Raw genomic sequence first — 71,190 nt, forward strand, 5'->3', positions numbered from 1 at the left:
ATCTGAGTACTCCTAAATAAGAGGGTTCTGGATACTCTGAGGGGGAAGCAATTGCTTGTCCTCCAAAGACTGATAAAATAGAGCTTAATCAGGTGAGAGCTCATCCAGTAAGGGTCAGAAACAAAAAGAAGTAGTGATTGATGATTTCCTGCATAGGGGTACAGAAGTGGCTATATGTAGACTTGATAACAACAACAGAGAGGCCTGTAGTCTTCCCAGGGCATGTATCTAAGGTATAATAGAGAGGCTCCCAAGACTTGTCAAAACAGATGACTACTACTAACTTCTGGTCATTCACATGAGCACATATGATAGTGCTATAAGAAACCTAGAAAATGTTACCAAAAACTGTGATGAATCTTGGGCAAAAAAAACCTGAAGACCATAGAAGATAAGGTTGTGCTTGCCTCACTATGTCCTATTGAAAGCAAGAGATACAGAAAAGAACAATTGATTTGGAAAGTAAACAGATGGCTGGACTTCAGGAAATGCAATTTGTGTTTTTGCCCCAGAGTTTAAAATATAAGCAATACAGACTCTTGGTCAAGGAAGGAAAATACCCTAGAAAGGCTAGGAAGAATATATTTGCCTGCTTTCTTGCAAATTTAATCATAAGAGATTTTAAAAGTAAAAGGAATGGCAAAGGAAAAATGTTCCTTATGTATACCTACAAAGATAAATACCATAATGAGTAGTTACAGTGTAGGGAGAATAGCAATGAGATACCCAGAAGTTAACAGGTATCAAATTCCAAGAAAGAAGCTAGCAGCAAAACTAATGACCTCCAATACCTAGGGGCTGGTGCTGGGCAATTTTGGAGGGAAAAGAAGGATCAAAGAACCATAGGATTGTTGCTTGGAATAGATGAAACGATGATTGACAACAACAAAAACAAACAGAAAAATGCCCAGAGCTGCTTAATTCTTAGCTTAAGATCTAGATGGCTGCATGAGGGATGGACCTCTGGACCTAGAATCAGGAATTCAAATCCAGCCTCAGACACTTGTCAGCTGTGCCACCCTGAGCAAGCCCCTTAATCTCTACCTCTGTTTTCTTACCTGTAAAATAAGGGTGATAATGGCACCAACCTCCCAGGGTTGTTGTGAGCATAAAAATGGATCTAATATTTGTAAGGCACTTTGTAAATCTTGTATCAACATAAAAAAAAACTAGCTGCTAATTCTTCAGCTTCTGTTTTTGCTACCAAGATGAATGACCATTAAACTGGGAATGGCAGAACAAAAATGGCCAATAGAGAGTAAATATCCCAAATAAGTAAAGAGAACACTTAGCTATCTTTGATAAATTCATATCACCTGACCTAGATTAACTCTATCCTCGGGTTCTGAAAGAACTGGCAGGTATCATTGCTGTGCTACTGTTAGTGATATCTGAAAGATTCTGGAAAACAGGAGAGGTACTGCAGGGCTGGAGAAGACCAAGTTTTGTCCCACTTTTTTAAAAATAGAAAGAAAATGGGGTATAGGCCAGTGAGCTTGATTTCAGTTACTAAGGAAATCCTGGAACACCTCATTAAAGAGATGGTTGGTGAACATCTAGAAAAGAAAGCAGTGATCGTCAAGAGTTTATGTTTTCATTAAGACCTGGTTGTGCCAGACTAACCTTACTTCCTTTTCTGAGTCACTAAATTGGCAGTTGAGGGGAATGTTTAAAAAAATTATTTTACTTAGATTTTAACTAAGCATTTGATGAAAAAAAAATCCCATATTATTCTTGTGGAGATGAAGAAATGTGAACTAGATATTTTGCTTTTTTATAATTCTATTTTATTTTTTGTTCTGAATTATCTCTTTCCTTCCTCTCCCTTCCCCATGAGAAGGTAAGAAAAAACAAAACCCATTATAAATATGTATAGTGAAGAAAGGCAAATTCCTACATCAGTCATATTAAAAAGGAGAAAAAAGAAAGGAAGGAAAGAAAAGGAAAGAAGGAAGGAAGAATATGCTTCAGTGTGAATCTAGTAACTAAGATCTTCATCTGGAGGTGAGTAGTAGGTTTCTTCATGAGTTCTTTGGAATTATGTTTAGTTGTGTGTTGATTAGAGTTCCAAAGGATTTTAATTGTTTATCTTTACAATATTGTTGTTATTATGTAATTGTCTTCCTTCACTTCACTTTATATTAGTTCCTATAAGTCTTCCCAGGCTTCATTCTGAAACCATCCCCTTTATCACTTCTAATAGCATAGTAGAATTCCATCACGTTCATATACCATCGCTTGTTCAGCCATAGCCCAATTCATTCGAATCTCTTTAGTTTCCAATTCCTTGTCACTACAAAAAGGAGCTGCTATGAATACTTTTGTACATATGGGCCCTTTTTCTCTTTCTTTGATCTCTTTAGGATATTAGTAGGGATTTAATAAGTATCACAAGGTCAAAAGGTACATACAGTTTAGTAGCTTCTTGGGCATGGTTCAGAATTGATTTATAGAATGACTGGACAAGTTTAAAGCTCTACAAATGTTAGAGGGACTGTATTTCAGGTAATTTAGGTAAAATTGATAATTTAATGGATTAAAGTACCTATTTTTCCACAGTCCCTCTAACATTCATTATTTTCCTTTTTTGTCAGCTTTGTCAATCTAATATGTGCGAGGTGATGCCTCAGAGTTTTATTTTGTATTTCTATCATTATTGATGATTTAGAGCATTTTTTTCAGACTACTGATAGCTTGGATTCTTCCTCTGAAAACTGCCTCTTCATATCCTTTGACCAATTATCAGCTGGGGAATAGCTCTTATTCTTATAATTTTGACACAGTACCCTATATACTTTAGAAATGAGACTTTTATCAGAGAAATTTGCTATCAATATTTCCCCCAGTTTCCTGATCCTCTTCTAATTTGAATTGCATTAGTTTTGTTTATGCAAAAACTTTTTAAATTTTATGTGATTAAAATTGCCCATTTTACATCCTTTGAACCATTTCTATTTCTTGTTTGGTCATGAACTCTTCCACCATGCATAGATCTGACAGGTAATTTCCCTCATGCTCCTCTAATTTGCTTATGATGTCACCCTTTATATCTATATCTTGTGATAACGGGGTGTTCATGGAGGACTAGCACTTCTGGTGTGAGGGCCCTTTCACCTTTGGTGTTCACCTTCACCCAACTCTCACCTATGGTTTCAAGAAACTACAGCATGCACAGCAGCCACACTCCAGTAAACCATCTCAGCAGATGGGCTAAACCAAGTTAAGGGTAACCTACAGGCCTCAAACCTGTTGGTGAGTTAGGGGAGTATCTCCCCAAAGCATGTGAAGACTTTCTCTGGCAGAATGGGTAAATGAGAACAAGTTGTTCCAATGGCCATGAAGGTGGCTGAAGCAGGCTTCAAAGATGCCACAGTCATCCACTTCATCCTGGGCCATAGCCAATCATCTTGACTTTTGTGTTGCTACTGGAATTTGATGACTTGGGAAGAGAGAATAAGGCTTAGAACTTTGCACAACTCTGTCTCACTTAAATCCAATTCACTCCCAAGTCAAAACATCATCCTGTGATATCACTGATCCTCTTCAAACAGGATGAACAACACAATATATGATAATATAGTTTGATGGATTCAGAACTGGTTGATTAGCCAGACTCAAAGTAGTTGTTAATGGCTTGATTTCAACCTGGCAGATTTCCAGCAACATGTCACAGGGACCTATGCTTTGCCTTGTATTGCTGAATATTTTTATCAGTGAATTGGATAAAGGGTTAGATGGCATGTTCATTAGATTTTGAGATTACACAATGGATGACAGAGTCAGAATCCAAAAAGATGTTGACAGGCTAGAATGTTGGACTGAATCCAATATGATGAAATTCAGTAGGAATAATTATAAATTCTTTCAGTTGGGTTCAAACAGTCAACTTCACAAGTATAGGGTGGGGAAGGCATGGTTTTTGTATTAAAAAAAAAAAAGAGGTAGAGGGGCAGCCTGAAGAGCACTGGCCCTGAAGTCAGGAGAACCTGAGTTCAAATCCAGCCTCAGACACTTAACACTTACTAGCTGTGTGACCTTGGGCAAGTCACTTACCCCCAATTGCCCTGCCTCCCATCCCCCTCCAAAAAAAAAGCAAAAAAAAAAAAAAGAGGTAGAGCTCTAGTGGCCAAGATGAGTCAGGAGTATGATGTGGCAACCAACCAAACAAACAAACAAACAAACAAAAACAACCCAACAAATTAATTTAATCTTATGCTACATTAAGAGAGATAAAACTTCCAGGAAGAAGGAAATTATCATCTCTCTATACTTTGTTCTCATAAAATCACAAGGGGAGTATTGTGTTCAGATCTGGGAACTGTTGTTTAAGGTCATAGAAGGGCAGCCAGGATGGTGAATGGTTTTGAGTCCAAGTCATATGAGGATGGTTGAAGGAGCTGGGGGTATTTATACTGGAGAAAGGAAAAATGAAGATAATATATCTGTCTTCAGTTTTTGAAGGACTTTCATATGGAAAGAATGTTCGACTTGGATTGTTTGACCTGAGAGGGCAGAAATAGCAGCAATTGGGTAGAAGTGATAAAAAGTGAAATTTTGACTTAATGACAGGAAAACTTCCTAATCAGAGCTAATCAGAATGGGAAACCTAGAGATGCGGTGGGTTCTCCCTCACATGGAAGCACATAACAAAGTAATATGGCCTCTGGTGTGCTATAAATCAGTCTGTCAGTCAATAAACATTTATTAAGTGGTTAGTAAGTGATATCATCTCCCATATGGCTGATCTCCTGGACCTCACCATTGTCTCCAGTAACTCATTTTCTAGCAAGACTGAACCAACTCTGATCGAATCAGGACTCAGATACTCAGCACCACACCCAGAAATAACTGGCCGTGTAACCTGGAGCAAATTACTTAACCCCGATTGCTTAAAAAAAAAAAAAAAAGACTGAACCAACTCTGAAACTCGCTTCTCCTCAGTCCCCCTTAACCTGGGACCTCTTCCCCTCTCTGATTGGAGAGGAAGGAGAATGGATATTAAAGAGCTCCTCCCAGATCCTCCATTTAAGGATGGGAAATGGTTCTGCCACCTCATGCTCTCCCACCTAGCTGCAGACCTTGGTCATGTGCATTTCACTTCCAATTCCTTTCCAGCTTCGTTTTATGTGTTGGCTTTCCCCATTGACTGTGGGATCCTTCTGGGCAGGAACCTTTCCTTGCATCCCCAATACAAGCACATAGTAAGTGATTAAAAGCAGTTCCTGCCTGCCTGCCAGGCTCAGTGCTGAGCGCTGGGGATACAAAGGGAGACAGCATGCAAACGATGGTGTACAAACAAGACTTATACAGGAGAGAGGGGAAATACTGAACAGAGGGAAGGAACTAGAGATATGCCTCTTCGTCCAGAAAAGTGGAAGTAGTCTCCCAAAGATATTTATACCACTACTATTTCAGTAAACCCCAAGCCCCAAATTTAAATCATATACCATTTAATAAATATTATTGTGGAATTTTATCTTTTGTTTCCTGATTACTAGAGAATGTAAATAGAAATTGCCTGGTCATGGGGAGTTCTAATTAGTAGGAAGCACTCTGCCTATTTGGACTTCTGTAAGCTGAAATACTTATATATTAATAAATTGTCCTTTGGCTTTTTGACTTTGGCTAAAACGCAAGACACATTTTTCTTTCACACTCATTTGAGGTCTTCATCCAAAAGGGTAGATAATCACTTGTGGTAAGGATTCCTTTTCAGGTGCAGGTGGAACTAGATGGCTGCTGACTTCTCTTCCAAATTAAGTCAGCAAGAATTTATTTAGTTTATTATGTGCCAGGAACTGTGCTAAGCACTAGGAATATAAATATGAGCACAAAAAAAGTCCCTGTCCTCAAAGAGCATACATTCTAATGGAGGAAGACAACTTATAAAAGGGAACTAAAAGGGAGGAGTGGATTGGGGAGGAGCCAGGAGAAGGTGAAGGAATAAACATGGTGAGCCCAGGTGCTTTCTCTAAATGAAGATGAAGGAGAGGGTGTAGGCTGCTGGAATGTGGTTTGATTATTTAATCAATGATGATGATTTATATTTAATAATATGATTTATATTATGATTAATATTTAAAGGGGTTGGTAAATGGTTGGAGGACTGTAATTGGAAGGAAGGGAAGGGAAGAAAGAAAAGAAGGAAGGAGGGGAGATTATATAATAAAATTTAACAGTCTGGGTTTCTGAAAGGGAGTTTGTCTTACATGTTTAGAAATTCATGAGTAGGTGTAGAGTAGAAAGAGTCTGTGTACTGGAGAACAAGGGAGAGGGAGGGAGTTGAGACAGTAAATACTAACACTAAGGGCTAGAATCTGGGTCCCAGTGCCCCCCCCCCTGCACAGTATATGTGTGTGTGTATAACTATAACTATAAATATATATACATATATACTAAATAAGGAGAAGTTGTTGCTCAGCTTTGGTTATATATAACCACATTTAAACTGAACACTTTCTCCTTTATGTATAAACATGATCATGCTTCTTTTATTTAAAATAATGCAAAGGGAAAACTGAAAATGTGTTATGATACTTTATCCATCAAAATTCATTTAAATGTAAATCATTATTATGCAAGCATGATCATTTATTGATGTCCAATCTTGTTTCTAATGACACATTTAATTAAAAATAATTAACTGATACATTTTCCTCCTTAGTCCTACAAATCTTTTGACCTATGTCAAAAGCATTTAGCAGTGCTGACCACCACCTCTTTAATACTTAGTCCTCCCTTGGTTTCCATGACATTATACTTTCCTGGTTCTTCTTTCATCTTTCTGTTTCTTTTCTGACTTAGCTCCTCTTTCTCTTCTTATCTCAAGATATTGTCCAAAGCTCTCTTCAGTCCTCTTTTCTTTTCTCTCTTAGACAGTGTCACCAATCCTCCCTGCTTCAAGTGTCAATTCTATTCTGAGGAGCTGAAGTTCTTTCTCAAAACCTCATGGGGTCTTTCCAGAACTCTGACAGACTTATGGGCATGCAATACACCTTCATATGTCAGCTCCAATCTTGCTACTTGGGGACAGGAAGGGGATTTAGGGCTGGGGAGTAGTGATAGGATGTGAGAGGGGATACACACGATACAGGGGGCATAGTTAAGGCTGGAGAAATAGGAACAACAGGGCAGTTACAATATTGGTGGCAGGCTTTTCTTTGGCAAGGTTTGTTCTTCAGTCTAGTCACTGAACTCCAAGACTGGCTAGCTGCAGCCGGAATAGGTTCAAGGTCCCTGCTAGCAACAAGATAGCCAGAACTGAGTTCAGTATACAGAGCTGAGATGAGAATGTTGGGTCCACCTAGATCCTAAGGCCATCTCACATGCTGTTGGTCATAGGTTGAGAATTTCTACCTCAGATTCTTATGCCTTCCTTTTCTGGAAGCATATATTGAACATTACATGTCACTCCTTTGCTTGCTCTTAGGAAAGCAGAAATAGGGAACTAAACAAAATCAAACTGCATTTCTTAGAACACCGAGATTGAATTAATCCTCTGGCTAGGAACTTCTAGAGTCTGAGAGAGCACAGGCTTGCAAGCACTTGGTAAATAGCTTATTATAATGAATTGTTTTTTGTGACTGTGCACTGCCCATTGCCTTTATAATTCCTCTGCTAGGAACATGTGCTGCCTATAATACTTAAGTATATGTGTGTATTTCTGTGGAGTGTTGTCCCTGTTATGCCAAAGACAGTGATTGGGCTAAAGAAAATACAGCAAGTACAGGGAAGAGATAGTGTTCAATAGTGGGGTAGGAGTTTGAGAACTTGTTAGGTAAAACAACATATACCTCTTAATAATGAGGTGATGCTGCCCTATAGAGAGAGGCCAAGTGAGGGACTGAGAGGTCTTTGACTTTGAAAGGTGTACAGAGGGTGGGGTGGAGCCAAGATGGTGAAACCGAAGCAGTAACTTTTCTAAGCTCCTCCGTGAATCCCGTCATTAAAATTTAAAAAGTGAATCTAAATGGATTTTGGAGTGTCAGAATCCACTGGGAGAAAGAGTCTGGCAGAATCCAGGCCAGGAAAGTGGCCACATGGGTCCGGGAAGGCGGAGCGCAGAGCACCTGAGGGCTGCAGCTGCTCGGACTAGAGAGCAGGCTACAGCACGGAGAGGAGCCCCAGTCAGCTGACTCACCCACCCCAAGGGCGATTCACAGCCATCTCACCAGCATCTCACCACTAGAAGAAAGGATCCATTGGAGCTGGGTAAGAGAGCGATCGGGCCCCAGCAAAGACAGCAGCTTCTTCTGGGGCTATCAGCCCCCACCCAGCCTGGAAGTTTAGAAACTGCTTGCCTGACTTTCCAGATCCTAGGATGACAAAGTGAACTCTGGCTGTTCCCATCCCCCCTCCCTGACCTAGAAAACCCAGAGATAAGTGTCCTACCCAGAGTGAAATCCTGAGACAGTGGAAATAGCCTTGGGCTTGGGAGTCATTGAGAAGGGGTGCAACTGAGGCAGCAAGGAGTCTGAAGAGAAGAGGGGAGGGATCCCAACAAGCCCTAGCTCACCTGACCTGCAAAAGCCTGCTGGATCGGCAGCCCAGGGGCATAGAGGCAGAAATCTGGAGTGGTCAGACCACCCCTCCTCCACAGAGTACTCTGTGAGCATCAGCATAATTTAACAGAAACACTGAGAGCCCTTACCTTGGCCTCAATCTACACACCCAGAGGCTACAGCACACAAAGCCAAAAACCAGGCACCTAGCTCCCAGCCTGAGAAATTAGGAAATAGGAAGCTACAATGGGAAGGAAGGAAACTGAGAAGGAGAAGGGGAAGACCAGTAAATCGATTAGAGCTTATTATAGCCAGCAAGAAAAACCAAATACAGAGGACAACATGGTCTCTATACTCACACCTGAGACCACAGAAGGAAATATGAACTGATCTCAAGCCCAAAAAGCACTCTTGGAGGAGCTCAAGAAAGATTTTAAAGGCCTTATTAGGAAGGCAGAAGACAAATTTAAATCTACAGTGACCAAATTGGAAAAAAGTGTCACTGAAGAAAACAAATCCTTTAAAAGTAAAATTAGTGAAGTAATTGGAGAAAATACCTCCCTAAAAAAGGACCTTCAAAAACTAAACAAAGAGAATAATTCACTAAAACATAGAATCAGTCAAAAGCTCAGGTCTCTATGATGCTCCAAGAGTCAATCAAACAAAACATGAAGATTGAAAAACTGGAAGAAAGTGTAAAATATCTCACTGGAAAAACAACTGACCTAGAGAACAGATCCAGGAGAGATAACTTAAGAATTATTGGTCTACCGGAAAGCCATGATAAAAAAAAACAGCCTGGACAACATCCTCCAAGAGATTGTCAAAGAAAACTGTCCTGAAGTCCTGGAATCAGAAGATAAAATAGTTATCGAGAGAATTCATCGGTCTCCCCCTGAAAGAGATCCCAAATTGAAAACTCCAAGAAATATAGTAGCCAAATTCTAGAATTACAAGATTAAGGAGAAAATACTGCAAGCAGCCAAAAAGAAAAATTCAAATATCACGGAACTACAGTAAGGATCACACAGGACTTAGCAGCTTCTACATTAAAAGATCGGAAGGATTGGAATTTGATATTTCATAGGGCAAAAGAGCTAGGACTGTATCCCAGGATTAACTGCCCAGCAAAACTGAGCATAATCTTTCAGGCAAGGAGATGGTCATTTAATGAAATAAGGGATTTCCAGATTTTCCTGATGAAAAAGCCAGAGCTCAATGGAAAATTTGATCTCCAATTATAAGACTCAAGAAAGACACAAAAAGGTAAACAAGGAAAACACACACTCACACATACACACATGCACATGCACACCCACGCACACATGCACATAACTTGGGATGCAATAAGAGCAAAATATTCACATCCCTATATGAGAAGCTGATAACTGTCAATATCAAAATTTATATGATTATCATGACCCTTAAAAGGGTTATATACATAGATAGAGGATGTGGATATAAATGAACTAACCTGATGATAAAAAAAAAAACTTTATAAAGGGGGTCAAAGGGACTGCAATGGGATAAAACAGAAAAAGGTAAATTATGCCATACAAAGAGGCATAATAACACACTATAGTAGGGGGGAAGGAAAGAAGGAGAGGAACATCATTTGAACATTATTCTTACTGGTTCTGGTTCAAAGAGGGATCAACATAATCAGTTAAGTTTAAGATTCTAACATGAAAAGACATGAAAACTCATTAAATAGAGGGGAAGGAGGGGAGGGAGAGGAGCATTGTATGAAATTTACTCTCATTGGTTTGGAGTCCAAAGGGGGAATAACATAATCTGATAAGTATAAAAATCTATTGTGTCCTATAGGTAGTAGGAGGGTAAGGGAGGGATAAAAAGGGGAGGGAAATAGTACTAAGGGGAGAGGGTAGGTAAAGAAGGGAGGATTAGCAGGAGGGAACACTGAGGGAGGTGGTGGTCAAAAGGAAAACCCTCAAGGAGGGGAAGGGAGAAGGAAGAAACAAAACCATAAGCAGGGGAGAGAATAGGATGGAGGGGAAGGGACAGATAGTCATCATTACTGTGAATGTGAATGGGATGAACTCTCCCATAAAACAGAGGCAGACAGCAGAATGGATTAAAAACCATAATCCTACAATATGCTGTCTAGAAGAAACATATTTGAAACAAAAGGATACCCCCCAGGGTAAAGATAAAAGGCTGAAGTGGAATATATTATGCCTCAGGTAAAGTAAAAAAAGTAGGGGTAGCAATCCTTATCTCAGATAAAGCAAAAGCAAAAATTTATCTAATTAAAAGAGATGAGGAAGGAAACTATATCCTGCTAAAAGGCACCATCGAGAATGAAGCAATAGCATTACTTAACATATATGCACCAAGTGGTATAGTGTCCAAATTCCTAGAGGAGAAGTTAAGGGAATTAGAGGGAGAAATAGATAGCAAACTATACTAGTGGGAAACCTTAATCTGCTCCTCTTTGAACTTGATAAATCTAACCTCAAAATGAATAAGAAAGCAGTTAAGGAGGCAAATAGAATTTTAGAGACACTAGATACGATAGATCTCTGGAGAAAACTGAATGGGGATAAAAAGGAACATACTTTCTTCTCAGCGGTTCATGGCACATACTCAAAAATCGACCATGTTCTAGGGCATAAAAACCTCACAATTCTGTGCAGTAAGGCAGAAATATTAAATGCATCCTTCTCAGATCATGATGCAATAAAGGGACATGGAAAGACAGACTAAAAATTAATTGGAAATTAAACAATTTAATCCTAAAGAATGAGTGGACCAAACAAGAAATTGTAGAAACAATCAGTAATTTCATTCAAGAGAATGATAATAATGAGACAACATACCAAAATTTGTGGGATGCATTATAGGCAGTTCTTAGGAGAAGTTTTATATCCCTGAGTGGACACATGATTAAATTAGAGAAAAGGGAGGTCAATGAATTGGGCATGCAATTGAAAAAGCTAGAAAAAGAACAAATTTAAAATCCCCAATTAAATACTAAATTAGAAATGTTGAAAACCAAAGGAGAGATTAATAAAACTGAAATTATGAAAACTATTGAATTAATAAATAAAACTAAGGGCTGGTTTTATGAAAAAAAAACAATAAAATTGATAGACCCCTAGTCAATATGATAAAAAAAAGAAAGAAGAAAACCAAATTATGAGTATAAAAAATGAAAAGGGTGAATCTACCTCCAATGAAGAGGAAATCAAAACAACAATTAGGAATTATTTTTTCCCAATTGTATGCACATAAATTTGACAATCTTAGGGAAATTGATGAATGTTTGCAAAAATACAAGTTGCCCAGATTAACTGAAGAAGAATAAAATTACTTAAATAATCCCATCTCAGAAAAAGAAATTGAACAAGCAATCAGTCAACTCACTAGGAAAAAATCTCCAGGGCCAGATGGATTTACTAGTGAATTCTAACAAACATTTAAAGAACAATTGATTCCAATACTCTACAAACTATTTGGGAAAATTAGTGAAGAAGGAGTCCTACCAAATTCTTTTTATGACACAAATATGGTACTGATACCTAAATCAGGAAGATAAAACAGAGAAAGAAAATTATAGACCAATCTCACTCATGAATATAGATGCAAAAATTTTAAATAAAATATTAGCAAAAAGATTACAGCAACTTATCTCAAGAATAATACACTTTGATCAGGTAGGATTTATTCCAGGAATGCAAGGATGGTTTAATATTAGGAAAACCATCAGTATAATTGATCATATCAACAACAAAACTAGTAGAAACCACATGATTATCTCAATAGATGCAGAAAAGGCTTTTGACAAAATACAAGATCCATTCCTACTAAAAACATTAGAAAGTATAGGAATAAATGGAGCCTTCCTTAAAATAATAGGTAGCATATATTTAAAACCATCAGCAAATATTATATGTAATGGGGATAAGTTAGAAGCATTTCCGATAAGATCAGGGGTGAAACAAGGGTGCCCACTATCACCCCTCTTATTCAATCTGGTACTAGATATGTTAGCAGTAGCAATCAGAGAAAAAAAAGGAATCAAATTCGGCAAAGAAGAGACCAAGCTATCACTCTTTGCAGATGACATGATGATATACTTAGAGAATCCTAGAGAATCAAGCAAAAAACTACTTGAGACAATAAATAAATTTGGCAAAGTTGCAAGATATAAAATAAGCCCACATAAATCCTCGGCATTCCTATACATTTCCAATGAATTCAACAGCAAGAGATAGAAAGAGAAATCCCATTTAAAGTTACTATAGAGGGGGTGGAGTCAAGATGGCAGAGTAGAAGCAGGACCTCCACTGGGCTCCAGCTTCCACCTTCCCCAATCCATGTAAAAGGGGACTCTAAAACTTTGGAGCTGCAGAACCCACAAAATGACACAGAGAAGCTAACCTCCCACTGAGGATAGCCCAGCAGGCTCTGGGAGCCAAGCCCAGCTCCACCCTGTGACTTTAGGCTCAGGGCGGGTCTGACCAGCTGCTCGCTGGAGGGACTCTAGATCACCAGCAGCTGTGGCTGTTTCCAGATTCATCAACACATAGATGTGAAGGACAAAGTGAGAAGTCAGTGCAATCTGGACTTTGGGACCCAGTAGGTGGGAGTGCAACAGTTTTTGCCCCCGGAGTGAGAAGCCGCTGAAACACCTTGGCTCAGCCAGTGCCGTGTTGTAGCTTCAGCTCCTGGCCTGCAGAGTACAGGGGGACCAAGTGACCAGTCTGAGGGGTAATCGCTCTTGCTTTAACCTGCTTGGATATGAATTGCGGTCTAGGGTAGAGGTACTGGGGTGTGGGTCCAGTTTGCCAGAGTGTGTGGAGGCCTCAGAGAGGGCACCCAACTAATACTTCCAGCAGCTGAGAAAACCCCAGAGTTTGGGACGAAAGCTCCCCTGCCTGGTGGCAGAGTCCTACTGTGGCAAAAAGCCCAGGGGTCAAGTGACTGAGGGGCGACATGACCAGACAAAGGAAGCAAAACAAACAGAAGAATCCAATATTAGACTCCTATTTTGGGGACAAAAAGGAGCAAAGCATGGAACACGAGGAAGACAGTGAAGTCAGAACTCCTGCACCAAAAGCTTCAAAGGAAAATACCAGCTGGTTACAGGCCATAGAGGACCTTAAGAAGCAGATAAGAGAAGTGGAGGAAAAATTGGGAAGAGAAATGAGAACAATGCAAGAAAATTACGAACTGAGAGTCAACAGCCTGACTGAGGAAAATCACACCTTAAAAAACAGACTGACTCAATTGGCAGATCTAACTAATTGGAAAAATATCAATTGCTCATGGCTGGGTTGAGCTAACACAATAAAAATGATGATTTTACCTAAATTAAATTATATATTTAGTGCCATACCAATCAATTTACCAAAAAACTACTTTATAGAGCTAGAAAAAATAGTAACAAAATTCATTTGGAAGAATAAACATTCCAGAAAATCAAGGGAATTAATGAAAAGAAATGTTGGGGAAGGTGGACTAGCTATACCACATTTCAATCTGTATTATATAGCAGCAGTCATCAAAACTACAAAAACTGGCTGAGGAATAGAGTAGTGGATCAATGGAATAGATTAGGCACACAAGACTCAGCAGTCAATGACTATAGTAATCTATTGTTTGATAAACCCAAAGACCTCAGTTTTTGGGATAAGAACTCACTATCTGACAAAAACTGCTGGAAAAACTGGAATATAGTATGGTAGAAACTGGGCATAGACCATTATCTAACACCATATACCAAAATCAAGTCTAAATGGGTGCATGATCTAGGTATAAAGGTTGATTCTGTAAGCAGTTTCGGAAAACAAGGAATAGTTTACCTGTCAGATTTGTGGAGAGGGAAAGACTTTATGACTAAACAAGAGTTAGAGAGTTTTATAAAATGCAAAATGGATAATTTTAGTTACATTAAATTGAAAAGCTTCTGTACAAACAAAGCCAAAGTAACCAAGTTTAAGAGGGAGGTGGGAAATTGGGAAAGAATTTTTACAACCTATGTCTCTGATAAAGGACTCATTTCTAAAATATACAGAGAATTGAGTCAAATCTATAAGAATACAAGTCATTCCCCAATTGATAAATGGTCAAAGGATATGAACAGGCAGTTTTCAGAGAAAGAAATGAAAGATATCTATAAGCATATGAAGAAATGCTCTAAATCACTACTGATTAGAGAAATGCAAATCAAAACAACTCTGAGGTACCACATCTCACTAGTCAGATTGGCTAAGATGACAAAACAGGAAAATGACAAATGCTGGAGAGGATGTGGGCAAATTGGAACACTAATGCATTGCTGGTGGAGTTGTGAACTGATCCAACCTTTCTGGAGAGCAATCTGGAATTATACCCAAAGGACTATAAATAATTTCATACCCTTTGACCCAGCAATACCACTTCTAGGGTTATATCCCAAACACATCATAGAAGTGGGAGATAGACCCATATGTACAAAACTATTTATAGCAGCTCTTTTTGTGGTAGCAAAGAATTGGAAATTAAGGGGGTGCCCATCAATTGGGGAATGGCTGAGCAAGTTGTAGTATATGCATGTCATGGAATACTATTGTGCTATAAGAAAAGAGGAGCAGGCAGTCTTCATATTTACCTGGAGAGGCTTATATGAACTGATGCTGAGTGAGAAGAGTAGAAGCAGGAGAAATTTGTACACAATTACAGACACAATGTATGTGTGATGACCAACTTTGATAGACTGGACTCTTCTCAGCAATGCAGTGATATAAGTCAATCCCAAAAGACTCATGATGGAGAGAGATGTCTACATCCAGAGAAAGAACTAGAAAGAACTGAGTTTGTATCCAGATTGAAGAAACTACCTGATCTTTTTCCTTTTCTTGTTTGGTTTTATTTCCTCTTTACTATTTTTCATTCCATCTGATTCAATCCGTCTTTACAACCTGACTAATATCTAATGTGAAAGTATTTACAGATCCTATACTTGACTGTATGCTGCCATGGGGGGAGGAGAAAGGGGGACAGAATGCGAAACTCAAGGAATTGTGGAATTGAATCTTGTAAACTAAAAGTAAACAAACTAATTTTAAAAATTAGTTTAAAAAAAAAGTATACAGAATTTGACATTTCAGTATTCAACACATTTATCCTGAAAGGTCAGCATAAACCACTAGGGTAAGTATAGAACTCATCAGGACCCAGATTCTTTCATAGGGCAGAATCAGGGAGTGGCTATTAATGCCACCTAATGGTTAAAATTATCTATATCTAGATATTCACTTAGTACTTTAAACTTACATATTCAGAATTTAACAATTCCTTCTCCTAAAATGTTTTCTTTCTCATAATTATTCTATTTATGCTAAAAGCATCACCATTGGCCTAGCCGTACCAGATCTCAAATCATATTATAAAGGGGCAATCATCAAAACTATCTGGTATTGGCTAAGACATAGGTGGTGGATCAGTGGTATAGATTAGGTACACGACACAGTAGTAAATGACCATAGTAATCTAGTGTTTGATAAACCCAAAGACCCCAACTTCTGGGATAAGAACTATTTGGCAAAAACTTCTGGGAAAACAGGAGAACAGGATGGCAGAAACTAGGTATTGACCAATATCTTACAACTATATAGTAAGATAAGGTCAAAATGGGTGATTTTGATTTAGATGTAAAGGATAATGCCTTAGCAAATAGAACAAGGAAGAGTTTATCCGTCAGATCTATGGAAAAGGGAAAAATTTCTGACCACACAAGAGATAGAGAACATTATAAGATACACAATGGATAATTTTGATTATATTAAATGTAAAGTTTTTATACAAACAAAATCAATGCAACGAAGATTAGAAGGAAAGCAGAAAGCTAGGAAACAATTTTTACAGCAAGTGTTTCTGATAAAGGTCTTGTTTCTCAAATATATAGAGAACTAAGTCAAATTTATAAGAATACAAGTCATTCCCCAACTGATAAATGGTCAAAGGATATGAACAGGCAGTTTTCAGATGAAAGAATCACAGATATCTAGTCATATGAAAAAATGTTACTTATCACTATCTATTAGAGAAGTACAAATTAAAATAACCAATCAGATTGGTTAATATGGCAGAAAAGGAAAATGATAAATGTTGGAGGAGATGTGAGAAAATTGAAACACTAATTCATTATTGGTGGAGTTGTGAACTGATCTAACCATTCTGGAGAACAATTTAAAACTATGCCCAAACAGCAATCAAACTGTGCCTATCCTTTGATCCAGCAATACCACTGCTAGGTCTGTATCCCAAAGAGATCACCAAAAAAGAACTTATTTGTACAAAAATATTTATAGTAGGGGCGGCTAGGTGGTGCAGTGAGTAGAGCACTGGCTCTGGAGTCAGGAGAACCTGAGTTCAAATCCGACCTCAGACGAAACACACACACACACACACACACACACACACACACACACACAAACTAGCCATGTGTAATGTAATGCCAAGCAAAGGCATGTGACCTTGGGCAAGTCACTTAACCCCAATTGTGCTCCAAAAAGCAAAAAAAAAAAAAAGTTATAGTAGCTCTTTTTGTGGTAGCAAAGAATTAGAAATTGAGGGGTTCCAAAAAAAAGGGGGAAAAAAGGGGTGGCTAGGTGGCGCAGTGAATAGAGCAATGGCCCTGGAGTCAGGAGGACCTGAGTTCAAATCCGGCCTCAGATACTTAACAGAAAAAACTAGCTGTGTGACCTTGGGCAAGTCACTTAACCCCAATTGCCCCTCCAAAAAAAAGCAAAAAAAGAAAAGAAAAGAAATTGAGGGGATGCCTCTCAATTGGGAATGACTAAACAAGATGTGGCATACAAATGTAATGTATATCTGCTATAGGAAAGGATGAGCAGGTGAATTTCAGAAAAACTTGGAAAGACTTACATGAACTAATGCAAAATGAAGTGAGCAGAATCAGTAGAACATTGTACACAATAGTAGCAACATTGTATAATGATTAGCTATTACTGACTTAGCTCTTCTCAGCAATACAATCATTCAAGACAATCCCAAAGGACTCATGATGGAAAATGCTATACATATCTAGAGAAAGAACTGATGGAGTCTGAATGCAAATTGAAGCATACTATTTTCACTTCATTGTTTTGTGAGTTTTATTCTCCTTTTGGTCTGTTTCTTCTTTCACAACAAAAGTAATATGGAAATTTTTTTTACATGATTGCACATATATAACCTATCAAATTGCTTACAGTTTTAGGGAGTGGGGAAAGGAATTTGGAAGCCAAAAATTTTTTTAAATGAATGTTAAAAGTCGTCTTTACATGTAATAGTAAAAAAAATACTATTCGAAGTTTAAAAATAGATAAAGAAAAGCATTGCCATTTTCTTACGGAAGCTAAGGATTCAGAATCATCTTTGACCTTCCTGCTTTGTTAATGCCCATATGTAACCAAGTCCTAGTGGGTCTCTCCAGTGGTATCCTGGCAAATGTTTAACAATTGGCTCTCTGGAGAAAAAAAGTGCGCATAACACATTTTTAAGTTTTATCTGCATTATTCAAATTTTCTGGGGTAGCTACGGGGTTCAGTGAATAGAGCACTGGCCCTGGAGTCAGGAGGACCTGAATTCAAATTCAGCCTCAGACACTTGATATGCAATAGCTGTGTGACCTTAGGCAAGTCACTCAACCCCAACTGATTTGTTCTCCCCCCCAAAAATTTTGTTTTCTCTTAAGTTTTCTTAAGTTTAGACAATAAAGCAAGTGCTATTTGCATTTGCTTATTTCCAAGGTGTAAATGTTTACACTGAAAACTTAACAATTGTTTTTCACTCCTGGATCTACTTAAGAAACTTGTTTTAAATTGTCCCTTTTTATTTCCAGAGTTACCAATTGAGGCTAGATTTTATAACTATTGTCATAATTTCCTGACTAATCTCCCTGAATCCTAGGAAACCATCCCACTATACACTGCTGCCAAATTAATGTTTCTAATGCACAGCATTGTACAAATGAATAGAGAGCCAACCTGTAGTAAGTTTGAATTGAATTCAAACCTTACCTCTTACATATAGTGACTGCTCCTGGGCAAATCACTTAATTTCTCAGTACAGTGGAGAAGGATTGAGGAGGATTAGTCTTGGTAGAGGGAACTCATCAGCAATGAAATCATAAGTCTACACAAAAATAAAACTTAGTTCTAAACATATTATGGTCCTGCTTCACAACAGTCAGTGGTTCCCAATCACTTATTGAATAGGTTAGAATTTTTCTCCTGCCATTTAAGTCCCTTCAAAGTAGGCCTCTAAATTCCCTTTCCATCTTTATTGTTTACTATTCACCATCGATCTTGTACCTTATGCCCTATTCAGACTGGAGTACATCCACTCTTCACTGAACTACACACAGTGTTTGAGCTGGAACTGACCTTGAAGATTGTTCCAATCTCCTCATTTTACAGATTAACTTTTAATTTATCTTGCCCATAACCAGGCCCCAAAGACATTTTTCCAAATCATACATCTGAACTCATACTCTTCCCCTCTTCTAGCTCCCCTGTAGGTGTGGTCTTCTCCCATTAGAATGTAAGCTTTTTGAGGACAAAAACTGTCTTACTTCCTTATATTAGCACCATGGCACATGGTAAGTCTTAATAAAAAAATTGTTTTCATTCATTCAAACTGGGACCAAGAAAAAGGAAGTAACTGGTTATGTGGCTAGTTACACGGCAGGACAAAATCTTCTGATTTCAAGACCACTTCACTTTCTCCTCTGATATACTGCCCTCCCCCCGAATTTTGCCATTTTACTTCTATCATTCCTTTCCCCTTTATGGTACAATAGAGGGTCTTTGAATTTGAAACCGGAGGACTAGGGATTTCAATTGTTGATTACTATCAGAGTGAGAATGAGGTTGTCACAACCTGTCTTGAATTTGGTTACTTCATCTGTAAAATAACTGAGGGAAGGAAGTTAACCTCTAAGTTCTCTTCCAGCTCTAAATCTATCCTCCTTCCTACTACTGACCTCTTTCCCGCCCCTCAAAGCGAAGCTGCGAAGATTCTTTATGATCAAACTCCCCCCTCCCTCCCCCAAGTAATTTCTTTCTCTTCTGAGTGCTTTAATCATTACTACATTTATATATATAATAAATATATGTACATATTATACATATATAATATATAATAAATACTTGTGTATATGTCCTACCGTCCCTAACGTGTTTCTTGAAGTCAGGGACCTTATTTACTTCTTCCATAGCTAACCGGCGCAATGAATGTCGAAATCATTCAAATGAGGAAGGTTTGACCATATGAATGTTAGCTATTATTATTATTCAAACACTGGTCTTTTAATTCACATTGAATTACCCGACAAACCCAAGACGGCTTTCTGTCTAGCAAAAGAACTTTACTGTAAGATGAACAACTCTGGCCTAGGATACCTAAGCCAACAGAAGATCCACAGAAGATCCGCATTAGTTAGGAGTGGTGAGAAACAGGAAAGACTCATAATCAAGTTTAGGCGTAGCCTAGTAGCTTCCCCACAAAAGAAACAGTGTTGCACTGCACAAGCTATTTGCGACGGTCCTTATTTTGCAGTGCGTCCCTAACACGACGTACACGTCAGAGCGCCGGGGTTCCCGCCCCCCGGCGAGGTCCAGGAAAAATTAGAGGGAGACCTCACAAACGCTACGTCGCCCGCCGGGAGGCCGGGGCGTTCATCTCACAATGCGGCCGCGGCCCCTCCGACGGGCGCCTGCGCGCGCAGAGCCGGCCCTTTCTATCTGTTCCTCCCCCTCGGCCCCCTCCCCTCTTTCCTCCTCCACCACCGCCTGCCTCCCTCCCTCCCATGTCCTCACTGCAGTCCCTTCGCCAGCAGGGGAGCTGATCCCTGGCTTCCTGGTGGTGGGGAGGGGGAGGGAGGCTGGCAGGCGGCTAGCCCGTCGGAGGCTGGGAGGCCATAGACACCTGTACCGCCTGGTCACGTCGCCCCCCTCCCCTTTCCCAAACCTTTCTCTCACCCCACGCCTTCTCCCCTCGCTCCTACTCTCGTACCCCTCCCCTTTCCTTTCCCCTGAGGCTTCTCCCCGCCCCACTCGAACAGTGGCCCGGCTGGCTGTGACGTTGAGAAGCCCCGCCTCCTCCCGCCCCCCCTTATAAATACGGGCGCTTCGGGCGCTGCCTTCCCACACTCGCTTGCTCTTCGTCCCGGTTAGCTCCCCCATCTTTTTGCGTCGTCGCCTTTTTCTTCTTCCTTCCCTCAGTCTCTCCTTTTCTCGCTCTGTTGCTCCTCTCTTTAAGGAACCTGCCTATCATCCTAAATCCCCACCCGCCCCCCCTCGTTTTGGGAGTTTTTTAAATTAGCGTTTATTTATTTTTTTCTCCTCGGCCGCCGTCGCCACTGCTGCATAGCTGGTGTCGGTGCCGCGCTTTTCCCCCCCACGTCCTCCCCGCAGCCTATGGCCCAGGCCGCCTCGGGTATTTCTGCTTTAGGTAACCACATCCCTCTTTAAAAATTCCGCCTAAAAAGAGAAGACGCTTTACCCGACTCTTTGGGCCGTTATCTCACGTGAGTACCGACCCCTGAGGGGGCGCGTGGCGGCGGCGCAGCGCGGCGGCTTGCGGGGCGGCGCGAGGTGGCCGGTGGGGGCGGCGGGCGGTGCCGAAGGAGAGTTGGGGGCGGGGGGAATGGGAGGCCGGCGGCGGGCAGCTCTGCCCCCGATGCCTAGGCGGGGGGAAGTGGGGGAACGCGCTCTGCGTACTCCCGACTCCCTGCCCGGCTGTCCCGGGAGCACCCCGCCGGGCTTGTCGCCTCTAACATGGCGGCCGCGGGTGCGCGGTGGCGGGTGTCTGGGCCACCCGGCAGCCCGGCGTTGGCCATGGCCAGTGTGCAGGGGACGCGGGAGAGGCCGAAGCTCGAGTTTCTGCCTCGGACCTCCTTAAGGAACCGGCGTGGCGCCCTTTCTCCAGCGCGTTGGGCTGGGCTCTGCCCCGCCAGCCGCTGGGAGTGGGGGGGGGGGGGGGGGGGGCCGGCCCCGGGGGGCCCCCCCCCCCCCCCCCCCCCCCCCCCCCCCCCCCGGTCCCTCTCCCGTGGTGCATTGCTATTTCCGGGGGGGGGGGGGCCTCCCGGTTGCTACAACCGAAGGGGTCTGGGGTCGTCTGCCCCCGGCGCTGGACTACGGGGGAGGGGGCCCCCACACTGGGGAGGAAGGGCCGAGGTGGGGGAGAGCAGGGAGATGGACCGCCCAGCCGGACCTCTGAGAGAGTTAGGTTGGCTCTCGAAGCGATGGAGTGGAGCCGGCCTTCGCGGCGGTTGGCGTGGCTGCCTCCGCCGGGGGTTTCGGTTATGAATGGAACCGGGGGCGGGTCCTCACGCCAGGCCTCTGGTGACAGCTTCCCAGAGTTCCTGGGGTGGATCCCAGCTGCGGAATAGATGTGCCTGCCCTTTACTTGGGAGAAGGTTGACCGAATTTGGGCCAACAGCGGATCCCGGCTCCGGGGAAGCCCCAGTGTCAGGTACCCCTTCTGGAAGACTCGAGGGCTGCCGCCCCGCCCCCTGCGGCGCTCAGATTGGGCGGAGGCGCCGTCACTCACCCGAGTGGCCTCTTGGAAAGTAAGGATTAGTCACTTCTCTACTGTGTTCTTTTTCTTCATTTTTGGTGGAGGGAGGGCCATAGAGATAAAGGGTGTAGATTTAGGTTGGTTAATCCTCTCCGCTCAGGAAAGTAGCATATACTCTGTGCAAATAAAATTTTTCTTTTGCTTCAAAAATACTTAAGCAGATAGCTTGTTGGTCAGGGAAGCTGACTGTGTCCGTTGCACACTGGTAAATGACAGTTGGATTCCACTGAATCTGCTGCAGGTGGACAATTGAAGGTATTGAAATCTAAATTCCCACTAGTGAGCTCTAACTCTAGTGAGTTAGATGGGAAAATTGAGAACTTTAAGGAAGGGTGGGGAAGATAGTGGCTGTGAACACCAGGTTTGGTGGTGATCTGCTTTGATAACTGCTTACAACTGCCCTAGGCACCAGCATCTGATAACTGCCTCACCCCCAAGCAGCTTGCCTGGAAAAGTGAATTCCTGTCCAGGAAAAATGCCTTGTACTTACTTGAGAAAGACAGCAACCTGTTTGTTGGGGGGAGTTAAGAACGCTTTCAACCTTACTTAAATACGAAGCTCTTAATGCTCCTTTTATGCTAACTGTTCCCATTCACGTCTTGTGTTTATGTGCAACAGTTAAAATTGTGGACGCCCCTTAAGCTTTATCAGCTTGCTCCACTTCTGTCTTTCCCCAACTAGAAAAAAAAAGTGTCTAAAATTTGTTTTTCCAGCTCTACCCTCGGCCTTTGGGGAAGAACCCGAGAGGAATTTCCTCTCAATACAGCATTGCTGCAGCATTTTAGCGGTTTTTTTTTTTTTTGTTTGAATCGACTGTGGGTGGTAATGGGGGAAGGAGGAGGGGTTTGTTCCGGTCTGGACCGCTCCAATCTAGTTCTCTTCTTCCTGTCACTATGTGAACAATGCTGCTGTCTTGGAGAGGTTGGTGCTGCCTGTGTTGTGGTGGCCTCTGCACTATCCTTTTGCAATATAAATGGCATCTAACCCCAGGACCTTAAAGTCGTTTCCCTGGCGAACTGAACTTCTCCCCTAAATAGGCATAAGCATGGGGAGAACAAGCCTGTGGCTGATTGTGTGTCTTATTTAAAGGAAATAAAAATGCTGGTAAATGTTGCCTGTAACATTCTTTTTTCCCTTAAGAATGGTGAGTCTTTCCGTAAAAGCCTATGAAAAAAAGCGTATGAAAAAGCCTAGTTCTTTGGAAAACCTGTTTTTTAGGTGCAAATAACAGTGTTACTGGAAGCAAACAAAGCTCAAGATGTTGACAGCAGCTTTGTTACTAATATGGAGAACACTACTTGTGTATATTATGCAGCCCTTTTCTCAGAGGTAGTAAAATCTGACTGCTTATGTAGCAAAAGCTTTGTATTTGGGGATGCTGATGGAGCAAGTATGTTGGAGGTGGAAATGAGGTGGATGGCTTACACAAAAAGTAAAGGAGTAACACTGATTTGGAATTTTCATACGATGAAGATAATTTGTTCTTAAAGATCAAAGCATGTCAGATTTCTAGGCTTAACATGTGATAATTGATTTATTTTCATTCAGATGCAATAAAATGAATTAGCCTTACGAAGTTAGTTTTTACCCAGCTAATGGATAAATAGGAACATGGGTAATTTAAAAGTCATATGGGGGTTTGGAAATTACTCCTGCTGAAGTAGTGCTTTTAAAGTTTTTGGCATCTTGCTTTAAACAAAAAAAGTACCAATAAAACTTTAAAAATGTAGTTAACAAAGTGTTAGTTACACTAACCTTGTTCTGGTGGGGAAAAGAAATGTAAGATCAAGTTGGGTTTATTTAATTATTGATTTGAATATTTGTATTTTGTGCATGCCCCATTAAATTAAAATGTTCCCTCTGAGCTTCTCAAAGGATTCAAAATGGAAGCAGGTAGAAAAAATACTTTGAATGGAGTGTATAGTTGTGTAACTGACCAGTGCCATTCTGATTAGAATATTTTACCAGTTTGGATATGATGTAAATTGCCACTGCTAGTTAAAAACTATGTACCCCAAGCACTTAAACTGTTTGTTACATTACAGTTAAGTGCTTGATATTGAAGGTGAATACCTTTTTCTTGTCTAAAGAAATTCTGAAGTAAACAAACAGAAGGCTACTTATTTTGTAAACGAATGCTACTGTGTAACAGTGAATAGGACTCTATACTTTCTAGAAATGTGCACAGTGATTTCTGGTTTGTTTTTGTTTTTTTTTTAATAGATGTTTGTTAGGTCTTCTCAAGTCCAATGGGAAAGGAATATTGTAAGGAAGTGGGATAAAATTAAGCAGTGCCTTCTCAAAATTGTTAAGTTATTCTCAAAAACTATATTATGAAGATAGGTTAAAGAGAATATAACGGCTAAATAAGCAGGCCAGTGTTTTACAAAAATCCTTATATTCTGTGGTGTGGTTACTTAATATTATTAAGAAAAATAGAATGGGAATAATGTTAAGAAAAATAGAAAGGGTTTGTGAGGTGCTGTCTTTCTATCACCACATTAACACTTGAGAATATGAACAATGCTTTAATGAAACGGTGAAATGAACCTTTTTTAATCCACTTTTAATATATCCCAGTTAGGTGGAGTGTCATTTGTTGCCACATTTTCACATCTCCCTTTCTTGGCATATTACTCTAATAGTAAAGTAACTATAATATTGAAGCTCAGAGAGGTTAAGTGATTGCCCAAGGTCTCTTAATAGCTGGACAACCCAGGTCTCCTAATCATCAGATCAGTGCTGCCTCCCATTCTGGGGAAGCCTCTCCAGGGCCCTTTTCCTTTTTCTTGCCCTGTGGGGCATTCCTTGATCTTGGACCATACTAAAGACTTGGTAGGTGTGATATGAAGAGATTTATAAGAATAAATCTGAATAGTGATAATTCTTTACTTTTTCTTTTCCCCCTTCCTGTATCTTAAGAGCAGTAGTATCAAACTCAAATAGAAAGGAGAGAGACTTTTTTACATAAGGATCTTGGTGGACTGCATATTGACTTAATTTTAAAATGTGATGTTATCTATATTACTTATCTTGTTAAATATTTCCCAATTACATTTTCATCTGGTTTGGGTGTAGACTCAAAAGTATGTTGGGCGAGAGCACTGATTTTAGAGGACTGCTGCCTAACTCAGTTTGTGACCTCTGGGTTGCATTGCAGGTGGTAGTCCATGCTTTTTGATTGTCTGGAATTTGATTTATGAATAACAAAGAACAATGGTTCTTTGTTACTCATACCTTTACTTCAGACTCCCTCCTGCACTTAGAAATCCTAGTTTAGCCTGGTATTATTATTGTAGGTAAGTGGGAGGTTTGTCGTTCTTTTCATACTAAATTGTAGTCATTGACCTCTCTAGAATATTCAGAGATTGGGATGAAACTCTTCCGGTAAATTTAAACTATTTTAGAGTAATGGTTATTAATCCAACAGTCCTGAAAATTTCCCATCTGTTATTTGTGTTCTTTTATAACTGATGAAACTGTCAGTCATGAAATATGCCATACCTTTTCATTATTTTGATTTTACGGCAGTCTTTTTTTTTTTTTTAAACAAAGATACACTTTGATCATGTGAAGTAATAACTACTAATTTATATCAATAATTGCTCAGGACCTTCAGCAATAAAGAGATTTCTTAAGACTTTTATCTAAACTGTGTAAATCATGGTCAAATTTCAGTTTATTTTAAAAATAGAAACAATAATAACTTCTGCTGACCTCTTTATCTTACAAGTTATGGCATAGACTTCCTGTAGTACATAGGATAAGTCCTTCCTTGATTATTGAGCCCTATCAGAGGGTTGGGCGACTAGGTGATGAAGTGTAGATAGAGCACTGGGCTTGGAATCAGGAAGAGTTCATATCTGGCCTCAGACAGTTAGTAGCTGTGTGACCCTGGGCAAGTAACTTAACCTCATTTCTAAGTCTCTGTAAAATGAGCTGGAGAAGGAAATGGCAAACCATCCTAGTATCTTTACTAAGAAAGCCCCAAATGGAGTTATGAAAAGTTAGAGATGACTGGAAAACAATTGAATAATAAAATCACAGGATTGTGAAGATTAAGTGAAAGATTTAAAATGGATATGAATATAATACAAAAATATAGGAACCTATATCAAGCTTTTATTAGCATCTAATATGTACTAGGCCCTAAAGGACTTGCCCTGTACTCAAGAATAGAAGTTAAGTTCCTTGAGTCAGGAACTATTTTCCTAACAAAAGAAGTTTATGGATCTATAGCTCCTACAGTACCTGACACACTTGATAATGCTGTTGAATTTAAGCAGCAGTTGTACTACAGAAAGATGGTTCAACATATACACTTGTTAAAAATTTGAAATTTACCAAAGGCCTACAAGGATTTTAGTTAAGTCAGTAAACATTAAGTGTCTGCTATGTGTCAGAAACCAGGCTAAGGAGTGGATATGCAAAGAAAGGCAAAAGATAGTTCTTGTTCTCAGGGAGCTCACAATCTAATGAAGATATCATAAAGACAACTACGTACAAACAAACTATATAGAATTAGGGGGAATAGGAAAAGCTCCTTATAGAAAGTGGGATTTTAACTGGGACTTGCAGGAATCAGGGAAACTGAGATAGAAGGGAGAGTATTCTGGGCGTGAGGAAAAGCCAGTGAAAATGCCTGCAGCTGAGAGGCTCTTGTTCCAGGAACAACAAAGAGACTAGCATCACTGGATCAGAGTATGTGGGGGAGGGAGTTACAAGTAAGGTATGACAAGACTGGAAATGTGGGAGTTGGGGGGTAAAGTTGTGAAGGGCTTTGAAGGCAAAACAGGATTTATTTTATTCTGAAGCAGGTGGGAATTCTAGAGTTGGAGTAGGAGGGTTATTTGTTCAGCTCTGTGCTTTAAGGAAAGTTACTTTGTCATCTGAGTGGATAGACACATAAAACAGGCAGACCACCTAGCAGTCTATTACATAGTCCTGGTATATAAAGTGATGGGAGTGGTGGTGGCAGTATCAGAGGAGAGGAGAGGACATTTATCTGAGAGATGTTAAGAAGGTACAATTAATAGACCTTTGCAATATAATAGATATGGGGAAGGGGGTAGTGAGAATGAGTAGTCAGAGATAGGAAGAAAGGAGGGCTTTGTGGAGGGAGAGGGGATAATGAGTTTAGTTTGGGACATGCTAGATTTAAGATGTCTAACAGGACTTCAGATTAAGATATACAGTAGCAGTACATTGGAGGTTCTCCAGAGAGGTTAGGGCTAAATAAGTAGATTTGAGAATCATCAGCATAGAGATAATTGAATCCTTGGGAGATGATGACATCACCAAGTGAAATAGCTTAGAGGGAGAAGAGAACCAGAGTCAGAGCCCTGGACACAACCTCTAGGAAGATCTAGTAAAGGAGGTTAAGAAGGAGTGCTCATAAGGTAGAAAAACAAGGTCAGAATGGTGTCCTGGAAACCTAAAGAGAAGGCTTGTATTACCAGTTGTAGACTAATGGACTTTTTTTTTCTTTGCAAGTGGATATCTTTTTATTTGAAAAAGGAAAACTTGGTATAGGGGAGAGTTTGAGCACTTACTATGTAATTAACTTTACAGTAATAAACATTGAAGTATTCCTGAATATAAATTATTAGCTTTTTCTTTTTTGAACTCGTTGGTTACCCGAAGTCCCTTCCAGTTCTGAATTGTTATATCATTTATGGAAATGATGTGCAATACCTCTAACAGAATCTTCTACTAGTTTAGACTGTCTTGATGTGTATAGTTAAAATTTTTTGTTTCAGAATGACTTATGATTCTTATGGTTTAGTCATTTCTGAATACTTTTATTTTCCTTCTTAGGGCGAACTTTCTGACCAGGTATACAACTATCCAGAGGGCCTAGGAGAAGTGCTTTATAGAGAGCAGTTCGACTTCAACGCTGAGCCACCTTGGGAACCTAGCTGATGATAGGAGGGTTCCATCTCCTAACTTGTCCATGTAAGTGTTCCTAAATCTCATTTGGAAGCTCAGTGTTGGGTTCTTTTGTGCATGTTAATTTTTGATGGGTAGAATTGCCATGTTATAAGAACTCATCTGTAGTTAACTTGATTTGAACTCTATAGAAATTCTACTTAGATATTCTAAATATAAAAAACATTAAGGTAAATTAATTATTAGTATTTAAGTATATAGTCTGTAGGTTGATGTTCTCTTCGTATAAAATTGTTATTTCTATAGTCTATGTAAAAATCTTAAAATATATCACTGAACTAAAGTTTATGTCCTGTTTTCAGACAGATTATTTGGGAAGGTTTAGAAGTTTGTCTACATAAAATTCTTATCTAGAAGTTGATACATTACTGTAGTTTAGTATGTGTTTTGAGGTATAATATTTTTATATAACATGTATGAGAAATTACTTCATATTCTAGCCTTTAGTATTATAGTTTGGCTAAGAGAATCAACCCTTTGTATCTGTGAATTTAAAAAGATTAGCTTGGGTTTTTCAAATTGGTGTGGCATTTTGACTTTAAAGCCGTCTACATTTTTAAAAAACTGTGCATTTGTTTCTAATTACTTAATCTATGTCTTACTGACAGAATTTGCCGAGATTGTAGAGGGGTCTTAGGTGTGTTTTGAATTATTTTAAAATTGACTGTCAAGACTGTAGGAAATGTTAGTCATTACAGGAAAGATTTTAACAAAAAATTGGGTTGGTACCATTGAGTCCCTTGTATTGGCAGTGGGGTTCTCAAGACATTTCTAGGTTTATCTTTATTTGATAGAATCTCTTTAATTAACTATGTTGTCTTAAGTGTGTTAAAAACAAATATGAGAATTTAATTAGCTCAATTTTATTTTAACCCTAAGAGAGGGAGTTTTAGCTTTCTTAAGATCAATAGGAAGAAAAGTGGTATTATTGAGCAGTTGTGTTGTGATTTGGAAATAGTATAGACTATCAATTTTCCTTTGTACCATGATAGATCAGAAAGAAAAAATACCAGGGTAGCTGTGTGAACTTAAACTAGTCATTTAACTTGTGAGCCTTGATTTTTTAAATTTCATTTCATTTTTATAAGATGAGTGGCTTGTATACTAGATGCTTTCTCACTAGGTCCCTTAACAACTCTAAATCAGTGGCTCTAAATATCTTCAAACAAATTGGGTACATTTGAAGGGATTAAGTTTTTATTAGTATGTTTCCACATTTCATTTTTTATCATAATATCATTTTAAATAATAGTCTTTTTTCATCACTTAAGTATTTTATCAATTTTTATTCCCCTAAATATAGTGTGAAATGTAGACATTTTACTCCAGTCTCTCTTTTTTCTTTTTTAAACATCCACCCTAAGCAGGATTTTGAAAGATGGGAAACAAATATCTTCAAATAACTTTTTTGTGAACATTTTGGCTTTTTTGAAACCCCATTATTAAAAGGATATTAGCATTAAAATATGTTGTTAGTATAACAGGAAAGGTCTCCTAGTGTATAGCTCTTAGATTTGAGTTTCATTGCCAGTTTTGCCATTAGCTGAGCAACTCTAAAAATGGTGAGTTGGATTAAATTTCTAAGGGTACTCTCCCCTCTAAAATTTTATGATTTTCCGTTTTCTTTTTCTATGATTTTTCTGTTATGCTTTTTGTTTACGTAACAAGCAAGTGAATTTATAGTGACTTCAGGTAGGAAATAGAGCATGCTTTATGTTCCAGGAAGTATCTGTATCAAATCTTGGATTTCTTTGTTTTCTTTTCATTTACTTTGCAATCCTCTATAGAAACACTCTGAAAGTGAAGCCTTCACCCCTCCACATTGTAGTACAGTGAGTGCTATTAGTTACTTGCCTAACAGTATGTAGAAGCTTAGACAAAACAAAATTTTTTGAAGTCAGTTTTACTTTTAAGAGAAGGGTGCTCCCTTTAAAAAAAATGTTATAGCACAAAAAAAAGTCATATGTTGTAAACAAACCAATATACCCTCTTTTGAATAAAATAATCCTGAGGAATAAATTCCAACAAATCCTAAATTTGTTGATCAGTATGGATTATTTTCATGAATAGGTATAATGTGTTGATTTAAACAACATGTTAAATTAAACTTCATTGTTCTTTTGCTAAATAGCTATGAGAAGTGGACTTGGTAATAGCATATTGAAAAACTTGACTGGGGTTAGTCATTGCTTTTTGTAAGCTACCACACCAAATGGCAGTACAAATTATAGAAATGTTATTACTGCATAGTGATATCAGTATAGTTTTGATGGAGTAATTTATTGGGATAGTATAATCATGAAAGTAACTTTCTGTGAATACCATTGGGAATGTAAAGACTTTAAATATGAACTTAACATACAACATCTATCTTGAGTTACAGAGGTTGTAGTAAATGGTATGTAACATTTAAATGAGTTATTGGGCCTTATGTGCAGCACATTGTGTTAGGGTGGACCGATCACTGACTTTGAAGACAGAACTTGGATTCAGATTCTCTATCTGTCCCATTCCCTATTTAACTTTGTATAAGTCATATAACTTTTATTGGTCTCTCATCTATAAAAAGAAGGATTGAGGTTGAGGTAGGTGCCTTCTAAAATACTTTAGAGCTCTAAATTTATAATCCTGTGAGATTTCTACTACAGATATTGTCCCCATTTTACAGATAGGACAATGAAGTTGAATGATGTTTCATTGACTTGTTCGTGGTCTTAAGGCTTTTAAATGTCAGAAGCCAAATTTGAAGCCAAGTCCTTGCAGCTTTCAGGTCTAACATTCTCTCCACTATGCTAGCTTGCCTCTTTAAAATAATAACCTAAAGCAAGGGTATTATAGTTGGCAGAGCTTCAAGTGTGACATTTGTAAATGGTTTTAGGAATAGATCAGTTTCCTCTAATGAAATTGGTGGCTGCGGCAGTCGGCTGTTTTTGTTCAGCTGTCAAATAATTGGTTCATAAAAGTTTGGAATTGTTCACATAGTAACATTTTTGCCATAATGTTTCCTTTGAAGACACACAGTCTACTAGTTATTACTTGCAACATAGAAAATATTAATATGTAAAGATATTGAAAGGTTCCTGAAGTTGGGGAAAGTCAGCATAACTAAATTTTTTTTTTTTTTTTGAAAAAACCTTTAAAAACCTTTTTGAAAGATTCCAAGTGGGCAAGTAGATGACATGTGTTCAGTGATAATATACATTTAGGGCCTGATCTTAGGTTAATGACAGAAAAATCCAGCTTAAACTCTATAGTAGCCTTTGTGTAATTCTTTTTAAAGGCAGTTTCAATAAATTTGTGAATTTTAATAAACTGAATTTCATATGTTAATATTTTTGTTTTATACATCCTTTGAAAACTTGAGAAAAGTATTTTCATATGATATCAATAATAGAGGCTTTGAGTTATTAAATTAACAAGTGGTTCTCACTAGAGAAGTGTAACAGTTCTGATGGCATGTGCATGGTTTTTCCAACTTTTTTTTTTTTAAAGGAAAACAGTTGTCAGCACATACAAACTGTTGGTGTTACTGAATGTCTCTTAAAAAGCAAAGGATCTTTTAAAATATACACTGAGTGTCAATTTGCCTCAATAAATTACTTGGTTTTATGTAGAATAAATTAGTTTTTGAAAAGAAGAAAATGGTGGAAAAATCTTAGGTGGAGAAAACCAAAATAAGGAAATATACTTAAGTCTAAGAAGGTAGAAGACTTCACATTTCCAATGTGCAAACAGCCCTCTTTTGCTTTTGCCTTGTGTGAGCTATTATTTAATGAATAATGGTGGTGCTACCAACTTGCTGGTTTTTGTCCTTTTTTTTTTTTTTTTTTGAGCTGTGTTCCTTAGGACCTTAGAGCAGAAAAGACTCCTACTATCCCCACTGACAGGAGAAAATTTGGGCTCAGAGAGGTTAAGTAATGGGGTCACACAGCAAGTAATTGGTCCAGGATGTAATTTGTCTCCATGTCATCATGATTCCCAAGTCCAGAACTCTTTCCACTATACCCCCAAAAGTCAAACAGCTCCTCATAGTTTCAGATTTCTTAGTCTCTTGTCCTCAAGGCATTTGTAGGAGCAGAAATGATGTTAAATTGCCTTCAGTATTGGCATATTTTTACTACCTTACCTTTAACAAGATGATTTTAACTTTTTGATAATTTTGGGTAGTGGAAATTTTGCTGTGCCTAAATCAGGAGTACTGTTTTCCTTCTGGTTCTGTTACTTGGGAAAGTTGCTTTTTTTACCCTCTGGGCCTTAAGATTTATCAAATGCCTGAAAAAATGAAATCATCTTTATAAAGCTTTCATGTGATACTAAACTTGCTCATAGTTGGCACTTCTCCCTTATCTCCATACTTTTTAAAAAGTGTTTTTTGCCTGACTTCCAAGTTATTTGAAGAATGTTTTTGAGCTAAAACTCTAAAAGGGTCACCCTTCAATCGAGTCTAGGCTGGCCACTCAGAGAGTGCTTTCTAGTAGTGATGTAGTGATACCTTTCCCCTCCATCTCCACCACCATTCCAGAAACTGATTCTTAGGGGTCCCAGACACTCTTGTCAATCAGTTTAAACCTTGAGGCAACAGATCCATGTATACAGAGGCCAGTTGTCACAAACTATTTATAAAGTCAAGGAGATGAGACGTTTGTCTATTCTTGTTTCTTATCTGGCTTCCCATTTTCTTTTTTACTCTCCTTTTTTTCTTCTTTGTCCACTATCAAATTCTGTCATGACGTAAGTATTTGATTAGTTAATGTTTATTTATGCCATGTGGACAATTAGTTTTGTGTGAGTTTGGATAAGTTATTTAACTTTAAGATTTCAGTTTCATCACCTGTGAAATGGGGTGTGGGGGCAGAATTGGACTAGTTCTTCCAGATCCAAAATTTTTTGAAACCATCCTATGAATTATTCTTCCCTTTTGTGAACATAAAAAACATTAAGTTACACATCTGGAAATATAAATACCCACCCTACTAGAATCACAGAAACTGAATTGAATTTTAAGTAGTTAATTATTTCAGTACAGGTAGCATTGTATAGAAGGCCTACCCTTGGGGTTAGGAAGACTGAAGTTCAAGTCCCATATTTGATACATAGAGGCTTGTGTGATCCTAGTCAAGTTATTTAACTTTTTAGTACCTCCGGAAATTGCCTGGCAGAATAGTTGCTGTTCTGCAACGGTAGAGGGAGTAGTTTCTTCTTGTTGGGGGATGTGAGGCATGGTTATAGTAGAAGGAGTGCTGAATTGGAGCCAGATGACATGGATGTGTATATCCCAATTCTGACATCTACCTGTATCTTAGGCAAATAACTTAATCCTCTGGGCCTCAAGTTTCCTCACCAGTAGGATTGAGGGAAAAAAGGGCGGGGCATAGACCCAAGATTACAGTTAAGGTGTTCCACCTTGTTCTTTATAGCAATGAAATCACAGACCCCATTAAAAAATACATTGTGGGGTGGCTAGGTGGCGCAGTGAATAGAGCACTGGCCCTGGAATCAGGAGGACCTGAGTTGTGGCCTCAGACACAACACAAACTTTGTGACCTTGGGCAAGCCACTTAACCCACTTCCCCCCTCCAAAAAGCAAAAACAAAATAAAACATTGTTATCTTTTTCAGGATTTGCTATATTTTGTATACGTTGATAAATCTTAAATCTCAATCTGGCTTCTTCCCTTCATATAGTTTATTTTGAGGGATGTCTTCCGTACTATTGTGTGTATGGCCAGAGAATGCAAACTAGTGTTTAATATTTAATGAAACTGATAATGTGATATGGTGAAATCAGTTTTAAACTCCAAATGAAAAAATGGGCATTTGCATATACAAAGGAGAAAGATTGTACTTGAAACTGCAGGCCTGGTACAGCATTCAGTGGAATCAATCAACAAACATTGTACAGACTACTGTACTGGGTCCAAATCCAGTGCTCTACTGGATTATTTGAGAGATGTACTGGGTGCAGAGCATACAAAGACAAAAATGAAAATAATCCTGTCCTTGAAACTCACTTTTTTTTTTTTTTTTGAGAATACAACAAGAATATATACCAAAATGTATAAAATCTGTTAGGTCTTGTAAATTAGTGCTTTTAACCATTATGGCTCCTGGAATTTGTGCATTTAGTTGCCTCCTTTTTGTTCTTTGCAGCACAGATTGAATCCTCTGTGGGTGCATGACATGCAGAAATGTTATATTTGCTCTTTGTACTCTAAGCAAAGTAATTATTCTCTAGAAACAAATTAGCATATCTGTAAGATCTATTTACCCTTTCAGACTTCTCTAGTACTTCTCTTTTAACAGTGTCTTTAGTTTGTTGCTCCATTCTCCCTTCTTGGTCATCCCTAAAAGCCTCCCCAATAGTTAGAAAAATGAGTTGACAAATATGTATCCAAAAACTAGATGGTTTATATATTTATCTGTGAGATTATGCCCTTTCTTGGGAATGGGGTGGGTGCAAAGAGTTACATTTCCATATTTTGTATTGGAATTTCTTCTTTAGTCTGTTCCATCTTGTAATTATAAGCCTCAATACTCTACATGTGCTACAGTCAAGATTTGAATTGAAGAATAGTGCAGTCAGTCTTGCTTGTGTAAAAAAAATAGTGAGGCTATCTAAGACTTTGTTTGGTGTAGGTATGTCTTGCAAAAGAGGTGCAAACCGTCACCAATTCTTTGACCTTCAGTTCAGATCCTCCACTTGGATGGGGGAGGGGTATTTTGTACCCCAAAATAGGTATTAGGAAATGAGTTAACAGAAGGATTTATATTATGAACCAGTTTTCATCAATCTCAAAAGTTGTTCAGCTTCCATTTGAAATCTCATGATACCAAATGATCATTATTAATACTAATGCACATAAGAATTTGCTTTGCTCGACATATAATAGACTTAGTGCTCAAAACAAATAGCAACATAATTTTTTGAGTTTATAGAACTCATACTTCTTCAAGACTAAATATTTAAACAAAAGAATTAGCTGTTTTTCCGATTAAAGGAGAACTACCCTAGTAATCATGAATCGATGGAGAAGAGTGAGTAAAATACAGTTCCATACAACTACCTTAAAGGACTAGCAAAGGTTTGGCCTTTATTTCCAATTTGCATCCATTGGCGTCTTTATCATTATTATTATTATTAAAACATGGTTTAAAATGTTACCACGTTTTACATAATTATAATTTCAAATAGTGTAAATCTAAATATATGTGACCACTTCAGGCAATTCTTATTTGCACTAATTGGGAAGACTTGGCTGTCATTTATTAAGCTTAAGATAGTATGTTTGCTTACTTAAAAACTTGGATGTATGGAGCAGCTAGGTGGCACAGTGAGTAAGAGCACCGGCCCCGGCGTTGGGAGACCTGAGATCGGTTCCAGCCTCAGATATTTGGCACCCACACAAAATAACTGGTCGTGTAACCTTGAGCAAGTTGCTTAATCCCAATTGCTTTAAAAAAAAAACTTGGATGTAGCATGGAAGGATAATTAATAATTATCTTTCAGCATTAATATGTGTTTTTATCCATTAACTCCAAGGACTTGAATTTCTATGTTCTACATGTTAAGTAGGCATCAGATAATTTAACTAGACACATTTGCCGCTAAAGACCTGACTTAGTTCCTCCTATTTATTGTACTTTATACCAGCTACTCCAGTTTCATCTATTCTTCCTTTTTACATTTTCCTTGACCTACATTTACACTATGCTGGTGGCCTTCCTTCAGCTTAATAGATAGTGGGTCCAGTTTTTCCCCCATCTTCCTGAATTGAATAAATGAGAAAATGTACTTTGTACCATGTACTTCAGCATTAACTCTACCTTCCCTCCCTGATTAGGGAAGAGTTTTTTGTTTACTGTCAAAATTTTGCTTCCTGTCTGTCATCATCATATTCCTTACCCCACTCCCTTTCCCCAAAATGCTACAGGTTGAGAAGATTAAATAAAAAGATTTTCCTTAATATTGAATAGATGAGTATAGTGGAGATTTAATTTTCTGCTATCACTTCCTAGACTCACTTGTATTTATCATTGTATTAATGCAGTTTTATAGGGATTTAACTTCCCCCACCCTGTTTATATGGAACTATGCAGTAAGTAGTTTTCTCAGTTCTTAAGGTAACCTGAATGGTAAGTAATGTTCACCATTTTATAAGTGAGGAAGTTATAATATAGGTGTGACATTCACAGGATGGTGTCATGGAGGAAATGTTTGATTCAAATTCAGTGAGCTCTGGATAGAGTGGTAAGTTATAAAATGTGTATTGAAAGAAGTCAAACCTGTCAAGGGTAGACTTGCCCTTAGACAGTTAACAAGGTAACACTGTGGTTGATCATGTTAAGGTTCGGTTTCCTGCTTAGGTATCTATGGAACAGTACTCCCAACCTTTCAGCTCTCCCTGTTCTACTTCCAGGGAGGTCTCCACTTCAGAAATCCAAGACCCATATTCATCCAGCTTGGTGTCAAGTGGGCTGTTGCTGCCAGAATTATCTTGTGATTATTTGAGAGATGTATCAGTTTCTTCTGAAGTACAATCAACTGTAGAAGCCTTTGTAGCAGGTGTGTAACAAGGCAAGTGCTCAGCTGCTGCAGTCACTACTCTTGGAGCTGCCTTCTTGATTACATGAGGATTCAACCTCATGAACGGTTCCACGGAGCAGTGCTTGGTTCTTTGGAGCCTTATGTTTCTTCGGCAGCTACTGATGGAAATCCTACCCATAAAACCTGATATCCACAATCACCAATATGAAGGCACCAGGAAGTACTGAGAAGGGGAGGTTATAAACTGTTCCTTATAGCTGTAAAGCCCAAAGGAAGTTACTTTTTAAAAAATAATACAGCTTTTATTATTGCACGTGACTCTGATATAAGCAAGATGAGTGTTCATATTGCTAAGCAGACTTTTTCTCCTATAGTCATTTGTTTGCATAAATTTTAGATTTGTAGTATAGTGACAAAACAATCAGGTCTTTGTTCAAAATTAACTTGTCATGTTCTAAAGTGTTTTAGTAAAGGGAACTTAAATGAAAGATCCACTCTTCAATGAGACATAGTTGCTTAAAGCTTCTGCTACTACTCTTGTCACATTCTGATGTCAACTAGTGCCAGAATGTATCGGCATATAGCTAATGGTGTATGCTGGAGAGCCTGTTGAATATTATTGGTCCATCTCAGTCTTAATATGTATAGTAACTCCGTCTTAATATGCCTGTGAAAAGGTGCACCTTGTCATCCTCCATTCTAAAACTGTTACTTGATGGTAGCCATCAGTAAGTTCTAGAGTTCTGGATAGAAGAAAAGAAAAAGAAAATGTCTGAAACTAATTCCTAAAGGAGCTCTTAAAATAGTTTTGGACTGCAATAGGCTAGCCCCTTACCCAGTCAGTGTTACTGGATCCCTGGAACCTCCTACAAATCTAATACTGGCTCTTTTGTTTATCCTTTCTTTATGAAGTACTTTAAAATGTGATGGTAAAATTTAATTTGAACAAAGACTTGTTAAAGGTATAAAAACAAAATTGATCTGTGATTCCAATGTAATTCTTTTAGTTTTCTAAAATTAGAATTTCAGGTCCCTTTTGTGTGTGTGTGACAACAGAGAGAGGAAGTAAGAAGTATAGTTTTGCCATCATACTCTGAGTAGGTTTAGGAGAAGTTGGGAAGGATTTAAAGGTTTTTTTTTTTTTTACCTGTGATAAGAAACAGATTTATATATTGCAAATAGGCCTAACAGACTATTTCCCTTAAGAATCTAGAGGTTATCATTCAGAATTAAATGGCTTTGCCTAATGGCAATCCGAAGCAGATAAGCTTTTATATACTTTTTTTGGAGGGGGAAGGCAGGGCAGTTGGGGTTAAGTGATTTGCCATGGTCACACAGCTAGTTAAGTGTCAAGTGTCTAAGCCGGATTTGAACTCAGGTCCTCCTGACTCCAGGGTCGATGCTGAATACTCCTCCACCTACCTGCCCCTAGCTATTACATACTTTTTTTTTTGTTTTAGTTTTTTGGAGGGGGAAAGTAGGGTAACTGGGGTTGTGACTTGCCCAAGGTCACATGGCTAGTTTTTTTGTGTGTGTTGTGTCTGAGACCAGCTTTGAACTCAGGTCATCCTGACTCCAGGGCTCTATTCACTGCACCAACTAGCCACCCCACTTTTATATACTTTTAAAAAGGAAAATAGTAAAAATCCAGAAATTGACCCTAAGAAAATAATTCATGTCTGAAGTGCTGTGGGCCAAACTAGTATATATGGCCAAGGACATCTGAATTTATAGAACAAATGTCAGCTCAGGTGAAAAATTCTTAAATAAGCCTATAGCAACACCTAAGTACATTTTTCTTTTTCAATTCCTTTCCCCTAGTGCTTTCCTTTTTTAATTGATAGAAGTTATAGAAATTTATTTTATGTCAGTTGGAGCTTCCTTATATATTTATCTTCTGTAGTTTGAAAAGCCACTTTAAAACAATTTCCTAAGGTACCTATAATTTCTATTAGAGTCAGTTTTAAAACAGTAATTGGGTAACTAAGTATTATTTGGAGTGGCATAGAATACAAACCCATTAAATAAAGTTTTGGGATAAACAGTTTGATTCCTCTTCGCTGTAATAATACTTACCCTGAAAAACGTTTTCTGAAGAATGCAGGAGTTGAGCATGGATTGAAGTCTGTTATTGAAATGGTCCTGGTTGGTTTTATTCAAAATACCTTGTTGGGGGAAAATACTTCTCTTGCAATAAAGGGGAGAGAGAGTGTGTGTGTGTGTGTGTGTGTGTGTGCGCGTGCGCACGCGCGTGCACGTACATGTATGTATACTTGTGTATATGTGTACATACAGACATCAATCTAATTTTACCTTTAGAAAACCAGACCTGCTCTCCCATAGGAAAGTTAACAGTAGTGGTCCAAATTGATCTTAATCGAAATGAAAATAAGATTTGTGTGCAGTTTGGTTTCCAAGTAAACACTGCATAGCATTTACTTGCATATATTCTAGCAAATAAAACACAAGATAGTTTTGCTCCCCAGTATTCCACCAATATTAACTGAATGTTTCCGTGAAGAATTTAAATGCTTTTCTGCTAATCTCTGTTAATTGGATAAGGAGACCTGCATTCCCTATACAAGTGCCCCAGTTTCAGAGATTTGTATTGTTTTGCCTTGATTATAATTGGAGATCTTATTTGCCCTTGCCCATTGGTTAATGGCATTTCTACCTGCTTGAGGGATTATTTCAAAATTGTAAATCAGCCTCTTGTCTAAGATCATTGTCTAAAGTAAGAGTATAACTGTAGGCCCTTAGAAAATGCATTGTTTACAAGGTCTGTTCATAGAAAAGGGTCATTTGAACTTTAAGCAACTTTGTGTTGTCAGTATCTTAGCATTCTTATCTTTACAGACTTTAGAAATTAGTATTTCTATATTCCATGAAACTGATGAGCTTTTAAAGACTTGTAGGTTATAAATGACTTGAATTTTATGGAGGTTTAAGGTTCTGAGTGAGACCTAGGAGGTGTTCTATATAATGTAAATTTCTTTTCCTGAAAGCCATTACCTAATGCTGTAGATATCTTATTACTAAACCCCATCATGTAAGAGAGAAATTTTAGGGACACAACCTAGGGGGTTAGGGGTGGGGGGTTGGGAATGGGGTTAGGTAGCATGACATATTAGAGCACTGGGTTTAGTTAAAATCTGTCTGCTCCTTAATTACCAAAGGCAATTAAGTTTTCTGGTCCCTCTTAACATGTTATACTAATTATTTCTATGCAGTCCTGTAGGAAAAAAGATCATTTCTCATCTTGTGTTTATATATCCATGCTAATGAAAAAGCACATGGTATTATCAATGATGACCTGAGCACTTAGTGCCCTGCTCAGCATTAATGTATAATGCTTCACCTCTGGGCCTGAGTTTCCTTATAATGAGGGATTTGGACTTAATTTCTAAGATCCTTTCCAATTCAAATGCTCTGTAACCCTTTTTGTGTAAAACTATAGTCTTTTGTAATGTAAAGAAAAGACAGACAATAATTTGTTCGGGATTATAATGTTAATATTTGTTAATTGTCTGTAGCCCTAACCATTAAAGAAAGAACTGTTATGCTGTTAAGGATGAATGAGTCTTCCCCGGAATAAGATTCAAATCCAGGTAGCCAAAAGCAAATTTAAATTCTTGGGAATTTAGCTAGGTTAAAAACACAGGCTGCTGATAACCCCAGGCATGAGACACTGTTGTGGTTCTGGCTCTTGGGAGCTTTTCCTTATGCCTTTGTCCTTAGTTGACTTTAACTTTTATTTTTCCAAATTTTTTTTCTTTTTTAAAATTTTGCTCAGCAAGGTTGTACCAAAAGTATCGTGGAGATCAGTGTTGTGACCAATGCTAGGTTTCCAGGTTCATTTAAGGGGATTGAGCCTTTTTATTTTTTTTTCAATTGGGTATATTTAATCTCTGCCTAGGAAAGTGAAGATTTTAAATACTACCAAAACTATAGATTGAATGCCAGTATTACTACCATGGTTTCAGAAGTCTTTTTCACTTTCACCCCCACCTCATACCCCCCGCTCCGTATCAAAAAACTTCGTAATGGATTGTACAGAATAGTGTGGTCAGAGATGGTCATTGCTTACCAGAAATTAGATAGTTGAGATGTAAATGAAGTGAAGTTCTAAAATTTTTAAGCTAAGTCTTATTCTTCTATACCTTTTAAATCCCTTTGAAGAGATTGATTTGATCTGTATTTGTCTCAAAAATGAGACTTGCAATTACTAAAATGTGTGTTCTAGTGGAGGGAGGAACATGGGTAATTCACACTGGGTAAGTTCTCTGAATATTCTAGGAATGACTAAAAGTCACTTAAGTGGTAGAAGGAGTCATAAATAAGTGGTAGTTCTTCATAATAGTATGCCTGAATATTGGTGAGACTATATTTAAAGAAATGACCAGGCACATATTTTTAAACTTTCTAAGCAAACAATTTAATCCAGGTTTATGTTTTCCTTTGAAATGGGTTTATGGTTACAAATACTATTATATAGTATATGTAAAATCATAGTGGACCCTGCCAAATGAAGCCATTAACACAATCTTTCTGCGTAGAATGTTGTCAAATGTTAACATGTGTACTGTAACTGTGAATTAATGTAATCTTTGAAAAATAATTTCAATTTGTAACAAAGTGTATGTGATCTCTTATTTTGACAGTTTGTTGCATATTCTAAGGACCCAAACGTAAGGCTTGGTGGCCCATCTCCTTGTTTTTCCTGGTTTATGACTTTCGGCTTTGTGGAATACGGCTGAGATGAAAGGATTTATTGAAGATGCAAACTACTCTGTTGGCTTGTTGGATGAAGGAACACATCTTGGAAACGTTATTGATAACTATGTATATGAACATACCCTAGTAAGTAAATATCTTAGGGTCTGCTGATATGTTATTTAGGGTTATATCACCTGCATGTTGAATCTTTCTTGCCCTGGCGGAATTCACCATCATAACCTTTCCTTAGATCATTTCCCACTGTCTGTAATAATTAGTTCCCTAATTGTTGTCTCTCCTACACCTCCAGAGAGGGAGGGGAGACGATCATTTTTGTGGGTTATTATAGTTTCACATCATTTGGTTTCCTTTTTTATTTTTTAATTTATTTAAGACTCTTGTTTTTATGATTCTGCTTATTTCACTTATTTAAACTTATTTCAAGTCTATGTGTCTTCCAGTTCTGCTGTATTTATTATAACATAGTAGTATTACACTGTCATTATGTACCATAACCTATATCGTCTTGGCCTGATCAATAGACATCTGCTTTATTTCCAGATCTTTGCTACTACGGAAAGTGTTGCTATAAATATTTTAGTGACTTTTTGTAGTGTATTCATAAACCCATGCTTGCTTTGCATGATCACTGTTTGCTCACAAACCATCCTTTTAATGATAGGCTATAGAAAAAATTTCCAGAAATTTTTATCAGGCTTGTTGGCTTCTCTGTCTCTTGACAGTGCTTATCTCCTGATTTCAGTGATTTTTTTCAGAGTTTATAGTTGGGGACTCAAATCTACAAATTTGACCAGAGTTTGACCAGGTTGGTGAATTTGAAAACACTGTAGGCAGTTTGGGGGCATTTTGCCCCTTAAAATGTTTTTGTTCAGTATTTCTTTGAGGATTGTTTCTTTTTGATAGGGGAAAAAGATAAATGAGAAATTTTAGCTCTGCCTTTTTAATAGTCTGTCACCAGTAGTTCTTCTATCCCACCCAGCCCAAGTGTTGATCCTATACTCTTGAGGTTTTTTTTTTTGTCTGCACATATCTTAGGAAAAAAAATCACACCTTTACTTGTTATGAATACTAGCAACAATCTTCATTTCATCCTTAACTTTTTCCTCATTGATGCTACTCTTTTGTATTCATCTTCAATTAAGCCCTTTCAAGCTTCTGTCTCTTATTCCTATCTTTTTAAAAAAAATCCAAGTTAGTTTTACTTTGCACTTTGATCGTTTCTAACTGCTTGTCTTTTCGTTGTAATCAGTTTGTTTGGCACTGAAATTTGATTGTTCAGAACATCTTATTTTTTTCCTTCAGTTTCGTCTCTAGACTCCTAAATCATGGATAGATCACATCTCTACCTTTTTCCAATTCTGAAATTCCTTCTCCCAAAGTCTAAAAATCTATTCAGATGATGCCACACATTGCCCTCTAGTAAATGTAATTATTGCTATTTCTGACTTTATTGCTAGAGGCTGTTGTAAAAGGAGCTGTGAAGACCTGTGTTGTACAAAGGTCTGGTGTTACCTGTTTCCTTCTACAACTTTTAAGGTCTTAGACACATCTGTATTTTAAAATTCGCTTTGAGAAAGAATTTCTTGGAACATGCAGAGATAAATGATGAGGGTTGGTTTTTTTTAATCAAACTTGTAAAGATGGACATGTTTTTAAAGTGACCCTTGATTTAGAAGCAAAGAAGTTCAAGGGTTTAGACAATTTTTTGGAAGTGAATATAACTTTTTCCAATTTCTCAATTCTTTCGTAGACAGGAAAAAATGCATTTTTTGTTGGAGATCTTGGAAAAATTGTAAAGAAACACAGTCAGTGGCAGAATGTTGTGGCTCAAATAAAGCCATTCTACACAGTAAAATGCAATTCGGCTCCAGCTGTTCTAGAGATTTTAGCAGCTCTTGGAACTGGATTTGCATGTTCCAGCAAAGTAAGTGTTTTTCTAACCTCATTAGACCAAAGCAATCCTGTGCTTTAGCTAAGAGTGTGGGTGTGGGTATGTCTGAAGATAATTGAAATTTCAAGATGTATTATGAAATTAAGTTTTTTTTTTTACTCAATCTTAACATAAGAATTGGAAGGTGCTTTTTTTTTATCTAACTTTTGGAAATTAAATTTAAATGAGTTGGTCTCATTCTGGAATTTGTAATTACTTCAAAACAAATAGTGTAAAGCTTCACTATGGAAACCTGATGCAGATAAAATTTCAGCTACTCTGTGTCTATGTAATTGAAAAATTTACTATAATTCTTTAAAATTAGCCAGGTATGGGTGGAGGGGGGTGTGTGTATAAATACACATATGAACACTTGGACATGTTGTTTAAAATAAATTTATCCATGGAGGGGAAGAAGTTCATGGTTGAAAGTCCTTTGATGTGTTTTTCGCTTTGTTTTTTGTTTTCTCAGAATGAAATGGCATTGGTGCAAGAGTTGGGTGTTTCTCCTGAAAACATCATTGATATAAGTCCATGTAAGCAATCTTCCCAGATAAAGTATGCAGCAAAAACTGGGGTTAACATCATGTCATGTGACAATGAGATTGAATTGAAGAAAATTGCACGTAATCATCCAAATGCTAAGTAAGTGCAAAATTATACATTCTTGGGTTTTTCTAATTACTGTAGGGTTCTTTATTTTTAGCTGAGTGGCCTACTAGCTTGGAAGAAGGAAAATAAAATAGGACACCCAGCCTGTGTTAAACTTCATTTAAAATTCCAGTAATGAACAGTGCTAATCAGCATTTTCATTATATTTTCCCATATTAGATTCATTTGCAGTTTCTAGGATAATACTGTGCTCTTCATTTGAGGAAGAATTGGTTCATTTCAAGTAAATTTTGTAAAATGACCTTTTTTTTTTTTTTTTTACCCCCATCCTCCTCCTTTGGCCTTATAAACAAAATTAGTAGGACCATTTATACTTGTAAATTATAGAACCAGTTGTTTGCTGTTTTGGGGGTCCAGAATATTGGATCATTTAAGTTTCCCTGTATCTTAGTATAGAAATGTGAAAATTTCAGATAAAAATGAGTAAAAGACTGATCTTACCAGCAACTCTACTTTTACAGCCTCAAGGAAGGAATTTTAGCCTCTTTAGTTTGGTAATAGTGTTTTGTCTGCTTTTTTATCTCTTGAGCCTTTTTATAAATGGGAGGTGTGTGCTATCCAAATGAAGTAGTAAGCTAAACTGATAATAAAGTTCTTTTGAAGCAATTTACTTTGTCTGAAGACTGGGTGAAGAGTTTTTAGGGACATGGTAGAGTGTAGGAAGAGTACTACAAAGTTCAAAATAAATATTTCTGGAAAAAATACTCCAACTTTGGTGTTTCACCCTAAAAGAAAAATTTATAAAAGGCTAGCTACGTTAAGACTTCATTTTAAGATTGCTTTTTGAAAGACCTTGGTTTTAGCTTAATTGATTAAAAATATGGTGTATATGTAATACCTTATTTTATGTAATAACCTTATGCCAAAAAAGAGTTACATGACTTATATTGGGTAAGAAAGGAGATGGTAAGTGGATTTTTTAAAGTACACTAGTTAAGAGGTATTTTATATTGAAAATAATCTTTGTTAAGTCAGATCAATTAAAGCAAGTTTAATGAGTCAGGGCAAATTATATATAGCTCAGTAGCCTAATGATGTTGGGATTGTATAAATATTGAATCGAGCACAGAGTAAGGGACTTTATGCCTGTCTTCTCTCAGGTGATGAGCCTGATGGAATATAGGTAAGTTGCTTCTCCTTGTTGGCAAATTATAGTAGAGCTGCTTTTTCACATTTTCCTTGACTTGTGTTTATTTTGATTCCCTGTTATTTATGTATATCTCCTTATATTTTTACTTTCAGGCCCAAACTAAATGGTGCATTTTAAGATAGATGGGTGGTTTGTTCTGTTTGTTTTAATGCAGTTGTGGAATGATTTAGCCTCCTATCCTACTTGCTTTCTGAGCACCTAGTATTAATCTTTCTGAAATTTCTCATCTGGGAAAGCTGCTTTTCCACCCCTTTGGTCATATTTTAATTTTTTCTAGCTTGCCGTTTGTTTACTATTGTTTCTAGTGTATTTTTCACATTTTCTTTAAATTACAAAAATCAGTGGAAAATTAAATTTTAAAATTCTTACTCAGTTTTTATTGTGGTTGTAATCAAGTTTAGAAGGACATAGACTATACTCATATTAGGTGTTTACAATTTTAAGTAATAATTTAAAGGTTAGGCCTGCATAGGCCAGAATACTAAGATAAAAGGTCCCAAACTATCTTAGTGTTAATTTTTTCCTGTTTGAAGGGAAGGTTTTTTGAAGGTCTGATATTTTTATCAAAAAGTGCTATTTCTCTTCATTACCAAGTCTTTTTAAATTAGCCAGGTAAATTTATGGACTGACGCACTTCATTTGAAAGTAACGTCGTCTTTTGTTACAGAACCCAACTGACTCTTGGTGCTACAACAAAGTCTTAAACTTGCTGAATTTCCATATTCCCATCCTTGTTAGCTCCATGTTTTAGGCCCTAATTGCTAGTTTTTTCTCTATACAGGATTGTTTTTCATTAGGTTCACTTGACTCATCGACGTTGGATTGGGAGAGAGCACTGGAAACATAATCAACACACTTCTGACAATCTTCAGGCTTCACATGTGCTGATGATGATGTAAACCAACTGTGCCCCAATCATCTTCCCCTTCTCTTAGGCTCTTACTACACATCGCAACAGAAGATATTAGTGGAGATGAAGAGAGTAACATGAAGTTTGGCACCACACTGAAGAATTGTAGGCACCTCTTGGAATGTGCTAAGGAACTTGACGTCCAAATTGTTGGTGTTAAGTAAGTCTTGTAAAAATTATGTTGTTATTAATCGGTATAACTGCTGATTTTCAGGAGTTTCCAAATTATAATTAGTATAAAATATAAGTATACCTTTAGCGTATCTTTGAGATTTGGCATATACTTGTTTTTCTGAATTTGGGATAAATCTTTATGCCTCTGAAAATTTACAGGGTGGCTAGGTGGTGCAATGAGCAAAAGCTCCAGCACACACAAAAAAAAAACTAGCCATGTAACCTTGGGCAAGTTACTTAACCCCAAATGCCCTTCAAAAGGCAGAAGAAAAAAGAAAATTTACATTGTTTCTTTGAAGATTAAAGTCTTTATGTTGGTCTGTAGGGATCATGTCAATAGGAGTAACACTAAGAAATATTGGGCACTAATCTTGTCTATATTGGATGAAGTTGTTATAGTTTATAGTATTTTGTGAATAACTAGGAATTATTATTTTATGGAGTATTTGGAATAAGTCCATTGTCGAGGTTTCTGTTTTGAGAGCACTTCTTCTATCTCCCTTAAACAATAAATTGGTTCCCCCAAGCTTGGAGGAATAGTATGTAGGGATGAAAAAATAAATGAACTTTTGATTTTTCTGGGCCATAAACCCCCATTTGAGAAACACTGTAGTGAATAATCCTGAAATGGTTTTAAAATGTATTTTGTCAGTAAGAATATATAGAACACTACAGTGCGGGGGTGGCCAGGTAGCACAGCGAGTAAGAGTATTGGCTCCACTGTTGGGATGACTTGTGGATCGAATCCAGGCTGAGACACTTAGCACCCACCCAGAAACACCAGGCCGTGTAACTTTGAACAAGTTACTTAACCCCAATTGCTTAGGGGTGGCCAGGTGGCTCAGCAAGTAAGAGCGCCAGCTTCAGTGTCGGGATGACCTGGGGTTCAAATCCGGGCTCAGATACTTAGCACCACACCCAGAAATAACTGGCCGTGTAACCTTGAGCAAGTTACTTAACCCCAATTGCTTTTTGCTTTAAAAAAACAAAACACAACACTATAGTGCCAATCTAGGGGGGTATCATATAAGGTGTTCCACATTATTTTTTTTCTTCATACTTTTCATACATTTTCTTCATACATTTCATCATACTTCATTTACTTATATACAGCTGAGAAAGCATAATATTGGTTATATTTTCATTATCAGTGAATTTCTAAAAAAAAACAGGAATGGAAATTTCATGTTTTTCTTAACTGATGAATACTCCTAAGAAAGTAGCTTAATGTGATGTTTACACTTAAACTTCATCCTTATGGCCAATACTAAAAGAATCTGTTGTTGTTATTGTTAGATTGAATACTACGATACCATCCAGGTCTTATGATGGAAGAATTTTTTCATCTATTTTTCATTACCTTTCCAAATTTTTCTTTTTGTTTGCTCTGACCCATTAGAGTTCTGTAAGAAAATTTCATAGAACCGATGTATCTACTAGCCCACAGTCTTAACTTGTCAGATAACGAAGCTAAGGCCTGAAGAAGTGCTGTGTTAAATGGCTCACACAACTATACAGATAGGGACTAGAGCAGAGACTTGATTTTGCACTTTCACCAGTATTTTATAGGCAAGACAAATACGATGATTCAGGGGAAAGGAAACTGGATTTGAATTCAGATACAGGGTCATCCAGGTGCATCCAGATGTAGCTTCATAATTCAGCCCTACTGTGTTACTACTACCTGTGTGACCTTAGGTTAGTCACAAAATTTCTTGAGTATGTGTTCCTTTGTCTGATGATTTCTAAGGTCTCTTCCGACTTTACTACATTCATGTTCAAAACTTGTTTACTTTAAAATGACAATCCAAAGACAGTATTTTTTTTAATGACTTTTTTTTTTGCTTTTTGGAGGGCAATTGGGGTTAAGTGACTTGCCCGAGGTCACACGGCTATTTTTTGTGTTAAGTGTCTGGGCCAGATCCGAACCCAGGTCCTCTTGACTCCAGGGTCGGTGCTCTATTCACTGCACCACCTAGCCGCCCTAAAAATTACCTTTTTAAGACTTGAACGTGTTGAAGGTTTACTGAATTAACACATTATAGAAGTACTCCGTATAACATTGTCTTGAACGTTTTTTGATATAGCCTCTATGAAATATTGAAACCATTAACATTCATCCTGTCCCTTGAACCATCATTTTATGTCAGTGACTTATCTCAGACCTAACATTTGAGGCCTACCATCGTTAAAGCTAGAGTCACTCTCTTTACTCTTCATATTGATACACATGAACTTTTTTCTCCTATGGAGCTAATTGTCCCATATAATCATATTTTGCTTAATAGGTTCTTTTTTGAATTACTTGTGTTTGGCTAAATGTTTGGGCACGCTCAGATGCTTAACCTGTTTGGGGTAATAGCCTACAAAGGAACAAATTGTGTCTGTTTCTATTAAATTTTGTTTTCAATAGGGTAGTAGATTCTCAACATCATTTTATAAACGTGATTATTGCTTATAACAATTGATTTCAATACCTTTGATTGCTGTGTATTGCTTATGTCAAATTTAAAGTTCACTGTCATAAATAGACTTATATATTAGAGAGAATTATACTGTTGAGTAGTGAAGTGAATTTGGAGGGTATGAGAAACTTTTTAATGATAGTTTTAAAAAAATTTCTCTGTTTTTTTAATCTTTCAGATTTCATGTTTCAAGCTCTTGCAAAGAACCTCAAGTATATATTCATGCTTTATCTGATGCTCGATGTGTGTTTGACATGGCTGTAAGTTGTTTTACTCTACTTGTAGCTTTATTAAAAATATTTGTGGACTCAAGTTCAAAATGTCAGTCTCCTCCTGTGTTACATTTATTTATTTATTTCAGTTGAACAAACATTAAATTAACATGATATTGAAGGCATTTAAAAGTATGTTCCAATTTTAAGAAAGGTTATCTTATGAGAAATCCCAGTCAATGCAAAAAGAAAAAATGGTGGTAGTCTTCCTCTCCCCCTGCCCCAGTTTATTAAATTATTTATTTTTAGTTTTCAGCATTCACTTCCATAAGTTTTAAATTTTCTCCCCTTCCCTCCCCAAGATGACTTGTAATATCATTTGGGCTCTACACATACATTCCTATTATAAAAACATGTTCACATTAGTCATGTTGCGTAGAAGAATTATAACAAATAGGAAAAATCATGAGAAAGAAAAAAAAATTTAAAAGGAAATAGTCTGTTTCACTGTGCATTCCAACTCCATAGTTATTTCTCTGGATGTGGCTAGCATTTTCCATCATGTGTCCTATGAAATTGTTTTAGGGCCTTGTACTGCTGAGAAGGACTTGGTGCTCTTGTTTAGCTCCTAAAATGACATGCATTTCATAAGATAAATATCCTGTGTATCTGGTTGGTTTTTTTAAGTGCTGTAAGAATCAGTTCTGTATTAAAAGGGGGGAACAATGGGTTATCTGCTATCAAAGATTTTTTTGCCTGTGGATACCAAGCATACCAATTGTGCCTTGTGTATGTATACAATGAAAGTGTCCGGGATGATAATTATATAATAGGGACTTGGGGGCAGCTAGGGGGCACAGTGAATAGAGCACCGGCCCTGGAGTTAGGAGAACCTAATGTCAGATTCAGCCTCAGACACTTGACACAGACACATTCAGTAGCTGTGTGACCACGGGCAAGTCACTTAACCTCCATTGCCTTGCTTTCCCCCCTCCAAAAAAAAACCCAACCAATTATAATAGGGGCTTCTTAAACTGTGGGCTGCTACCCTCCAGTTTAAAAAGCACTACTGGTATATAACAACTAAGAATTAGGATATTAAACTTTCTGTCGTTTTAGCTTTATCCATTAGTAGAAATAATTAAGAAGCTGATGGTATTCTATTAGAGATTATTATTGTTCATAGGGTTTAGAACCAAATGGGATCTTAGGGGTCTTTTAGTTCGATTTTGCAGATGGAGGAACATTAGGTAAGTAACATATAGGGAGGGTATGAACCAGGTCCTTTAATTTCAAATATAGTGTTCTTTCCATGTTGCTGTATTGCTCATCTTGTTACATTTAGACTGAATTCTAAATTGGAATTTTTCTAAGTCTGCATTTTGTAAACCTTTGTAAATGTTTTCATTGTCCTTTAGGGAGAATTTGGCTTTAAGATGACCATATTGGACATTGGTGGAGGCTTCACCGGTAGTGAATTTCAGTTGCAAGAGGTAAAGTTGCAGTGATAAGTAATTTTCATTTAATATGTATTGCAATCATTTTCCACTATCAAAAGATTTTAAGAAGAACATGAACAAAGCCGATTTTTATACAGGTTGTCAGTGATTATAGTTCAGGTGGATAGTTCCATAGCATCTATAACATCTTCAGTGTAGCTGCTATCTATAGAAAGAATTCTAGGAATTAAGCAGTTCCCAAGAATCATATCTGGTTAACTACCCTAGGCTAATTTATTTAGTCTTTTGTAGTCAGAAGAGGGAGAAAAAGTTCAAAAGAACCTAGTATCTTAGATCTGTCTCTTGTCCTTTTCCACTCTGCTGTTCATCTTGTCTTGAGCCATTTCCAAAATGGGTAGAAATTCTTTTTATATTTAACAACATGGGGGAAAAATGGAAAAGTGCTGCCTTTTATTCACATTAAATGAATCTGTTGTGTGAATGATGACATAGCATGTGAGGTCACTGTCATCGGTAATGTATTAATGAATCCAATTTATTTTTTTGCAAAAGTAGATTCTTTTAACCAGTTGACCACTGTGTTAAAGATTTAATGCCACTTTAGCAAACACAAAACCATGACAACTTCTTGTTCTTATATTAAGTGTCAAAATTCCATATTGGGTAAAATTTAGCCACATTCCCAATCGTTCCAGACAGTTGTCCAATCTTGTCTACATCTGTAATATCTTCTAGTTATTCCCCTCCCTTTTTTCACAAAATCTCTCAATCTCTCCTTCATATAGCTGCCAAAATAATTGCCTTTTATAGTCTGTCCCTTTTTTCTTTTTAGCTTTTGTTGTTGTTTAGTCATTTCAGTCATGTTGGGCTCTTTGTGATCCCATTTGGGGTTTCCTTGGCAAAGATACTGGAGTGGTTTGCCATTTCTTCCTTCTTTAGCTTATTTACAGATGAGGAACCGAGGCAAGTAGGGAACAGGGTTAAGTGACTTGTCCAGTCTTACACAGCTAGATTTGAACTGAGAGAGATAAATCTAATTAACCTAAGGAGGCCTGGCAATATCCATTGTGCCACCTAGCTGCCACTTTAGCTTTATATTATACATTGTTCCCACTGCACTCTGCAGTCCAGGTAGACTGACCTTCCTTCTGGTCCTTAGACTCAAAACCTTCTTTCCTGTGCCTATGTACTGGCTATTCTCTGTACCTGGAATGCATTCCCTTTTTACCTCTAATGTCTAGTTTTTTCAAAACCTTAAAATACTGCCTTTATGAAGACTTTCCTATTCTCTCAACCACTGTCCCCCAAAATTACTCTGTATGTATTGGATACATACATGTTGTGTCCCTAATATAAACTTCTTAAGGACAAAAACTAAGTCTTGTGTTTTGCTCTCTGTGTCACCTAGCACAATGCCCTTTGACTTTAATTTCTTTAATATTGTTGATCATAGGTGACATCAGGGGTGGGTTTTGAATATAGCCTTTCTGACTCCAGACCCTAGGACTCTTTATTTTCAGGCAGTACATATATGTTTATTGATTGACTGACACAAATGAGCCTGCAAAACTGAGTATACCTATAACAAAAGCAAAAGAAATGGCAACTGATTTCTGACCTCCTCCGGGAATTGACTACAATTATACTCACAGATTATTTTGTCTTCTACATTCTCTTTCCTTGGTGATCGATCTCATTAGCTCCCGTGGCTTTAATAAATCTTTAGCCCCTTAATCTCATTCCTGAATTTTACTTTACCAGTTGTGACTATCTGTCAATGAATTTCTGACAGTAGTTAATGGTTCTTTTGGGTTATAATCTGCAGTCACTGGTAGATGGATGTAGGAAAACTTTATTGTCACTATAAACTGAATGGAAATTTTATTGTCAGTTTTGACGTTTTTGTGACTTGAGATGACTTGAAAATGTGGATAGGTTCCTTAAAAAGAAGTTATGATTGGCTCAGCAATCCATTTTGCTTAAGATAAGAACCAAATGGGTTTTTAAACTATAGTTTTGGGGAGTGATTTAGGCTAAACTAAGTGATAAGGGAATTGTTTACTTATCATACTTAACTGTCTAGGACTTTATAATTCCATAGGTTAATCACATCATCAGCCCATTGTTGGATGTCTACTTTCCTGAAGGATCTGGCATTAAGGTCATTTCAGAACCTGGGAGCTACTATGTATCTTCTGCATTCACTTTAGCAGTTAATATCATTGCAAAGAAAGTTGTTGAAAACGATGTTTCCTCTGGAGGTAATAATTTTGAAAAATTTGAAGTAAAATGTAAATTGTTTTCTTTCTTTAGGGGAAATGATCCTAGTTCATTGCCTCATTCACTTAATTCATCACTCATTCACATAGTTCAATACACATTGACCCAATATTATATTAAAGAGACTTAACAAATCCTAGCAGAGTCTCCCTACCACCTGTATTCTTTTTTCCTTGGGTATTAGGGTGCAGTTGTGGGTCTCCTGAGGTTTATATGTCTAAGATAATAGTGCCTTATTGTCCTAATTATTTTTATTATTATTTATATTATTATAATTGTTCTAATATTAAACCATTCAAAAAACCAAAAAGCCTTTAGCAACTTAACTTATATAGAGTATACTTTCATGTCACCTTTACAGATTGAAAAACAAAAAATTAGTGTTATAAATTCTTTATTTCCTTACCGTAAAATACTTGTGTTCCATAGATAAGATTTTTTGTCTTTGCTTCTAATTGCAATTCAAAGAGAGCCACTTGAAAGATAATGTTCTGCATTAAAACTAGTTTCAATGTTTATCTCACTTTTAAAAAAAAAAAAATGCACTATGTGTTTTTGAGGACCCAAAGGCTATTTTTAACAGTTTGTCATCAGTTAGATGATGTCAGCCATCTTGATTTATGAGTTGTTAGCTTTTTTTTCTTTTAGTCCATCTTTTTGATAAAGTGAAAACTTTCTGGTTCCACTAATTGTGCTCTCTATATTTTTAGTATAGCTTAGACTTTCAGTCATTGTAGTAAAATTCAGGTTAACCTTAATCTTTTCTTTCTGTAGGAAAGACCGGGAGTAATGAACCAGCCTTTATGTATTACATGAATGATGGTGTTTATGGTTCTTTTGCAAGTAAATTGTCTGAGAACTTGAATACCATCCCAGAGGTTCACAAGGTAAGAGCATTCATTCAGTCATTTAACAAATACCTATTTGATATACATAAGAAACATTGGGTAGTGTTTTACCCTTGAGGGATAAAGAAAAGAGGAAGGATACCAAGAAGAAAGAATTGTCTCTGCCCTTACAAAATTTTGTCTAGCAATGTCTTGGGGATTGGAGGGAGGAGCGGTTAGTGGGGTGATCAGCAGAAATTTTAGGATTTTCTGATGAGGTACTTAAATATAAAACTTTTTTTTTTTCTGTAGAAATACAAGAAAGATGCGCCTCTGTTTACAAGCAGCCTTTGGGGTCCATCCTGTGATGAGCTTGATCAAATTGTGGAAAACTGTCTTCTTCCTGAGCTGAATGTGGGAGATTGGCTGATCTTTGATAATATGGGAGCAGACACTCTTCATGAGCCGTCTGCTTTTAATGATTTTCAGAGGCCAACTATTTATTACATGATGTTATTCAGTGATTGGTAAGATGTGATTTTAATTTTAATTATGTATTTATCTGTCCCCATATCTCTCTTGCCTTTTGTGACTAAATTCTTAAAGAAGGATGTCTATAATGAATATCTCCATTTCCTTCCTTGTCATTCTTAACTCTTTACAGTCTGTCTTCCAACTTTATCATCTGACTAAAACTGCTATCTCCAAAGTTACTAAAAATTTCTTTATCCTTTACTTCTTTGCAGCCTTTGACAAGATTAATCACCCTCTTCTCCTTGATACTCTCCAGTCTCTAGGTTTTCATGACATTTCTCCTGGATCTCTTTCGTATCTACTCCTTAGTTACCGTTGCTGGATCTAGATCACTTCCACTAACCAGGAGTGCCCCATAGAATTCTGTCCTGGGTCCTCTTCTATATTCCTTTACTTTGTGATGTCATCAGTTCCCATGGATTTAATTAACTCTATGCTGATAATTCTCACCTTTCTAGCTCTAGACACTTTGCTGACCTGTAAGCTAATATATCCAATGGCTTTTCAGACATCTTAAACTCTGCACGTTCAAGACTGAAGTCACTGTCTTTTCCCCTAGACCCTCCCCCATTTCAGACACTTCCCTATTACTATCAAGAGTACCATCATTGTCCCAGGCTTTGCAACCTAGGTGCTAGCTGGTTGTTCTGCTTGCCATGTCCCCCATTCCAGTCCATCCTCCATTCAGCCACCAAAGTGATTTTCCTAAAGCTTTTCTCTCTCCCCCCCTTACCTCCCCCTCTCTCCCCATCCCTCCTGCTCTCCCCTCTTCCCCTCCCTCTCTTTATCTTGTAAATAGCTTAATCATACATAATTGTTTCATGACCTCCTTGGGACCAAGTACTCTTTTCCTTTCCTCACTGCTTAGCACAGTGCCTGGCACTTCATAAATATTTTTTTGACTGACTAGTTACTGATAACATGAAGAATGAAGGCTTTTATTACTTTACATCACCACTGAGGTTAAGTAGTATAAGAGGCACCATCAGAGCCAGGAAGGCCTGAGTTCAAGTTACCTGCTTGGGCAAGCCATTTAGTATCTTTTTTTCCAGTATACTATATATAGTTATTTCATAGTTGTTGGGGGTGTAATGTTTTGTTTTGTTTTGTTTTTCTTAGTTCAACAAACATTTATTAAATACTGGTATACACAACTACCATATTATCACCTTTAAATCATTTGGCAAGTGATGATTTCAGCAAAAGTTAATTTCAACTATTTTCTTTTTAAAAATATAGGTATGAGATGCAAGATGCTGGAATTACTTCAGACACAATGATGAAGAATTTCTTCTTTGTGCCTTCTTGCATTCAGCTGAGCCAAGATGACAGCAGCTTTTCCACTGAAGCTTAAAAACAGGCATTAACGCTTCCTTTTAGACCTGAAGTTGCAAGTTAAGCTTGTCTGGTCAACATTCCAGTGTGGAAGAAAAATTGAACAATCTTAACTATTCACTCTCCAAAACTTGAAAGAAATTAGTAATAATAGCTAATTGGGACCAGGCAAAACCAGCTTACAACTATAATTCTTTGGGGTGAGGTGGGAATTAGATAATGTGTCCAGATTTAAACTTACCAGTTGTCCAACCCCTAAGCGTTTAAAATAAAATATGCAACAAAATGGATGACTTAGTGGAGATGGAAGCCCATCACTTGGGTTCCCCATTATAAACCGTTTACATACAAGTACACAGTTTTTATACTAAGGATTCCTGTTAGAAAGTCTTGTAAAGTTATGTCTTTCGCCCAGATATATCAAATGTCAAGTGGAAGACCAGTGTGACTTCATTTAGATATGTTTAGTGTATTTAGAATGTGTAAATTTGTGCTTTGAACTGTAGTTTAATAAATGTAAAATTGCATCATAGTATTTGTTGTATTTGACCTGACGTAACCCTTGTATAATTGCAATAAAATTTTGTGTAGATTTTACTGTTTATTCAGGCTAAAACTTTGGGAAAGGGGCTAGTTAGCAAAGGTAGTTTTGAAATAGATGTGTACATGACTGTTTTGAAAGTTATTTTTCTTTAGCCCATTATTTCAAGTTTAGTTTGGCAGTACTTTAATTTTTTCAATTATTTAAGTTTCAATAATTTAAGTAAAATAAGTTTGATAAATCATTGTGAATTTCATATTCTTTACTGGAAAGGTGACATGTAGTTTGCAGTGTTTGTTAAACATAGTATGTTTCTTTAACAATTCTAACACCAAAAATGTTAAACCTGCAAGCCCAACAGTAATAAATAGACATCTGTATATAGATACAATGCATGTAGTACCTTAGACATACAATTACAAGTTTATTGGCTGAAATGGTAATTTATGCTAAATAACAGGTGGGGGGGGTAAATTGCAAATAGTTATACATATCAGTAAAAAGAAGGGCTATATCCATCTTCAAAAATCTTGATGCTCTTTTGCACTGGATATTTAAATTTTTTAATTGCAGGAAAGCACACCTTTAAGTTTTTTGACTGCGGTAATTAGAAAAAAAGAATTTTAAGCTGTTCCCTTAATTCTTTGTTACTTTGAGTTCAGTTAGCATTATTCTTTTAATTCTTGTACTAATTTGGTTGGGGTTTTTGTTTGTTTATCCTTGGCCTGACTTTGTTTAGTCAGGATTTGCAGTGTTCACTGCTAATGTTATTAATTTTAACTTTCAGGATTGAAATAGTAATGAAACAAGGATCATTGTTCCTAACTTAGCTTTTGCTCAGGTGTGGAATTTCTGCCTCCCAAGTGGAAGTATAACTTCACATTGGTGCCAATTGACAGAAAATCCTAACCTGTACTTATGAGTTAGGAATATAAAATAAAGCTGGTTTTTACACATGTGCTTCAAAGCAGAAAGAAACTGATCATGATTCTCTTGAAATTCAACCTTTGAAACCAATAGGGTGCACTCATTGCTTGATACTTTGTGATTTAATGAATGCCTATTTGAACTTAATATTGGGGCTACTAAAATTTAGGATCCTAGCATGCTGGTGTGTCATCTTAATTGTATTTGTGGGGGTGGCCAAGGCTAAATGTAGGGTTTTATGCAAAATTCTAAACTTACCATGCAATATCCTTAGAACTCAGATGGAGGAATTGCTTCCCTACCTCCTTTACATGTCATGCTTGTTTGTGGCCCAGGAATGCCAAACTTTTGAAGCTTCGAGCTTATTGATCACTTATAGCTTCTAAGTTTCACAGCATATCAGTTTTGCTGTGAAGTCTGTAGAAGATTTGGTTTTATGTGAAAATGAAAACAGCTCAGAGCTGAATTACCTTGTAAATGATATGGTAGTAACTTCAGGAGATGTCTGTATTGTATTTGAAGACTGTTTGCCATAAAAATTGAAGTTTTGAACCTATGTATTTCAATTTGATATGCTAAAAAATACTGAATTATTAATGTTGCTATCCTTTCTGTTTACAATATTGTAATCTCAATCCAGAATTTAACTGAATATAAAAACATGATTTCTATATAGTAAATTGAACTGTAAAGGTAACCTGTGTGTGATTCTAAATACACACTCTGAAGTTTTTTTCAGTCACCTTTTAATCCTAATGGCTTTTAATGTGAAGTTGAAGTTTTAAATATCAGTCTTGATATGTTAACTTCTAAGCATTCTTCCAGAATGTTTTCTTATGGTACAATTAACATTTGCATTCAGTTGTTATTTATAGAGCTATGACAAGTTTAAGCTGACAAAGTACTTAAGATCAGAAAAAAATGAATGTTTTGAAAATATCAAATAAAATCCTGCGTGCAATAATGTAAAGATTTCCTAGGGCCACATAACTTGTCACCACATGCATATTAAGAGAGAAATATTAGCATTTTATTGACTCCCAATACTTGCTATATTTTGGTGTTGCAATACAGGATTAATAGATTAATATAAGTGTTTTAATGCCTATAAAAATCCAAGAGGAAAAATTGACACTTTTTGAGTGTACAAGTGTTATACTTGTGTTGAAATCATTAAATCATTCTCTTTTTGGTAAAATTTAATATGATTTTCCCCTGAAGTTATTAGAAGCCTATAGAAGTCTGTATCCAAAAGACTATTTCAAGACTTCAAAAGACTTTTTTTAATTGTTGCTACAAATTGATTGGAAAAGTTTCTTTTCCATAATTTGGAAAAGGTATTTTTTTCTCTGTACCTTCAAATTAAGACCTTTCAAATTTCTTCAAATGAGCATTTGGGATACTCATTTAAAGCATGCTTAATAGTTTGGTTAGTAAGGACACTGCAAAGAATTTCATAAGCCATTTCTAGTCCAACCCAAGAATCCCCTCAACAACTGATGGGGCGTTGCCCAGCTAATGACATTTTTTTTTCAGTCTAAATTCCTTTACGTTTAATAATACCAGTTCTGTCATTCCTTGACTACTTCCTTCATTATCTTACTTCTGACAACTCATTCGCCATTGGTCCTTAAACATAGCATGTTTTTTAAGGTTCTGTCCCTAAGCCACCTTCTCTCATTTCCCCTCATGAATTCAACTATGAGTGGTTCAAAATTTGCATATTCAGCCCTGAATTTCCAACTGCCTCTAGACCATTTCCACTTGGAATATTCTTCTAGAACCTCAATATATCCAAAATTCTCTTCTCTGGCCCCCAAAACCATTTTTCATGATGCCACATCTTTCCAGTGTTTTGTTTTTAAACTGATGGCAAACTGCTATGCAAAAGCATCATTCATTGTTTGAGTGAAATAGGAACTGCTTTTTCTGGAATTTAAGAACTGCCATAATATGGCTCCAACCTTAATGGATATTCTGGGGAATTTTCAATGAAGCCTTTTCATCTCAGCCTTTCAGAATTGTACTCTTCCTTTCAGATGCCTTTCATTCACATCTTTCTAATCTGTGCTCCTATCACCCAAGTTAATTCCTCAACTATTCTTTGGGCTCTTGGATTTTTCATTTATCATGTTCTTTACCATATCTGTTTTCTCCACCCCAATTTAGTAGTATGTTTCTTGAAATCTAGAAAAATGGATCTTTTGTCTGATAAATGTTTAAGAAGTCTTAGGTAACAGGATGTGGAGTCTTGCTAAATATACAAGTTTCATTTGGGGGTATTACCAATGGTAGTTTTGCTCTGCTTAGTTGTAGATGGTTAGTTTCACAATATAAAACGTCCTATAATTCACTGTTGAACACAGGAAGTGTTTATCCCAGTCTTTTGAACTGAGAGTTTGGGGTCTTTTTTTTTTGAGTATATAGGAAGAACTCAACTGAGTTTCTAACTAGTTTGAAAAGGTCTCTTCACCCTTTGGGGTGCTTTACAGCACTTGGCAGCATGGTGTAAGAAGTTTTTAGGCCCTGTTTGACTTTTATCATTTTCCTCTCAAGCCCTAAAAAATGAGAATCTACCCTTGGTAGTATTTTTGGTTTGGAAGGGAGAGATGTGAAAAGATGTGATTTTAGATTTTGCTGTAGAGAGATTAAAGGAGAGATAAATTTGCCATAGTGGATAGGGTCTAAGTTTTAAGTCCCACTTACCATGTGCCAACTGATAACCAAGGGCAACTAGTACCCCCAAGCAACTCAAATTGGAGATCTACCTTGGGGGAGGCAATTTACACCATTCCTCCAATGTTGAAGGCAATGGCACAAATGAGAATTTAGGGGAAGGTGACTTTTGGGGTGGAGGGGGAGTTGAACCAAGAGCATGGGTGTGATAGAAAGTTCACTGAAGTTGTCATAGGAACTGAGTTTGAATTCTGATTCTGTGCATTACTGCTATCTCTTGACTGGTCAAGGCATTTATGTAGGCCTCAGTTTATTTACAGTATAAGGGATCACTTTTACCTCTAGCTTTAGGATTCTGTGAGTTTGCAAAAGATATTTTTGAGTTATCTTAGAAAAAAGACTTTAGTCACCTAAAATGAGGAGTTTTTTCACAAAGTACCTAGCTACCAAAAAAGAGCTATGTGAAAATGCAATGTCCCTTTAAAATTAGTCTTAATAACTTCTTAGAATATTAATGCTGAAGAAGGCATTTTTAAGAGTAGGAAATAAAGGTTTTTCTGACTGGAGGAAAAAAAATTCAGTCTAATACTCCTAAGATTTGGAAGAGAGGTCTCTTCAGACATAGTTTAGTCCAAGTTTATGTCTAAATCATGAGAATTCTCTACAATAATGTCCATGACAAGTTTAATTCCAACACCTCCAGTGTTGAGGAATCCATCTTTTGAGACAGCCCATTCCTCTAAAAATACCAGTGTTTTTAGGATCTTTTTCCTGATTATTAAGCTAAGATTTGCCTTTGTAAGTTTATTTGGTCCTAGTGTATTCAGGGTGAAAGTTAAAAATAAGTAATTCTTCCATATGAGAAACTTTAAAATACTTGAATGTTATTGATGTTCCACCGAAGGCTTCTGTAGGCTAAATGTCCTTTGTTCTTTTTCATTTTATTTTGGTTGATCCTCATGACATTTTGGGAAATTCAATGTATGGTGGCAAGAACACTGCATTTTTGTTTTCTTTTAACCATTTTTTCTCCCTTACCCCATTCCCCAAATGAAAAGGAATTAAAAACAATGTAAGAAATTTGCATACATAACCAAGCAAAATAAACTCCCACATTGGTGTCCAAAAATGTGTTATTTTGCATTTTGAATCCATTTCCAGTCTAGCAGGAGGTGATGGCATAGATCTTCCTCTGGATTCATGGTTGGTCATTATATTGCATCTTTCAAAGTTGTTACTCTATACATTGTTTTGGTTCTGCTCACTTCACATTAGTTCATATAAGTTTTTCCAGGTTTCTTTGAAGCCTTTCATCTTTTATATGACATAATTACATGACAAATTTATTTAGCCAGTCACCAGTTGGTGGATACCCCATTAGTTTCCAGTTGTTTGCTACATGAAAAAAGCTTTTATACATACATATATGCATACATACATACATATATAGATATATGCATATGTGTTGGGGTTTTTTTTATCATATGGGTCCTATTAATGTCTTCAAGGTATAGGTCTAATAGTGGTAAAGCTGGGTGAAATGATATACACATTAAATTTTTTAGCATGGTTTCAAATTGCTTTTCAGAATGTCTAGATAAATTCCTAACTCCACCAAGAGTGCATTAACATTCCTCTTCTTGCTATCCTAACATTTGCCATTTTTTTTTGTCATCTTTACCCATCTGATGGGTACAAGATGGAACCTCAGAATTGTTTTTAATTTGCATTTCTCATTGATTTAGAGCATTCTTTTTTAATATAGTTGATAGTTTGGCTGATTTCCTTTGAAAACTACTAATTCCTGGCCCTTGGCTGTTTAGCAGTTAGGCAATGGTTATAAATCTGGATCATCTTACGTAGTTTTTTTTTTTTTCAATTTTATGTAATTAAAATTGTCTATTCTACCACCTGTGGCCCTCTATCCTTTGTTGATTATAAACTCTTCCTCTATCCAAAGATTTGCAAGGAAGTATCTTCTCTAATTTGTTTTTGATGTGACCCTTCATATCTAGGTCAGCTAACCATTTAGAGTTTATTGTGGTTTGAGATCAATATATTTTGCTTACATAGCGATCATATTTTCTTGTAATCGTATAGCTTTTTGTTTCTTTTCAAACTAGTCAGGACTATTCCTCCTGTGTTTCCATGCTCCCTTGGAAATCCAAAAGGTCCTGTGCCCTTCCGGTATTGATTCATTTTCCTTTTGTCTTGCAATATTTATTCATAGATATTTGATTTCTTTAATTTTTCTGAAGGCCATGTTCCCTTCTGTTGTTACTTTGATCTACCTATGCTCAAGGTCTTTAAATGAATTTTCTTCTTTTTAAGATCTTTAGTAATTTCAATCCTTTTCCCCTATCACTCAACTTTCTGACTCCTTCCTCTTGATGGTGGCTTTCCCAGACCTTAGAGCTGCCTCATCTTTCACCCCATCCTGGGAAATTCCACATTTACCAGCCTCAATTTCTGCTTCAAGTGATTTCTGGAGAAACAACTGGCCACAGCTAGATGTCAGTCCCATTAAGTCATCTAGGTGGAACATTGTACTGTGGCACTGGTCCTAGAACCAGGAAGACAAGTTCAAATACAACCTCAAAAACTTAATAGATGTATTGCCTTAGGCAAATTATATCACCTATTTGCTTCCATTTCCTCAGCTGTAAAATAATGCTAATAGCACCTACCTCCCAGGGTTGTTGTAAAGATCAAATGAGGTAATTGTAAAGGGTTTACCCTTCCCTCACAGTAGGCTCTTAATGCTTGTTTCCTTATTTGAGGCCTAGTGTAGTGCTACCTATATACTGATGCAATAAATTCTTCATTATAGGACAGAAATTTCCTTATCTTTTATACAATTCTAATTTTGAAAAGTTTTGAGAGGTTGGAAAACATGCTTAAGTCTTCTAGCTTGCTAATCATGTACCCCAGATAAAGCAATTTTTGTCATAGTACGATACCTAGTTGCTGAGGTCTTGGGATTTATCGTGTTACTAGGTTCAATTACTCCTTTGTTAAGGAACTAATTTGTCCTGGTGATCAACCTTTTTAAACCAGTACCAAACTAAATCAAATTGGTTTTTAATCCCAATTTAAGTGTTTGACCTTGGGCAAGTAAATAACCTCCTATCAGCAAAAGAATGAATTTGGACCAAATGATCTCTTAAAGCCTAGACCAAATTCTTAATTTTGTTACCCTTCTGTTTAACTTCTCCAAGGAGGATGAGTTATTAATCTGGGGTTCATGGATAGATTTCAGGGGTTCTATGAGCTTAGATGAGAAAAAGCATCTATTTCTATACAACTGGTTTCTTTTGTAATACTATGCATTTTACATATTTACAAACATTCTGAATAGGGATCTACTGGAAGAAAGGAAATAAACATGGATTTATTAAGTGCCTGTATGTCCCAGGCATTGTGCTAATTATTTTGCAAATGGCTCATTTAATCAACAACAACCCTAGGAGGTAAAACCTATTATCTATCCCTGGTTTATAGTTTAAGCTGAAACAAAGGTTAAGTCACTTGCCCAGGGTCACACAGTATGAGTTCATATTTTAATTCAGTTCATATGCTTCACCAAATTGCAAAATATATTTGTATCGTGGCATAAACAAAGTTAAGAATTGCCCAGGTTTCAGCTTGTCAATGTTATTTCTGACTAGAGCAAAGTACTGTAGAACAGTTAACTTTATTCCAGACCCTATATTTCTGTTAATACATCATACCCTTGATATAATTTAGTTTGCAGTCTACAGGTCCCTTTTTTTAATAAAAGTATTGCCTTAGCCACACTACCCGATCTATACTTAAAGTGGTTAGTTTTGGGTTTTTTTTTAGATATGAGACTAATACTTTTGCATGTGTACTCCAGTGGACTGAGATCTTATAAATATAGGTATTTCAATGGCTCACAGCTGTTCTAATTCCACAAATTCACCTCATGGATTGCTTTGGGGTTTGTTGGTTTTTTTAAATTTTGTCTTTTTTACAAAACAGGGGTACCGATGGAGAATGTGGGCTATTTATCAGTTTCTCCCTCTTGTTATGGGACCAGACCATGTTTTTTTTTTTCTCCAATTCTTCACATACATATGTGTGTATATGTATTTGGCTACTTACATATATGTGTGTATACACACACACACACTGTACACACACAAACATGTATTTGGCAATATGCTCACATCTTCCTTGTGCCTCTCTTGCCCTTTTGAGTGATCCTCACTTTTCATTTTTTTTGGATACAGTATTGTTGCAGAATTCAATTAAGTATTTACATGACAGGCACTGTCTAAGCTGCCCTAGCATTTGAAAGAAAGCACAAAAACAGTCTCATACTTCAGGGAGCATACATTCTAATGCTGTGACAACATGTACATAGATACATGTAAGGTATATACAAAATACAAGGTAACCTTAGAGGTCAAAGAACTAGCAACTTGGGGAACCTAGAAAGAATTGTCTATAAAAGGTGGCCATTTGTGCAAAGTATTGAAGTAAGCCTGGGTTTCTAAGGAAGAACATTCTGGGGATCTGGACAGTCAGTGCAAAGAGGACAAGTTAGTCTGGACTATAGAATACTTGGAGAGAAATTGTGTAAGGAGACTGAAAAGATAGAAAGGAATCAGGTTATGAAGAACTTTAAATACAAACAGTTTTAACAGTTCATCAGTTTATATTTGATCCTAGAGGTAATAGCCACTGAAGTTTATGGCGTGTAAGGGTCACATGGTTCAATATGTACTTTAGGAAAATCATTTTGTCTACTCTGTGGAAGAGATTGGTGTGGGGAGAAAAGTGAAGGAGATCAAATAAGAAGAGGTGATGGTCTCAATTGGGATTATGAGTGAAGAGGAGTGATCTGAGAGATGGGGGCTGGGAAGATGAACTGACAACTGGTATGGAGTGAGAAGAGTTGGTAACACTTGAGATTTTGAACTTGAGTGCCTGATAATGGTAGTGCCCACAACAGCAATAGGGAAGTTTGAAAGATGGGTGACACATAGTAGGTGACTAATACATGAAGATCAGGATCCAGATTTTGACTGAGGAGTGGGCACCTAATGGTAGCCAACTCCAGGGCAGGGGTAAGAGAGGGAAGAAAAAAATTTACACCATAATTCTATGTGTTTAAAAGGAATTGCAAGTTGTACACAATAGATTTTGCAGTTTCATGTGCAATCATCCTTTATTATGCTATGTTATGGAAATCCTTGTTCCATAAATCAAAATAAAATTTTAAAAAGTTTAAACACATATCAGATTTTTAAAAATGAGTGTGTTGGGGTGGCTAGGTGGCACAGTGAATAGAGCACTGGCCCCTGGAGTCAGGAGGACCTGAGTTCAAATCCAGCCTCAGACACTTAACACAAGCCATGTGACCCCTGCCTTCCCCCCTCCAAAAAGAAAAAAAAAAAATGAGTGGGCACTCAAGTAGGAGAGGCAAGAAAGTAATATCAGGAAAACCCAATAAGAAGAGAGTATCCAGGAAGAAAAGATGGTTAATGGTTTCGAATTTGGTAGGGAAGTCATGAAGGATGAGTACCAAGAAAATGCCATTGGATTTGTCAACTAGGATCACTGGATATCATGTTGGAAAGGATTTAGAAGAAAAGAAAAGGAGGGGGCATTGAATAGCTTTTTCCAGTTTAACTGAGAAGGGGGAAAGAGTTAGTGGGGATGATAGGATTTAATGAGAATGTCTTCAGAATGAAGGTGGGTAGTCTTATTTAGGCATATTTAGAAGGAACCTGTAGAGAGAGAGAGATGGAGATTGAAGACTAGAGAGAAGAGGATATATGATAGTTGGGATAATCTGTTTGAGATGGGAGGGGATGAGATCAAGGGTCAAACTTGACAAGGCCATCTCTTCACAATAAATGAAAAGATGGAAAAGATCTGTAAACATTTTCATAATACATTTCATCATTAAAGACAGTAGCTTTGACCTTAATGTCACAGTCCTGAATGTACTTTGGGGGAGGTAGAAACTGAGACCTCAAAGTATGAGTTGTCTTCACCTGAGAATTTTGGCTGGGAGATGAGGAGGTGTGGAAGCTTGAAGAGAGAAGTGGAAAAGCCTGTGTAGTGGGTGGGATAGAGAACTCATTAGGGAGCAGGATTGCTTTGCTTCAGTGAGGGCCCAGTTGAGATTAGATAATATAAATTTGTAGTGTACGTAATCACAGCATGATTTTGTGATTCTACCTCTAGGAGAAAAGGAGGCAGATAATAGGAATTATGCTGTGTTGGTGTTCAGAAAGGAGTGAGTAATGATAGGGACAAGGAAGCAAGGGTTCAAGAATAGAAGATGTGGTCATGTTGAAATGGTCTACCAAAGCATCCAGATTGGGAAGGGTTGAGAGTATAATCAGAGTGATGGTAAGGAAAAGCGTGGAGTCACTAAAAGAACTTTGCCCAAAAATAAATCAGCCCTCTTTTTCTTTTTTTCAATATTAGACCCAGCTCATTGTCCAGTATGAAGTACCCATCAAAGATACATCCATGTGCATGCATGTGCACATACACACACAGAAGCACATATTCCTGGTTCTCTTAATATTAAGAATTTGAATAATCAAATAAATGATATCTTTTATATCTTTCAAACAATCATAATTTCAGTGTATGTATACAAAGTATCTCATATGAGAACATTTAAAGCAGCATTTTGCTTTACAAAAAATCTTTTTTTATACCCAAGAAAGAGGATCAAGCTGGAAGGAAAACAGCAAACAGAAAAGAGGGGAAAGAGCTGTAAAAAAAAATATAGCAAACTTTTCATCATCAAGGACAACAGAACTACCACATTTGGATTAACATCACAGTCTTGGATATGCTTCTTTAGGAAGTGACAATAGAATGGAAAAAACAAAGATGAGGAAAAGCAGCTGGACTAGAACAACATATATACAGAAGAAGTCTGTGCTGAAGGCAATAGAGTTATGAGGGCACTGAGGGATTGAGACTCAAGGTATATCTATCTGAAGGAAGAGAAAATAGCAAAGTCATGAAACCTTGAACCTTAATAACATCTATAAAAAGCAAAGGCACCAATAACCATCAACCCATATGTTTACTTTTTCATTTATTTCAAATTTTTATGTGAATAATCTATACACATAGAGTATTCTTGATGAAGTTATTAGAAGGAAACAGTAAGACTTCATAATAGATCATAACTTTGCCATCACAAAACTGACTGAGATATAGATACCCCACTTTGCTCATTCTTTAATTTTTTTTTAATCAGACTCGTGATTTCAATAGTGTAGGGGCATCCCCTCTTCTAACATAGGCTAGCACCTTGTCTGTAATTTACTCTCTTAGAAAGTTGCTTGAGGTACTGAAAAGTGGTGATTCTTCAATGCTAACATTTGTCACACGCAAGACTTGAAGTTAGATCTTTCTGACTCTGAACCCAGCTATCTATCCACTCTGCCACATAGCCTATGTTAAACTTCAGCATATTACATTTAATCCATTATACCAGGCTGTCAAGGTTTCTTTGAATCTTGATTTTATTTTGTTTGTTTTCTCACTGAATGCATTGGTTTTCTTAACCAGGCTTATTTTCATCTGGCAATGTGAAAAAATATCTATGCTTTCATTGAAATGATCAGGTCCAAGGACAAAAGCCCTGTCACTTTCCACTAATTATTTCCCTCCAGGTTGAAATGGATCCATTAAATTATCATTTTCATTTGGTTATCCAATCCATTCTGAATTTACATACTTTCATGCAATCCAAATTTCTCCATCTAACAATAACATGAGAGGCCTCCAATCCTTGCTGCAACTCAAATACGTATATGGCTTTCTCTTTATTTACTAATCATGTCACTGTCAAAGGATATGATATCAGTCTGGCATGACTTATTATTTGTGGTTTTAGCTTTTATTCACATCTCTTATTTTTGTATTTTCATTTTCAGATACGTCTTTCTTTCTTCCTTATCCATTGAGTCACCTCTCATAAGAAAGATTTTAAGAAGAGAACAAGAGCATTCAATACTCCATGTCTTATATATAATATGTGTGTACATATATATGTACATATGTGTGTACACACACACATACATATATAAAATCAATGTTTCATACTCACAGTCCTCCCACTTCTGCAAAGAAATGAATAAGCTGAATTTTCTCAATTCCTCTCTAGGGCCAGGTTTGATTATTATAATTACACTGTTCAATTTGGGTTTTGTCATTGTTGTTGTTGTACTCATTGTGTGCATTTTCCTTATTCTGTGTATTTTTTTCCAAAATTTTATTTTAATCTCAATTGGGAGAATACAGATACAAATAGAAAAAAGAAACAAAAACATCATAAACTTAAATATTGGAATTTAAATACAAAGTTAAGGGAAAAAAGCATGGCATGTGCACAGCAAAACACAAGAGAGGATTCAAAATATGTAACAATAAATTTTCATTTCAAGAAAGCCCATATGATAAATAATACTCATTGTGTTGCGAATTGCCCATCTTTGCTTCCTTGTGAGTTTTCTTTTGTTCTCTTCTGTGCACTTTCTTATTTTTCCCCCTCCCCCCAAGGACACAAAGTTTAGATATGTTTCTCTAGGCTACAAATATTATCACATACCCTCCTCCCCAAGGCTATAATAAAGTTTAGATATGTTTTGTTATAGCTATAGATATATACATATACATATATAGACATATACTATCTGAAACCTATTCTATTCCTGATCTTTGTTTTTATGTATATGCATATCTCTTGTTTCCTATCCCTCCTGCTTCCTCTACTTTACTATTAGCCACTACTTTGCCCTCCTATGACTTGCCTACCCCCCTCCAAGGATCCCATTTCCTCCCATTCCCATAAATCTAAACACCCTTCTACACCCCTATTTTACCTATTCTCTCACCCTCCCCTCTAAAGATCCCTCCCTTGTCCTCTCCCCCCTACCTATACCCTTACCATTTTATTTAAAAGACTTTTATACTCTTCTAAATATATATTCTGTGTATTTATCAGTTAATATAAATCATCCCATGTTGCTTTGAATTCTTCATATTATTTCTTATAATAGGAATATTCTATTATATTCATGTACCACAATTTGTTTGATGGCATGACTTCTTAATTATGCTGACTGATAGTTAGAATGACTGATGCCATTCCCTAAGTGCCTTCAAACTACCTCTTTGATGACGTTTAATTTTACTGGGTAAAGAACTCACTGTTCCATAGTTAAAGGATCCACCTTGCCCTTTTTCAAAACTGGCACAATGTTTGTCTTCCTCTAGTCCTAGCATCTCTTCCACTCTCCAAAATTCCTCAAAAATTGCTGACCAATTTTGCATTAATATGCACAAATTATTTTTTAAAATATGCTGGAATATAATTCATTACTGTTAGGTGACTTGTGTTCATAAAGGTAACCTATTACTTTCTCACCATTTCTTTGCTTATCTTGAATTTCAGTTCCCTGTTCCCCATTTTTGTTCTATCCTTCCTATTCTTGAGAGTCTCCCATTCTTCTTTAGCTTACACCCCTTTTAGAGTTCTAGACAATGGGGAATCATACCCATACATTTCTTGAAATCTTCCCTCCTAAAGCCTTGGGTCCACATTATTGTTGTTCAATTGTTTCATTGGTATCTGACTCTTTATGACCCCATTTGGAGTTTTCTTGGAGAGATAGTGGAGTGGTTTGCCAATTCCTTCTCCAGTTTATTTTACAGATGAGGAAACTGAGGGAAACAGGGTGAAGTGACTTGCCCAGGGTCACACAGCTAGTATCTTAGGTCAGATTCGAACTTAGGTCTTCTTGATGCCAGGCCTGGTGCTCTGTTTACTGTGTTTGCCACCTAGATACCTTTGGGGCCACAATATTCTCCATCTAAGACTGGCATGCCTCTTAACTGGGTGTTTTCTTCCCGACACTAATGAGATCAGAAACCTGACCAACTTTCTCTCTGTTCCCAAGCCCATTTATATAGTGCCTTGGGTTTGATAAAGTATTTTTCCCACACTAACATTGTAAATGAAACAGAAAATGTATATATTTTAGGATGAAATTATTGGGAAGACAAGTCAAGAGTTTCTCAGTTGTTCTCCTTATAGAGGAGAGACCTCTCTATACACCTTCAAAGAGTTAAAATCCTCCTTCAGTTATGTCTTTGTGCTAATGATCATGATTTGCATAAAGAACTTATCCCACAAGTCCTCTTTCTCTTATAGCATAATCTCCCTATCCCCCAGTCCTTGGGGCACAGTCTCCTTTTTGTCTCTCCCTCTTCGTGTCTTCACCCACATCTTAACTCAGGTTCATGGATTTCCACAAAGGACTCTACCTTCTTCATTTATACTATCTCTCCAGTATCCTTTTTATCTAAATATACCTTTTGAACAAGGTATATCTCATACAAGGTTATGTACATCTTTTTGCAAACTTTAAAGCCCTATAAATGCCAGTTTTATTGTCATGAGGTCATGTTTAATTTCTTCCATTAAGATTGTTAGCTCCACTTTATTTGTTGTACATATTATATGCACAGGCGTCAGCATACTTAGAAAATACAACTTCACAAGTTGGGCAATGTTTGATAACTTTTCTTTAAAACTTAATAAGATATTTTAAAATTCCACAACATTTTATTAAGCACCTCTGATGTGCTGGGCACTTAGGAAAAGAAAAGACAAAAACCAAGCAATCTGTGCTCTCACGAAATTTACATTCTACTGGCAAACATTGTTACATATTTTTACATTCCCTTTCCTTTACCCCTTTTGTCTCCCTTAATAGCATTTAGATTGAAATGTATTATTTCCTGTTGCATTTATTAATGAGTGTCATTCCTTGTTCTTAATTTAAATATTTTAAAAACAGTTATTTTAATTTGTGATCCTGAATAAAAAATATTCCATGTCCCTTAACTTAATCTATTTCAAACAAAATATTCTTAAACATTCTCAGAGAAAATTATTGCAACACTTTGTAGCTTGTAAAAATTTATGAGTGGGTATTTTATTATTTTCTTTTTAATCTCTGACTTAAGTAACACCCTTCTCCATCACAATCTGTATATTCCTTGGTTAAATTTTTGAAAGAAATGGAGCAAGTGAGAGCAGTTACAACAATCTGGGAAAGAAGGAAATCAAAATCACACAACATATAACTAAGGGAAGTAGCAAATAAAAATAGCTTCTGTGTGAAGCATGCTCTAGAGGATGAAGGGAGGAGCTCTAGACTGGCTCATGAAGAAAGCAGGACTTTATATCTCAAGCATAAATTTAGATTATGTAGGTAGTTCAAGAGTACAAATTGGTTAAGAGGGTATCGTCCAAGATAACAATTTTAAAATCTTTGTAATTTCATTTTGAAACATTGTATATCTTTCCCCATTAGATTTACTTTCCTAGTTTTATACTAGGTTTGCCATTAGAATGACTGTAATTTTGGGGAGGCTAGGTGGCACCCTGGAGCACCGGCCCTGGAGTCAGGAGGACCTGAGTTCAAATCCAACCTCAGACACTTAACACAAAAACTAGCTGTGTGACCTTGGGCAAGTCACTTAACCCCAATTGCCCTGCCTTCCCCTCCAAAAGCAAAGAAAAAAAAAAGAATTACTGTAATTTGCATTCTCCTAGTCCATCATTATTTATGAGAGGAAGAGACAACTTGGCAATATATTGAGCAGTAGTAGTGTAGCGGCAAGCACCCCAAGCGTCCTCAGGGTTGCTTCCACCACAGGTTCTTGGATCTGCTTTGATAAAGGAAAGCAACTCAAAATG

The 71,190-nt window shown here is 37.1% G+C and overlaps 1 protein-coding gene across 4 annotated transcripts; it reads left to right on the forward strand.

The window, feature by feature from the left end:
* The first annotated feature begins 20,663 nt into the window (after window positions 1–20,663).
* On the forward strand, window positions 20,664–60,546 carry AZIN1 (antizyme inhibitor 1). Of its 4 annotated transcripts, none has more exons than XM_069080993.1 (13): window positions 20,664–21,042; window positions 21,867–22,086; window positions 27,912–28,049; window positions 41,249–41,447; window positions 43,075–43,248; window positions 43,727–43,899; window positions 46,012–46,146; window positions 48,804–48,885; window positions 50,256–50,330; window positions 52,399–52,558; window positions 53,352–53,464; window positions 53,717–53,931; window positions 55,178–60,546. In XM_069080993.1, the coding sequence occupies exons 4-13, from the start codon at window positions 41,346–41,348 to the stop codon at window positions 55,290–55,292; spliced, it is 1,344 nt and encodes a 447-aa protein (XP_068937094.1). In that variant the 5' UTR covers window positions 20,664–21,042; window positions 21,867–22,086; window positions 27,912–28,049; window positions 41,249–41,345; the 3' UTR covers window positions 55,293–60,546. The 4 variants fall into 4 exon arrangements, with proteins under 4 accessions (XP_068937094.1, XP_068937095.1, XP_068937093.1 ...); XM_069080994.1 differs by lacking the exon at window positions 21,867–22,086 and adding an exon at window positions 36,460–36,617; XM_069080992.1 differs by lacking the exon at window positions 21,867–22,086 and adding an exon at window positions 36,460–36,605.
* Window positions 60,547–71,190: the final 10,644 nt, after the last annotated feature.

Source organism: Petaurus breviceps, unplaced genomic scaffold (assembly GCF_028583685.1).
Source record: "Petaurus breviceps papuanus isolate PSGF00001 unplaced genomic scaffold, PetGlider_PUasm1.0 98, whole genome shotgun sequence".
Taxonomy (NCBI): Eukaryota; Metazoa; Chordata; class Mammalia; order Diprotodontia; family Petauridae; genus Petaurus; species Petaurus breviceps.

What these genes read in the sequence shown, in the direction of transcription:
- AZIN1 (XM_069080993.1), top strand. Translation starts at nt 41,346, where the DNA reads ATGAAAGGATTTATTGAAGATGCAAACTACTCTGTTGGCTTGTTGGAT. An exon ending in GATTTGCATGTTCCAGCAAA is followed by an intron (nt 43,249 to 43,726) that starts GTAAGTGTTTTT and finishes TTGTTTTCTCAG; the next exon opens with AATGAAATGGCATTGGTGCA. An exon ending in CGTAATCATCCAAATGCTAA is followed by an intron (nt 43,900 to 46,011) that starts GTAAGTGCAAAA and finishes CCCTTCTCTTAG; the next exon opens with GCTCTTACTACACATCGCAA.